A 72,089-nucleotide genomic window follows, 5' to 3' on the forward strand; every position below is an offset into this window, starting at 1 on the left:
CTGTTTGTTTGTTTTATATTGTTTTGTTATTTTTAAAAGTAGGTGTCAAATTATGTCACCTGTCTGGGCAATGTTATTTTTGGCCATAACCACAAATTGAAGAAAATTGACTGCTCTTTTTCCTTAGTCAACATGCTCTGCTTCCAGCCCCAAACATCTTTGAGAAGTTGTTTAGATTCATGAGCAATGCCTCTGTCCCCAACAGGCTAAGACATTAGGCAGGTCCCTGCACCTCTGGAGTCCTCAATTCCCCGCAAAATGAGGAAGCTAGACTAAGTAATCTTAGGCTCCCTTCCGGACCCACCAATCTGATGGTATTAGATGCAATTGCTCCTGAATTAGGGCATGAAATGAGTTCAGCTCTGGTGCACCAATGTGATGATTCTGCGTCATCAAAGCCTGAGCACGCGATAGGCCTAGCACCATTTCACACAACCCAAAGGGCAACCCTCTACTTCCAAAGGAATGGCACAACCTGTTTCTGAAGTGATTCACATCATCTTTACTTTTGAACAACCCAATGCTGAGGAAACAATCTAAGAATCTTCACTGACGTTAGGGATGTAAGATACGGTTTCTTGACAGTATTTGGGATTCTGGAGAAAAGCAATCGAGGAAAGGGCATCTCCACAACGCAATAGTGAATTTAGTGCCCAAGGTCCATCACAGGAATCCCTAACGATCCCTACAATCTCTCTCTCTCTCTCTCTCTCTTTTTTTTTTTTTCCTCTCTTTGCTCTGAAAATAAACTGAGAAGTTAGTTTGAAAATAAACTGAGAAGTTGGAATACCTATTCCCCTTGATCCAGATAAAAAGTCCTGGGCAAACACAGGTACAAATTGCCAAAATGGAAAAAGTTCTGCTCTATCTTCAGCTAGAGGGAGGCTGGATCCCAGCTCTTTAGAAGCAGCCCGTGGACGCCCAGAACACCCTCCGGGGACCAAGTCAGGGTCCCCGAGCTTGCCCCGCAGGGCGCCGCCCCGGACGCGGCCCCGCCCTTCACCTTGCCAGCGCCGCGCTCGGGCAGCGAAGGTGCGTGCGGCGCTCGGTGATTGGCGGCGGCCCGGGACTGCCCGGCTGCCATTGGCTGCCCGGCCCTCTTTGTTCCCGGGTCCCTGCCGCAGGCCGGCTGCGGAGGACTGGGAGGCGGAAGTTCGACGGCGCCGGTCGAGTGGCTGCTGGGCGGCGGCGTAGGAGTTCCGCAGGTTCCCCGTGTCCGCAGCGGAGCCGGAGGCCAGCTGAGCCCGGCCGTGGGATTCCGGACTGGAGGAGGAGGGGACCCATAGGACGCATAAACATGGACCTGGAAAACAAAGTGAAGAAGGTAGGGGGGTGCTCAGGGGGGCGCTTGTGGCGGGCGGCGGCTGCTTCACCTGCGCGGGTCGAGCGGTGCGCTGCGGCCGGAGGTGCCGAGGCGGGTAGAGCTTGCGGGCCGCCCGGCTCTGGGTCTGCGGTGTCCCGGGCCCAGAGACCCGGCCCCCTGGGTAGAGTAGGTGCCCGCTGGCCCCGCCAGCTCCCCAAACTCGAGAGCGACAGTATTGGAAGCGCGAGCGAGGGCGGGCGCGGGGCTCTTCTCTCCCGTCTCACGGAGTCCCAGCGGTTGGAGGTGTTGGAAACTTTACTTGTTTCAGCTCTGCCTGTGCCTCCTCGAAAGGACGAGCTTAGGGCGAGTGCGGCCGAGACCGTGACACTTCCTGGCTCAGGAAGTTCAACTTCATTAAGCCTTTGTGGTTTGGGGCTCTGCTGTGCTTTGACAGCTCTGACCTCCTCCCTTCCAGCTGGGCTGCCTGGGGCGCTCTAAAATGAGTGTTGATTTAATGCACTGCCTTCGCACCCGTGCTGGTGATAACTTCTAATGTGATTTTTTTTTTTTTTTTTGGTCATTCATTACTTGTCTACCGAAGCACTGCCTCCCTCTTAGGGAATTATCTGTCAAAGAGCGCATTCTCCCTGTTTGGCAGGGAGTCCCAAAGGGCGGTTGTCACCAGCGTCTCAGCGCAGGGAGACGTTTCCAGCCTGGCTGCTGCCTCGCAGGCATTGGAACCGATGGCCTTACCTGAGCCACTCCCGGGTTATGCGGAGCCTGGTGTCGCCTGGGAGAAAAGGGTGGGGACCAGACTGTGACTCAGAAGGAATGCTGATGTCACATTCGAGTGAATTGCCCTGTGCGAAAGTTCTCCTCGTTCCAGGGGATTTGCTCATATTTTACTTTGTGGTAAATTTAAGCTAGCTGTCCCTTATCAGATAGGGAAGTTTTGCAGAGGGAGGAAGGGAAAAATAAAAGTTTGTTTTTTTCTCTTACTCATGGTTCCTAATATTCTTATTTTATCTTCTAAACACAAATGTTCTGACTTGAGCATTAATTCTATTTTATGTCCCAGAATTGGATTTTTGAAAATGGATAGCAAGTATTGTGTTAGGACTGCAGAGTTTTTGGTTAGGAAGCTATTGACCAATAAAAACTTGAAATGAGAAAACAGTTTTTTTTCATTCCTTAGGACTAAAATTCGCAAGCACTCAAAAAGGTATCCAGGAACAGAAAAACATAAATGGTTGAGAGTAGCGTGATTGCATTCTATTCTCTTTCCATTTGGTTTCTTTCTTTTTTTCTTTTAAGTAACTGATATTTTTGGTTAATCTTGCTTGTCATGGGGGAAACGCGGGGAAAGCATTTTTCTAGCTTAGCTTTCTGTTGATGAATACTGCATTCATTTAGTTTTCAAGTGGGTAAGAGCTACTTAATTTAGTACTTGTCTAAAACTTGAGGGGTCTTGTCCTTGTTTTTAAGTATTTATTTGAAGACAACTTTGTCAAAGTAAACATATTTTGGGCTGGCCAGGAAGAACAGGTGAAGCACAGGATTTTTAGGGTAATGACCCTATTCTGTATGATATTATAAAATGGCGAATACATGTAATTATACATTAAAATCCATAGAATGTAGAACACCGAGAGTAAACACTAATGTAAACTATGTATGTTGGGGATAATGATGTGTCAATGTGTTTCATCACTTGTGACAAATGTGCAGCACTGATAACGGGATGTTGGTAGTCCGGGAGGCTGCTGGAGACAGGGAGGCATGGGGGAGGTACATAGGAACTTGGAATTTTCTGCTCAATTTTGCTGTGAAGCTAAAAATGCTTTAAAAAACAAAGTCCGTTTAATAGGGGAAGAAAAATCAAAGATATTTTTGAAGCTTTTTGAGACAAGGAGTAATTCTGAGGGAAAAAGTTCAAAGTTAAAAATTGTATGTGCTTGCAAAGGAAAAATCCAGACGTTGTTTATAAACAATTTCCTTAGAGTTTGAAAATGTGGATGATGATAAATAATGCCCTTGACATTGGTGTAGTTTTCCTCCTTTATCCCCCACTTTACTTTTACAAGTTATGTTTTCAACCAAGAATCTTAACTTCCTCTAATTCTCCTCCTCTCTGCCTCTACCACCCCAAAAAGAATTCCGTAAATGAAAGGTTTTAGAGAGAATCCCATGATACAACAAATCCCTGTTTCACTACGTTGTCTTCACTGATGATTCTTAGAACAGAATCCTCACCTGGTAAATTGGAAGCTATTAAAAAACTGCAAAGATGTCCTATTGGACTCCAGTTTGGGTGGGTCCCTTAATAGATTTGACCTTTTAACAAAAAGTTTCCCAGTACAAAAGTCTGGCAGTCTCAGGAATGTATTTCACCATCTTAGCCATACTCTCAAAAAGAAATTTACGTTCCTTTCAGCAGTTGTTTTCTAACACATCCAAAGAAGGAAATACTACAAGACTGTCTGATTTACCAGCAGAGTCTTCTCACCCTATTTTGGTACCTAGTTTTCAAGTCTCCTTTCTTTCTGACTCAGTTATACAAGAAAATTAATAGTTTGAATGTACCTTGAGAAAAGGCAGATTAAAAGTTGGAACAAAGACACAACCATTTAAATACAACTAATATGACTTCTGTTTTAAGATGTGTGTCATTTTTTTCCTTCTAAAACTTTTACATTGTTGATTTCATGAAGAATTTCTTCCAGACAGATGAAAAGCATTTTTTTTTCCACATTAACATTTCATATAAAAAGAACTCAAGAGGATTGTCTTTATTAAGCAGTGATTGAGATAGATGATACTGTTATAAAATTCTTGGTTTGTAAAAGGAAAGCTCATCCACATCAGTTGTACAGATTGGGATTAATTACCAGTTAAAACCCACCATCACAAAGACAAAGGGTTTTTATAATTAGATTTTGCTATATTTTGTTTTGTTTGAAGTAAGCGAGCTGTTGCTAGGATGTGAGAGCTGGTTTGGTTATACAAAGTTTTTGTTTTAATAATACTTTAGAACAGAATTTGATTCTGTGTCCTTGCCTTGTCTTCTGAGTTACACATCTAGACCTCTTTCTTATTTTTTAAGTCTTTTTTAAATTAGCTTTGTGTCAGTATGGTCCATGTCTGCTTGGGAAAAACAGTGGACTTTGAGAAGGAGAAACAGTCTGATTTTGCGGTAAATGGTAAATCATGGCCAACAGCCAGCTGTTTTCCTCTTTCCTTTCTGTGTTACTCTCCCATGAGAATTACTTTTTTCAATTAAGAACATACCAACAGAGAAAGAGAACTTCACTAATTTCCCTTTTACTGCTTGGAATTGCTGCAGGGCTTTAATTTTACCGTGTTCATTTTTTGTCTCCTCTCTAACCCCTTTATTTTGATTAATCCTAATATTTTGCATACTTTTCTTAAGACTCTTATTTCTTTAATTTTACTTTTTAAAAATGTGGTGCATTTTAAAGATTACATGTTACCAAAAATCTCCTTTCTCTGTATCCAAACTTGTTTTCAAAACCTTTGTCATTAGCCAAAAAAGCATAGTGAAACCAAGTGAATACTATTGGGAAAAGGACTGAATTACAGAGATTGTTTCCAATGGAAATTGGAAATTAGAATGAGTTATTTGCCTGAAGTGGCCCCTGGTTGAAGTGGAAAAGGCAATATATGGTGACCTGGATGCTCAAATCTACAATTGGATTCAAGGCTTGAAAGCCACTCTTGCTGCAAGAATCATTGGCAAGGCTAAGGGTAAAGGTAGGGCAGGACACATCCAGGGCTTTGCTTTAGAGGTGTTCTGCCTCTCAGAACAAGTGCAGAAGAAAATGAATGGTCCTTGGCTGGGCTTTTATAAAACTATTCTCACCCATGGTGTGGTTCATTACATTGGTAGCGTATGAAAAGTCCCTTTCTCTTAATTGTCCTGAATATTGGTTGGAGAAAAAACTATAGTAGGTTTTCCATTGATTCTGTTCCTTTATGCTGCCCTATGAAGTAGAAATAGGAATTTATATGTCTACTGGCTATTACCTGTGTTCTATCAACTCACGCCATGACTTTGCTTGTGCGTGCCCATACTCCATCTACAGTTCTAAATTTTTTTCCATCCTTCAAGGACCAACCCCTCATGCCGCACACTCCTCTAGGAAATCTTTCTCCATGCTGCCACCTAGATGAAACATATTTTCTTCTTTTCTCCTGAATTCCCAAAACATGTATTGGTAACACTTAGGACACTAATCACTCTCCACCTTTGGATTATACTTACCTGTTGTATGTTTCACCTTCTTACCTTGCTTACAAACTTCTTGAGAGATGAATCCATATCCTGTTATAGTTGCATGGTTATTTTGTTTGCTGTTCAAAGCAACCTTAGGAAGTAGGCCTTAGCCCCACTTTCAGGATGAAGAAACTAAAGTTTACATAGTGTAATCTGAAACCTTTCTATAGAGAACTTTACTATGAACTTCAACCATAATCTGAAGAAGCCATACTCCTTTCATCATGTCAACTAGCCCGAGTCTTATGTTCTTCATCTTGCTCACTAAATATATATGGAATGGTAACTGTTATAAAAAGAGAAATAAAATAAGATACATTTCAACACTTTCACTCATGTTTTAAAGGAATTATATTTGAGGAAGTGGTTTATATTCCAGTAAAATCACTATCCTACTAGTTTCTGTATTTTGTTTCTACTTTATCCATGTTGTATGTATTCCCTTTAGTGTAAGTTGCCATTGACATTCTTTGGGCACAGGCAAAGTATACAAAAGTAAAAGTTTGTGAAAAGGAATTTCTGGGAAACTTCTACAGTCAAAGAAACAGCATAAACTTCAATAATATTCTCTACTTTATCTTCTAAATTTCTTCCAACTTCCTGACTTTTGGTGTGAGCCAATGATAATGCTGTCTCCTTACTATGTAAAATGGCCCTGGGTAACAGTGACGCTGTATTTGGCTCTCTGTTTTGTTAAGTTTAACCAATGGCATCTGGAACTATAAAGGGATACTCATGGTCTTTTCTCCCTGTTGAGCTCTGCAGTTGATAGAAAGCCTTACACATAGCATGAGTAGGCTACACCTCTTTTCCCTAGTAGGAAAGTGTTCAGAGTACCTCTGGAGTGACAGTCCAGACAGCTAAGAATAGAGCAGCTAAAAAGAAACAACAAATAAACAAACAAACAAAACCTCATAATATTGGGAGGAGAACTATTTTTTTGTTTTAATTTCCCATTCTTCATGCAGAAACATTTCTTGTGAAGCTGAGAAGCTGTGCGGAACACCACAATGATCAGATATTTCATGAGGCTCTCATGGAGCTCCAGCATGACATCCAGCATTAGGAGCATGGGATCAACATCATAGCTCATCAGTGTGCAACACGAGTTACCAAGAGGGTCCTTCTTAGTGGAAAGAGAGTGATAAATTGGTAACATGGAAGCTACTTCCTGTGTTCTTTTTCTGAGAACTAGAAGAAGGAATACAAGTTGGCCCCATGCTAATGTGTATATACCTTTTTTACATACCAGTCACCAAAGTGTGTTTAGAAATTAGGAAAGGTCAGTAAGTCTCTAGTATATATAAACATCTATAGTGTATGGAAAGGTCTTCCATAATATATCAGTTTTCTCACTTCCATTTATCAGTATAATATATTTAAAATTGCCCTAAGCTGAGAGTTGGTAGATCCAAGTCCACTTTTTTGTGATACTGACCACTTTGGCTATCAATTTCTATTTATATAAAAATCAGTAGGGGAACCAGATGATTTCTGAGACTTCTGTAAGTCCTGTGACCCTTTGATCATAGGAAATAATATTAGTAGTCTACCACATGTAATGATCCACAGCGCTTTAAAATCACACAAATGAAGAACATATAAATATATGTGTAAATACATAAAGGAGATGGCATAGTTTAAATGTTAGTGAATTCCATGAAGAACCTATAGATTGAACCAAATAATTTTTTCCCACAAATCTTAGCTCGTTTCAACTTGTTTGTACTTAATTTTCATAATACTTGTGGAGGTATTTGAAGATATTAGGTTAAGTTTAATTAATTTAAATCTGTAGTATAAGGCTCTAAAGCCTGTAATAGTGTGGGTCCCATAAGTCTAGGAGTGATATATTACTTACCTTGGTATTTAATTATGGGAAAATGAAAAATAATGGAGCATTTATTTTCTTTAAAAGTCATCTCTCTCAAAATAAGGCTGTTAAAAATTTTTTAAAAATTTAAAAAAAGAAAAAAAAACTATGTCAGTGCTTTTTTACATACATGCACAATTACAAAAGAGTCATTCTTGGATTTCCTGTTTGCAGTCATAGCTAATTTTTGTTTGGTAACTACTGCCATGGTAACCAAAATTATGATTTTAAAAGAATTGTTTATTAAATCATTAATATACAGGAAATTATTTTACTTTTTACAAGGTGGTGGTATCCAGGGAAATTATATTATTAATTATGAAATCAACTCTTTCTAGGAGAGGAAGATAAGGAAACAAAAGACTAATCAAAAACATTTCAAAACCACAGATTTTCAGGATTTTAAAGAAAAATAATTTGGTAATTGATAACTTCACCACTATTCTTTGAGTAAATATCCATGTTTAAAAATTGCCTCAAACACTATTAGAGGATTAAATTTAGAAGTTATGCTTTTCAACTAGCCAACTACAATCTTTGACTCTCCTACAAAAGAGCTGCAGTTTAGCGTGGTTTTGTCAATTTTCTGTTCTAAGTGCCCTGTCTAACATTCTAGTTAGATAATGGGGTATTAGAGCAATAAGGGTATGCATGACTATAATTTTCTAAGTATCACTGCATTTATTTTGGTCAAATTCAAAAAAGTAAAAGAGCATAGTTTAGAATTGCCAATTTCTCGGTTCCTTAGTCTGTTAGAATGGTGGGGAGTCTGCTCAGATTTGTGCATGGCTTAAAGTGGGAGAGCTTTATTAGAAGCCAGCCAGTGGGGATTGCTGAGATCTCATCTGCAAAGTTACTACTGTGTAAATATACTTAATCTGAAATGCTGAATTATCCTCAAACTATGAGTGATTCAACTTGTGTTTATCATTGTGACATTCTGGCCACTGTGAAAAGCTGTAAACAGGAGTTTCAGGGTGTTCAATGCATAGCTTATCTGAGCAGCGAGCCCAGCAGAAAAGATGGGCTTTCAGCCCAGCAGAAATGCCTTGATATGGAGTCAATTAATGCATCTCTAGCCACAGTGAACTTTTCCCTTGCCTTGTTTGATGATAAAGTGATATCATGTTTCATTGAAAAATGACCATGTAGATGTTAGGTGGATTTTTGTTTTTATATGAGCGTAATGTGACAGTCTTAACAGAATGAGTCACAAAGTAAGGATGAAGGATCTGATATTTCCTTTATGAGATCCTGGCCTACAATAAAAATAACTTGGGGTTAAAAAAAGTTACCGTTTGTTTTTCATAGAGAATATTAAAAGTGCAGTTTAGATTTAAAACTACAGACTCTAAACTCCATATCTATCAGTATCACCTCTTGAGCAAAATATGGATGTCAGGTTTGATAGATTTAAAAAAAAAAAGGAAGGAAGGAAGAGTGAGCAAGACAGATGTGTAAGTTAACTACAGTGCTGGATAGAATGACGTAAGTGCTATAATACACTGTTTTTCTTATCTGGGATGAGAAACCTTTTTATAAACAAAAATTTATCATGGGCTGATATTTTTAAAAACATAGTAAAAATTATTAAAACAAAAGACAAATACAGGACCAATTAAAAAAATATTAAATGCAGGAGACACAAAATTATATGTATAGTAGTTCCTAATTGCCTACTGTCAGTTTCTCTGCCTATCTCATCACAGACAAGTGACTTACAGTTTGTGAACTGCCACTTTGAGTAGCACAGCAATAATAGAAATACAAACAACGGTTATGAAGTCTCAGAAGCAGAAGTAACTAACTTTAAATTGTGTGGGTTGGGATTATTTTATCAAGGAAACACCTCCCGTAGAATAAAGAAGCTTTCATTAGGCAAAGAAAGCATTCTATAAAGAGGAAATAGCATGAACCAAAGGTACCTAGCTGTGAAAAGTCAGTAAAACCACCATTAACGTTTTCAGTTTTGTCTCTCCTAAAATAAAGCTAAAGTAGATGAGCGGCAGTAATTTGTAATTTTTCCACAGTACAGGTTTGAATTAAAGAAGTGTATCACTGAGCTAGTGTAAGACCCTAGGCCACAGCTGAAGAGTTTCTGATCTCCCTTGACTTCGATGATTATTTAATACATTGTGTCATCTGTTGAGAGAGAGGAGGAAATTTCACAGTAGAGTCTAGCGCATGTAGGCTGATCTGGACTCTGAGCTGTGGACGGGGACCACATTGGTGCCACGTTTTCATCCTCCTTAGATCAGTGAAGCAAACAGTAAAGGTCATGCCCAACTGAAGGAGCACCTTTTAAGCCTCTTCTTATGCCAAAGCAGTCGTATGTCCAGTCCTGAAGTCAAGGAGAGGAGAAGTCTAGTCTACCAACTATGAGGCTGCGGCAGGGATATGATGTTGAATACTATTACGTGGGAATGAAGGATTGGGACCATTACCTCAGTCTACCACGTGTGCTACAGAGGGACAGTTGAATGTAGGGGCTTGAGGATACTTTTCTGAAGATCTTTCATGTATCAAGAGTATTCTGAGATGATATTCTGTACAGTATCGCAGACTACACATGTTTCAAAGCAGGGTAGTTTTTGGTCATTCCGAAAAACTGTAGAGGAGAGTTAACTTTGCAATATCCCTTACTTGATTTTTAGGGTGTCTATTTTTCCATCTAGTCACTCTTCTGTTAGCTTTGAAACATAGACCTCTCCAAATTCATTCCATCCAGGTCCTGTGACTTCCGTGTTACATGAAGAAATGTAAAACTCATTTATTTGGGAAATGGCAAGTTGCCTAACGTTTTGAAGGGGAATTACAAAATATTACCTTTTATATACTGCAACAAATGGAAAATATATTCTGTGAACATTCCGATAATATGGGTTAGACTCTATCTGTGGTAACGGAATAGAAGGTTATCCCAAGAGAAATGGCAGAATTTAAAGGTAAAAAGACGCAGGACAGATTTCAGTGGCCTAACTCCACAGCTCTTTTAAGATGTCACCGGTAAACCGGTAGTGATGTTATTCATTGTTACTTTCTCATGGACCAGATGAAATTAAGCCAGAGGATATACTCATCCTGTGGACCACCGTTGCCCACTTTTCTCTAACAGGGAATTTGAAGGGAGCAGCGCAGACTTTGACGTTTCCAGACATAGATTTGGATTTCACCTTTGATATTTACTCAGTAGTTTGGCAACAGTTGCTCCTTGGTTTCAGAGATCTAATCTGCAAAACATGGATAGTACTTCTTTATTGGACTATTGTGAAATTAAATAAAGTAGTACTTGTAAACGTGTAGAACAGTGCCTGACATATAGCAAGTACCTGATCAGTGTTGATTATTAGTGTTCTCTGATCAGTTTTAAAGGCCCTGGCCTTTATTAGCTGTGTGAATTTGGGAAAGCTACCTAGCCCTGTAAACCTTAGTATCCTCATCTGAAATGGGTTTCAACTATCTACCTCACAGGGTTGTAAGGATAATCAAGATGAATATCTTAAAGCACAAAGTATGGTGCCAAAACATAGACAATAAACAAATGTGTCATAATCCTCTTCAAGAAATCCAATCTAGAGGGAAGAAGATCCTGCATAGATCTTCATGCTATTTCACAGACCCCTGAATATATCATCAAGCATTTTATGATGGCATGCTCTCAGTAAATTATTGCCACTTGGTGCTTTGTTGGACACAAAGAAATATCCATTTAAAGTTTGATAATTGTGGGATACATTAACTTACTGGATTTAATATATCCTTTTGCTAATTTAAAATGTAATATATTTAATGTATCCTTTTGCTAATTTAAAAATTGTTTTGAGTTTTATTTTTACAATGAAATTAAAGTTTATAAATATTTCCAGAACTTGAGTACCTACCACGTGCCAATCGCTATGCAAAGGATTCAAGGCTGTGTATATTAGGTTCCCTGAGAAAGCGCTTGATTGAACACTGCAATGTATTGTGGTCCAGTATAGGAAACTGGTATGTTTCCCTGATTGGAATCTTCCTCAGAGTTTCTGGGGTAAATTACAGAAATGGTTACAATTCTTAGCAGCACCTCCCATTAAAAAGTGGAGTCTATTTTCCTTCCCTTTGAATCTGGACTGCTTTCTGACTTACTTGGACCAGTAGAATGTGGTAGAAGTGGTGTGTGAGTCCTAAGCTTGGACCTCAAGAGACCTTGCTTGTTTCTATTGCTCTGTTGCTGTTATTTAAGTCCTCACAGCCTCCTACAGTGAAAGCTGTGGAAAGAGTCTTACAGAAGACTGTCCCCACTTGAATTACCCTGATATTCCTCTGTACATCTGAAAGAATCAAGAATCAATGTACTGAAACTTCTCTGATTTCATTGGTGGCTTAAGACTGAACCCACTTTCTACTCTAGGCGAATCTAATTTTGATTTTTGTGCTTGTTGTTCCATTAAAGTGAAGGAAAATTAAATTAACATGCAACTGCAATTTTATCTTAGTTGTAAATAGGTGGTATATGCATATTTTGAAAATTGTCTAATTTCCTTGAATCACTAGACAAATTTTAAGTGATGTCTGTGTACCTTCTTTAGTGGTATAGTCTAAATATAGAGCAAAAAGTGTGGTAATCCAAACTACTTCTCTGATACATCAGAAGTTAAAACATGCGTCAAAAATTAGTTAAGGCTCTTTGATTAATGCAGCACAACGTATCAATAAACATAATTCTTTTTTTTCCCCCAGAATAAGGGATGGTATGAAAAGGGTATGCAATAAATAAATAAGCAAGCATGAGGACCTGGCAGTAGGATTCTTACATCTCTCCCTTTCTTTCCTGGTTTCCAAGACCCCTATCCTTGCTGTAAGACTTTGTTTTTGTTCTAAATGCCTGTGAATGCTAATTTGGGGCAAAAGAGAAAAATGAGAAGACTCTTTTTCCACCCCCTTTTCTGTTTTCTTTGCTGTCTCTGTTGGGCATTACTCTGTAGGTTTCCTTGGATCCTCCTCTGGACAGCCTCCTTCAGTGAAGCCTTCAGCCAATACCATGAGCCTTTTCTTTCATTCTCCAGTCTGTGAAAACACATCTGTACTGCCATCTTTATCTGCATGTGCTTCAGTTAGATAGTTAAAGAATTAGTGGCAATAAATCACGTAATTGTACAGTCACCCTACTTATACCCTCACCCATGTGTTATAATGGGTTACCTCTGAAGAAATAATACTACTGCCCTTAGGCATGGCAAGAATGATCACAGTATTCAAGTTTGGGGATAAAGAGCCTTAATTAAGACCTCTCAAAGCAGCTCTCTGTGGGATCTACCCTTTAGAAGCAGCTGTGGAGATAGTGACACAAAACCAAATTAGGAATGGTTGCCATGATCCAGATTCTTTTACGGAACTCCTACAGATGCCTTTTGGAATCAGGTTTTTAAAGTCCCTTTTATAGCAAATAAATAAGAGGTTTTGAGGGCTGTTTATGAGCGCATTCCATTGCAGTGTCCTTCAGTGGAGCCAGAGCTCAGCCAATCCTAATTAAGAAGCAATTTCAGCTGCAGTCATAGCTTATTTTAATAATTGTGACATTTTTATAGCCCTACATTGTCTTTCTCAAAGTAATGGATTCTGGAGGAGGCTTTTTCTGAGTAGAGTCCACAGAAGAGGTATTCTATTAGTAAGCATTTCAAATGACTTCCTTCATACAATAGTATAAAAAGAATTTGATAGCAGTCTGTTTGAAAAATGTTTATAAGGAACCAGCTTAAGCTGAGCAGATGCAATATATTTTCATCAGTTGCTTACTAAAATAAGTACAAACCATTTTTATTTTTAAAAAGTGGGGACTAAATTTTGCTCCCAATAATATTGTAAGGTTACATATTAGGATTCAAATAGAGAAGCAGAACTGTGAGGGAAGGAGCTGCTAACTGTAAATACTACCTAATTTGAATCAAGTAATTTTGGCTCCTTTTATCACATAGAGGTACTGAAATTTATTTTATTTTACTTAATTCCATCTCCAGGTGGATTTATATAATAGAATTTAAAAGTTTATATAAATCTCTTCCAATTTTTATTCTGTGTTCTTTAAGCACTACTGTGGCATATTATAAAAATTGTGAAAATTTTCTCCCAAATATATTTGGTATTTTAATAATCTGGTTTGCAGCTGTCTTCTGTAACACAAGTATGTGTGTATGTGTGTGAACACAAGTGTGTGTAACTATATATTGAGAAAGAAAATGAGACTTAGAGGCTAAAAATCATATTCTATCCTGTCTTCTGAAAGATCATTTCCTGGTTCTTACTGAGGGAACAACTAACAAATTGAGGGGAATGAGAGTATTTATGAGGAAGGAACAAAGTTCTGCTTTAGATACCCATTGGGTGAAGAGAATTTAAATATTTGAAATGGGCAATATAATGAAGCAAAATATTTTCATATTTTTCAAATCACTAAATTTCTAGATTCATAATGGAACACCTTTGTATTAGCTGCAAACTACCCCAAAACTTAGGGTTTGAAAATACCATTTATCATGTCATAGTTTCTGTGGGTCAGAAATTTGGAAGTGGCTTAACTAGATGGGCAGATAAAGAGAAGTGGTAGATAATCACCCCATATACCTCTGTTCCCCTTTATAATATGTCTGTCTCATCACAAATCACTTAGTCTTTGAATTTAAAATCAAAACAGAAAATAGGATATAGTAGGCAGCATCTGAGCTGGTTCCCAATTACTCCCACCTACTAGTAGTCACACCCTTACGTATTGCCCTCCCATTGACTGCAGGCTAACCTGCTCAGTTGCCAAAAAATGAAATATGGCAGAAGCGATGGCATCACTTCCAAGATTAGGGATTACAACTTCTATCTTGTGTGCTCTTGCTCTCTCTGGGATCATTTGCCCTGGGGAGAACCAGCTACCATGTCCTGAGCTACCCATGTGGATAGGCCCGTGTGAGAAATCTTAGAAGTGGGAATCTTCCTTGTCGATCCTTGCAGCTCAGCTGACCCCGATTACGAACTTGTAAGAGACCCTAAATCTGCCCATCTAGTTAAGCCACTTCCAAATTTCTGACCCACAGAAACTATGACATGATAAATCGTATTTTCAAACCCTAAGTTTTGGGGTAGTTTGCAGCTAATACAAAGGTGTTCCATTATGAATCTAGAAATTTAGTGATTTGAAAAATATGAAAAGAATATTTTGCTTCATTATATTGCCCCTGACTACTGTATAGTGAAAACATCTTACATATATAACAGATAATTTTTAGTACTAGTCATGTCTACATGTTTTGAGTAAACGCCTTTCAACTTTGAAATATAATTTGTTCTTTTGTATTTCTTGCTCATTCTTTTAATTTTTTTTTTCTTTCTCTTGCTGTAACATTGAAAGAGACCTGTTTTGCATCACGACCCTGGAGATTTTTCTTGACTCTCACCTCATCCTTCTGAGAATCCCCTTGCGTGTGAATTTATCACCTCGGGGACTTCCATGTTAGTATAGCTGGTGTGCAGACATTCAGGTTCCTCATAATAAGTCCCAGGTTTGCCTAGGACAGAGGAATTCCTGCCTAGCAAGCAATGAGCAGTCTTTCAGATCAAAATTGATTGTTCTGGAGAAGTTACAGATGAGGAATATTACTCTTTAAATTACTATTTACCTTTGAAGTTTCAGTTTGGAGGGAAAAAAGCAGTGACTTTATAGTTAAGCGCATAGGGTTTGAGTCAGAAATGACAAGATGCAAATCTCACTTCTGCCACTTGCTAGCTGGGTAGTCTTAGGCAAATTAATTTCTCCGAGTCTCAGTTTTCTTTTTGTGAAAAAGAGGTGATAATACTTTTCCAATAGGTTGTTGGGGATTAAATGTGATGGTATATGTATTTTGGCTGATGGGTAGTAACATTTTAACAAATGGTGGTTGAGGTGTTTTTACTAACACTTCTACCATCACAACCCTCAGTGCTCATTTTTTAAAGTATAGTTAAAAACACTTCAACGTATCCTGCCAAAACAAAAATTTATTACTGTTTCCTAGAAATATAGCAGGATCTATTTCTGCTCTTCTTCAAATATGTTACCAGTATTTATTGAGGTATAGTTGTTTTGGTTAATCAGCTACAACTTGATTACATCTCAAACTCAAGTAGAGAAATTGTCTTGATGACAGTACCTTTGTCATTAACTTAATACTGTTACTGCCTTAAGAAATATAGGGACAGATTAAGTAGGAATAGTCTAATTTGTTAAAGTTCCAGAAAACTTGACCTACTACTTCCAGAATATATTTTGCTATAAAATATTTAGGCAGAAAGAACACTTGTTTCCTTTTCATTCCTAACATAATAGTCTATGTGATTATTTACTGCTCTCTGTGAACAAAAAAGATTTCTGACCATTTGGCTTACAGTAGATTTCATAGTAGAGATGCATGCAGGGCTTCTGGCTTTATGCATCCTAAGCTGAAAAGGTAAGGGGATGTGGAAATGAATCATAGAATCTGCAGTAAATAGTTTTACTCCTGTTTCCTTATGGATGAGCCGTGTTGACAAGTGAAGACCCTTAATTGATTATTCTATTCTTGAGCTATAATATTTGGTCTTCAGTTAAAAATTCCATTACATTCTATTTTTTAAAACTGGATTTAGGAAATAGTGCTTCTTTATCAGGGCTTTCCATTTTATGACCTACCTTTAGGCACTGTTTATTGGTTAACAGCAGTCATAGCTCTGTCTCAAGTTCTTCATGTGGATGAAAATGTGGGTAGTAATAGTATCTCAGACTTTCGTAAGATTGTTAGGAGGATAAAATGAGATAATCCATGTAAAATACTTAGAACCATGCATGGCAGTGTAAGTGCTCAGTAAAAATCAGCTGCTGCTTTTATTATCACCATCCCTTTCAGTGTCTTTGTGTGTGTGTGTAAAAGGCAGTGGAAGTTCCTTGGGGTAAAGATATGTTATGATCAAGATCGTTTGATAGTTAAAACAATTAAATAAGTAAAACTTTCTAGCACTCCTGTAAATCTCAGACACTGTGGCAGTACTAGGAGTTCAAATATGAACAAGAAGTTCACAATCTAATGTGGGTAAATTGATGTACACACAATCATAGGATGGTAAGGAAGGACTTAATAACACCATTTGTGCCAAGGGGACAGTTAGAGAAAGGTATCACAGAGTTACTGACATTAAAATTGATTCTATGGGCCCAATAGAGAGAAGGACTTTGGCAGATGGAGAAGAGGAGGAATAGAGATTCAAGCAAAGCGAAAAGCTCCCCTTAAAACAGAGAGTGGCTGGAGGGGAGTGATGGGAGGAAGGCAGGTGGTGCCAGGCTTTAAAGGATCTTCTTTGCATGCTAAGAAAAGTGAAATTCATTGAACTTATTAAAATCATCTAGCAAGGGGAGTGTTATGATTATCTTTAGGTTTATCAAAATAATTTTGAGAATAGCAATACAACGTCATACAAAATGATCAGTTAAGAGAGCGTGGTCTCAGGATGATATGATGTGAGTTTGAACATGCACACTGGAGTGCAGATGAGGTGTGACTTTTAGAAAAGAGACACTAGAATTTGGAGCATTATAAACATGGCTAGTCAAGGGACAAGGAGGCCTCTGGGCCCCAGGTTGGGTGACCAAGTGGGTGATGATAACTTTGTCTTCAGTCTTCTTCTCATGTATTTCAGACTTGAGTAACTGAGAGATGGGAAGTTTTCATTTTTATTAGCAAAGAAAGAGAAATGTAGCAGCTTTACTAGGAATGACTAATTGTAGCTCTTAATCAGACTAGTTCTTTGTATTCTTACCTAAGAAAGTTGGCAAACTAATAAAGTGTGCAACTATTTTTATATTTAAGTTTGGTTTTCTGTGTAACCTACACTTTTCATTTTTTATATTATTTAATTATTTATTTATTTATTTATTTATTTATGGAGTCTCACTCTGTCACCCAGGCTGGAGTGCAGTGGCATGATCTCAGCTCACTGCAGCCTCCACCCACTGAGTTCAAGCATTCTCCTGCCTCAGCCTCCTCAGTAGCTGGGATTAGAGGCACCTACCACTGCACTTGGCTAATTTTTGAATTTTTTTTAAGTAGAGACGGAGTTTCATGATCTTGGCCAGGCTGGTCTTGAACTCTCGACCTCATGATCCACCCACCTCAGCCTCCCAAAGTGCTGGGATTACAGGCATGAGCCACCACGTCTGGCCAACCTACACTTTTTTGGTAATGCAAATCTTGTTAGAGATTTGCAAACAGGCAATGAACTAAAAATTTCAAATAATTTTAAATCTTGTATCAGATCTTAGTAAAAATATATTCCTTGGGTGGGGGACTTCACAGATCACACTAGATTTCTAAGGGAGCCATTTGCTAAGATGAATTATTTAGATATGTAGTTCCTTTGTCCAGAATATTTATCTGGATGAACAAAAATCTAAAATGCTTCTTTAGGAGTGTAATATGAATATGTATGTGTGTGTATGTACATGCATATGTGTGTGTATATGCGATAGGTAGATAAACATGCATGCACATACACACTGAGAAAGGGGGAGTGGGAGAGAGATATGTATATTTCATATGATCTACCTTCATTCCAATATTATTAAAGAAGTCTTAGTAACACTTGCTTGTTTAGTAACCACATAGGATTCTTTACTCCAGAGGGAATTTGGTTATGAAAACAGCATGAATCAGATGATCTCACCCTGAATACTGCATAATATCTTCCAGACCCAAATTGTCTCCAAATCAATTCAGACCATGTTTGAAATACCAGATGTTCCATACTTTTTCCTTTCTTTTTTTTTTTTTTTAAAGTATCTGACATGCAATACCTTTTTCTGGGTCAGAAGGGTGACCTGAAATGTTGCCAACCTATTTGACTGCTTAAAATTATGAATATGGATAAATTGATTCCATTCCCTTTTCTTATTCTAAAATAAGCAGGGGATAAAAGGGTGTTTGGAGGCACAGATCATGTGAATATAAATTCAGTTTGTGGAGCCTGCAGTTAAAGATACTTAAGTCCTATTTGCCTGTGATTCCTGTTTCACAGTAAATATTATATAGTCACTTTTATTTTTTTCTTAGGATCTTGATAGATATTCCCAAAGCCTGATTATACTTTCTTCCAATATAGTCAATCCAAAGGACCTGTTTTCTTGGATGCTGAAAAAAAAAAATTATTCTGTCATATCCTTTTATTGATGCTGACCAGAATGTGTTACTAAAATGATATGAAGTAGACAGCTTTGAGACTTTTGTGCTTATGAAAAACATGTGTTTTTAGGCACTAAGTGTTGAGTCTGCAGGGAATACCGTATCACATTTGCTGTTGAAATAATTACATGCAACAGGCCTGAGTTTTATCATTCACAACTTAAGTCTTTTGTTTCCTATGCATACTTTGTAAAACTACTCCACCAAACTGAGTTCCAAGTGATTCTGACTTCTCAGAGTCATTAATATATTAGCTTTTTCAAATAATTATTTTCTATTTAGTGATTTAACTTTGAGCAGTTGACCATGCTGAATAATAACCAAATTAAGAGTTAATCTGACACGATTTGCAATAAAATTAAAAGGTATCTTGGAACCAATCTAGTTTAATTTCTTCATTATCTAGATGAAGCCTGAAGAAGAAAGATCACTTTCAAAATCCCTGAACTCACTAGTGACCCTCTGGGACCAGATCGCAGTTTTCCTGACTCTCCTCCAGGGATCTTTCTACATTTTCAAAGTTCCCCGTTAGCTCACTAGTATCTATAACTATATATATATAATCATTTCCTTAACGTTTGGTAATTCTCACAACATAGATATGACATACAGGCACACGTATCTTGATTATATTAGTCCAAGGATCTAGATTTCACTTTCTAAACAGCCAGTTTGCCTTAGCTGAAGAGCTAACCCTCTCTGGGCTCCCCTTCCTCCCTACCACTCTCTCTCACATACCCCTGTGTGAACCCTGGGCATCATTAAATAACACTTTCCTTATTTATATCCCTCACCAAGAGTTTTCTCCAGCCCAGTCATCTGGGCAGAAACTAACCTACAAGATTTGGATGTTCAAGAATAATAATAGCCTTGGCTCTTCAGGAAAGCAGAAGGACCCTAAGGAGAAGGTGTGATCTATGCTGAGGGTAAAGAGAAGGGATGAGAAGAATTCTGGGTCCTGGACTTCAGGGAATCTTGAATACAAAGTGAATAATGGAGAGAAATTAGAGAAGCCCTTAGAGTAGATGGGGTTCCAGATCCTTGAACTGAAACCAAGAGGAGTTGAGGAACCTCAGTTCTTATGACATTTTGCCCAAAATAGGCCCTAAGAAACTGTGCTTGGGGCAGTTCTGGCTGTGAAACTCCTCTTACCACAGATTAGAGTCCGTATGCTTTCCTTCATCTGATGCACATTTGACTTATGAAGGGGAGAATAGCAGATGATTAGATGCCTCAGTTGGAGTGGGAACAGAGCAGAAGAAATTTGCCTCACACTGGTAGAGGTATGTCTGCTACCATGCAATTTTATAATATAAATTGGATTTAACAACTACATTCTAAATTATAATTCAGTCTGAAACTAGGCACATCCTAAACAAGGAAAACACTAGAGTGTGAATCGTGTATCTTCTTTCTTGGAGAGGCATTGTGCTTGTTTCCTAACAGAGGGTTGATAAAGAGAATAAAAATATGGAAAAAGTTCTCACCCAATAATGTGGCATAAGTCAGAGATCTTCCGTGCTGGTGTCAGTGAGATTTAAGTTTTGTAGCTGTATACTTGTAGCTATAAAATAAATTTCTTACTGAAATGTTCTCAGGAAAATAAGTTTATTGCCATTCTGAAACTCTAATTGTTCTAGCTGCTAAAAGTGATTTTGAAAACTTGGTGTCATTTTTGTTTGTGTTTTGTGTGTGTGTGTGTTTTTAATTAGGACTGCTTCCATTAAATTATAGTAGGAGAAAGTATATCATATTGCCGTGACCCAGTCCACTCTCTTTCACTTACTTGCTCTCTGTCTGTGATGTTTAAAAGTTCCCTCACACTTAAGTCTGAGCACATGGGGAAGATGAAAGTGTTTGTGTTTGGAAAGGTAGAGGGGCACTTTCTCCAGGCAGTCACAAGTCTAACTGGAAAGAGTCCATAAAGAGATTAAGCTGGCCTTCCAGGCAGGGCCCAAGGGCAAAAGAACCCTGGAACAATACTTTCTGGGTTTTCCAGGGCAGCCTACAGAGCCAGTTTCTCAAGTTACTGCTTTTCCCAAGGCCTGGTCTCCTGCTCTCTGTGAGGGCTGCCTGAGCTTCTGCTGGCAGAGCTTGAGAGGTGCTCTTGCTCCTCACTCTCCCCTGTTGCCCTGTGGCTTTCCTCTTTACCAGTCTCTCCTATCTCTGAGGATATCATCCTTTTTTTTTTTTTTTTTTTTTTTGAGACGGAGTCTCGCTCTGTCGCCCAGGCTGGAGTGCAGTGGCCGGATCTCAGCTCACTGCAAGCTCCGCCTCCCGGGTTTACGCCATTCTCCTGCCTCAGCCTCCCGAGTAGCTGGGACTACAGGCGCCCGCCACCTCGCCCGGCTAGTTTTTTGTATTTTTTAGTAGAGACGGGGGTTTCACCGTGTTAGCCAGGATGGTCTCGATCTCCTAACCTCATGATCCGCCCGTCTCTGCCTCCCAAAGTGCTGGGATTACAGGCTTGAGCCACTGCGCCCGGCCGTCATCCTCTGTTAAGCCAGTAGCCTAAGGCATGGCGTTGAATGCTTCAAGAAGTTAAGTTTCTTCCTTGGGAAAATGAAAAGAAAAGGAAAACAAAACAAAGTACTCCACCTGCTACAAGGCCAGCCCTGTTACCCTGCAAGTGCTTTACAGTTTTTTGGCGCTTCCCTTGCCCTCTTCTGCCACAGGCCTTGTGTATGGTGTTTCCTCTCCCCTGAATGCACTTCTCTGAGCCAAATTAAATACTGGTCAGCCTTTCCATTGTAATTCATGCACCTCTCCTTCAACAAAGCTTCCCCAGCCTTCCTTATTTAACTTACTTGTCTTCCTTTTTAAAGCTCTCGGAAAGTCATCTACACTTAGAGATGGTGCAAGAGTGTTTCTGGATTTGTAATTCTTTTCCTTTGGGCAGAAATTAGCTAGTGACTCTCTTTGAAAGACAAGAGCTCCCGTGTGACACTCTAGTCATCTGCCCCAAAAGAACAGTAGAGCAGGAGCCAGATGCTGAGTTTTAGATCTGGTTTGCTGTTGAGTAGCTGTGCAACCAGGAGCAAATTCCTCATCCTCTCTTGATTCTATTTTCTTGATCTCTTACATGAGGGAGATGCCTAGTCCTATTCAGAACAAGAATATGTGGGACACTTTAAAAGAGCAGCAATTCATGAAATACCACCAGCTCTAGTAATTCTAATAAATAAACCGATAGCTATTTTAAGAACATATTGATGTAAAGAATCAGACTCTGTAAAAGTATTTGAAGATCTTATTCTGAGCCAAATATGAATGACCAGTGGCCTATGACACAGCCCTGAGGAGACTCTGAGAACATGTGCCCAAGGTGGTCAGGCTGCAACTTGGTTTTATACATATTACAGAGATGTAAGACATCCGTCAATACATGAAAGATGTACATTGCTTCAGTCTGGAAAGACAGGACAACTGGAGGTAGGGAGCAGTCCTTCCAGGTCATGGGCAGCTTCACAGATTTTCTGGTTGGTGATTAGCTGAAAGCCTTATTATCTAAAGACCTGAAATCAATAGAAAGGAATGTCTGGGTTATGATAAGGGGGCTTGTAAGGACCAAGGTTTTATCATGCAGATGAAGTCTCCTGGTAGCAGGTGTCAGAGAGAATAGATTGTAAATGTTTCTTATCAGAGTCTGTTCTGTCAGTCTTAGGTCTCTGTGTTTATGCTAATGCTGGTCATCTGTGAGGCAGCATGCACCACACTGCCCCACCGACCCGCCCCAACTCCCCATTTCTTATCATGGCCTGAACTGGTTTTTCAGGTTCACTTTGGAATGACCTTGGCCAAGAGGTGGGGTCCATTTAGATGCTTCTTGGGTTTATAATTTTATTTTTGATTTACAAAGATAAAAAGTTGGTAGGAGAAAACAACTTGCCCCTTTGCAAGGTTGACTTTGTTACAGTGGTGAGCTACTCCAAAGCCTTAGTGTAAAAACTCTGCTGACTCATGGAGGTTCTAGTTACATGAGCTGAACTTTCAAGTTGCATTCAGAAATAGAGAATGAGATGGTATTGTTCCAGGATGTTTGCAGTCTTTTATAAGCCCAGCGTTGTTCAGACCAGGCAATTCTAATTTGAAGGCATGCAAGAATTTAAGTGGCCATTTAATTTAGAGGCAGAAGCATATTTCTAGATATTATCTGTCCGCAAATATCAGGATTTTATACACACATGTAAGTTTGTATGTGCATATGCAAGTTCTATGTCATAAGGTAAAATGTATTCCACGTTGTGAATTACATAAAAGAGAGTTTAAAAGCCTCTGATTTAAGCTAAGCTATGTGATTAAGGCTTAATAATGTAATCAAAATTTTCATTTGGGATTAGAGTTTATTTAGCAGGAGATGCATGAACATAGTATGAATCATATCCATATTCTAGGCACATTCAGAACAAACTCTTCTGTAATGGAAAATTAGAAAGGCCTTGAAAAAGAATATACTTTTTTGGATTTGCTTTTCATTTTACTATGGATATTGTTATGGAGAAAACATGTAATTATGCTTCTTACACAAGACCAGAAACCAGTCTCTCTCTCTCTTTTGTTTAACCTACATTATTTCCATACTGTGTGAACTGTGATCACCAGTGACAAGGAAACAATTTAATTGTTTTTAAAAAAAGCTTAGTGTTGACGTTAAATATACAATTTAAAGACTTTCATTTCTTTTGAAAATTGGTAATATAGACATGGCAAAGATGATAAAGGTTAACTAATGCTGGGCAGGTGTTTATTCTTTAGAGAGTATACTTTATATGGTCTAACTTAAAAGTAATGTGGGTTCCCTTAAGCAGCTGGGTGGACCAGCTGGGTTTGAATATGGCCTTAATTATGGAAAAAGGATGTGGTCATTTTCTTTAGAACAAAAGGAAAGGCTTCACTTCAACTTCAGGGCATGTCAGACTGATCTTTCAAGGAACAAGTTACAATGTGGTTTTGATTGCATAGTGACAAACAGAACTTGGTAAAGTTACAAAAGAGGGCCATTGGAAAATATCCATTATTTGTCCAGCTTGAACTGCTACTCTAGGCACTAACCAGTAACCAATTCCTCATGGTCATTGATGTGATATTTAAAACACGGAATAATCTGGTTACTGGTGGTTTGCCACTGTACTGATGTAAGACTGGCTACTCTTTTTTTTTTTTTTTTTTTCCTCTAATATCGGTAGTTGGGTAAAAGAGCTTAATTACCCTCTTGTATCCTCTGCCATCTGCACCCCACTCTTTCCACATATTAGGCCATGTCTCAGCAAGTTCTCAAAGACTACTGTTTAATATGGTAAAGAAGAAAAGATGGTTTACTATAGCAAGGATGGTAATACAGCTCTCCACTCCTCGCCTCCCTACAGCTTCAGGCAGAAGAGCGCAGGCCTTGGAGTCAGAAAGACCTGAACTCAAATCTCTACTCTACCATTTATTAACACTTTGATCTTAAGCAAGTTCCATAATCTCTGAGTTTCAGCAAAAACGTGTCAAAAATGGCAAATAATATTGCCTACTTGGTATTTTATATGGTTCTGTAAGATTTTTTTTTAATAAATTACATTCTATATAAAAATTTTTCTAAACAAGAAACAGTGAAAAAAGTAACATTTTTACAAGAAAACCCTCTAATAGACAACATCTAGATTCTCATATCTGCTATAGAATTCTATCTGTTCTGATATGCCGTTTTGGTTGACATACATGAAGAAAAGTTGGTTTAACTCAAATATGTAACTGCTAAAAGATAAAGTATATATATATATATATTTTAATTTTATTATACTTTAAGTTCTAGGGTACATGTGCACAATGTGCAGGTTTGTTACATATGTATACATGTGCCATGTTGGTGTGCTGCACCCATTAACTCGTCATTTACATTAGGTATGTCTCCTAATGCTATCCCTTCTCCCACCCCCTCCCCACAATAGGACCCGGTGTGTGATGATCCCCTTCCTGTGTCCAAGTGATCTCGTTGTTCAATTCCCACCTATGAGTGAGAACATGCAGTGTTTGGTTTTCTGTTCTTGCGATAGTTTGCTGAGAATGATGGTTTCCAGCTGCATCCATGTCCTGACAAAGGACACGAACTCATCCTTTTTTATGGCTGCATAGTATTCCATGGTGTATATGTGCCACATTTTCTTAATCCAGTCTGTCACTGATGGACATTTGGGTTGATTACAAGTCTTTGCTATTGTGAATAGTGCTGCAGTAAACATACATGTGCATGTGTCTTTATAGCCGCATGACTTATAATCCTTTGGGTATATCCCCAGTAATGGGATGGCTGGGTCAAATGGTATTTCTAGTTCTAGATCCTTGAGGAATCACCACACTGTTTTCCACAATGGTTGAACTGGTTTACAGTCCCTCCAACACTGTAAAAGTGTTCCTATTTCTCCACATCCTTTCCAGCACCTGTTGTTTCCTGATTTTTTAATGATTGCCATTCTAACTGGTGTGAGATGGTATCTCATTGTGGTTTTGATTTGCGTTTCTCTGATGGCGAGTGATGATGAGCATTTTTTCATGTGTCTGTTGGCTGTATGAATGTCTTCTTTTGAGAAGTATCTGTTCATATCCTGACCTCTTCAAGGAGAACTACAAACAACTGCTCAGTGAAATAAAAGAGGACACAAACAAATGGAAGAACATACCATGCTCATGGATAGGAAGAATCATTATTGTGAAAATGGCCATACTGCCCAAGGTAATTTATAGATTCATTGCCATCCCCATTAAGCTACCAATGACTTTCTTCACAGAATTGGAAAAACCTGCTTTAAAAAGTTCATGTGGAACCAAAAAAGACCCCACATTGCCAAGACAATCCTAAGCCAAAAGAACAAAGCTGGAGGCATCATGCTACCTAACTTCAAATGATACTACAAGGCTACAGTAACCAAAACAGGATGGTACGGGTACCAAAACAGAGATCTAGACCAATGGAACAGAACAGAGGCCTCAGAAATAATACCACACATCTACAGTCATCTGATCTTTGACAAACCTGACAAAAACAAGAAATGAGGAAAGGATTCCTTATTTAATAAATGGTGCTGGGAAAATTGGCTAGCCGTAAGTAGAAAGCTGAAACTGGATCGTTTTCTTACTCCTTATACGAAAATTAATTCAAGATGGATTAGAGACTTAAATGTTAGACCTAAAACTATAAAAACCCTAGAAGAAAACCTAGGTAATACCATTCAGGACATAGGCATGGGCAAGGACTTCATGTCTAAAACACCAAAAGCAACGGCAACAAAAGCCAAAATTGACAAATGGGATCTAATGAAACTAAAGAGCTTCTGCACAGCAAAAGAAACTGCCATCACAGTGAACGGGCAACCTGCAGAATGGGAGAAAATTTTTGCAATCTACTCATGTGACAAAGGGCTAATATCCAGAATCTACAAAGAACTCAAACAAATTTACAAGAAAAAAACAAACAACCCCATCAAAAAGTGGGCAAAGGTTCTATAAGATTTTAATGAGATATAAGTAAAGTACTTGCCTCTATTCCTCGTGTCTTAGTCTATTCCTGCTGCCATAACAAAATACCTTAGACTGGGTAATTTATAAATAATAGAAATTTATTTCTCAAGTTCTGGAGGCTGGGAAGTTCAAGATCAAGGCACTGGCAGATTCAGTGTCTGGTGTGGGCTTGCTTCCTTCTTCCAAGATGGCACCTTGTTGCTGCATCTTCACATGGAGGAAGGTTCAGAAGAGATGGAAGACAGGAAGCCCCATCAATGAAGGTGGAGCCATCATTGCCTAACTACCTAATAATTTCATGAAGGCCCAGCTTCATAATATTGGTACATTGGGGATTAAGTTGCCACATGAATTTTGGAGGAGCACAAACGTTAAAGCCATAGCACTGGCATTCAATAGTGTATATTGTAGCTATTAATATTTATCATAATAAAATAATATTACTTCAGTTGTAATTCCTAAAATCTTTAATTCCTTGTTTGATGCAAAATATGTTATTCAGGATGAGACTTGCTTTTTAAGCTATGGTTTTCTGAGTGTTGTACCTGTTGTACTACAGGGCCGTACTATGAGGCATGTAGTGGCCAAAGACATAAGTTCATGACTTTTTGCTATTTGCAATGTTTGTAGTTTTCTATACGGTTATATTCTGATGCTTTTCTTTCCTTGATAAAAAGCAATCAGAATATAAAATATGTTACGTATGTACTTGGAACTGCCATGTACATACCTGAGTATCATTACTGACTAAACATAAGATTTGTTTGAAAGTTATATCAACACAAGTGGTAAGTGGAATTAAAAGTGCAATTTATTGAATTTTTAATTTGTAAAGAATGTAATAATAGATTCGCGATGTTTTCTTTTTAACAGATGGGCTTAGGTCACGAGCAAGGATTTGGAGCCCCGTGTTTAAAATGCAAAGAAAAATGTGAAGGATTCGAACTGCACTTCTGGAGGTATTGTTTTGAAAACTGCAACCGCATTAGTAATTTATACTTTTTGCAATACTTCTTTAGACAGTGGAGATATCTTCAAGTTCTCCAGCATGCTTGCTAAGTTGCAGACCTGTTATTGTCTTTTCTGAGAAATGAACACAACATAAAGTGTTCTGTCTTACTGTCATTAAGTTTGACTTAGTAAATTGGACCGTAATAACTATATTTAGAGTTGTTGAATTTGCTTGCTGTCTTTAAGATTTCCTTTGAGCCTGAAATACTGAAAATATCTTTCTGGTGGTAAATAAGTTTGTAGTAATCCTCTAGGACTATCTAATAATTTATTTATTTATTTTATTATTTATTTTTTGAGACGAACTCTCATTCTGTCACCTAGACTGAAGTGCAGTGGTGTGACCTCAGCTCACTGCAACCTCCGCTTTCTGGTTCAAGCAATTCTCTTGCCTTAGCCTCCTGAATAGCTGAGATTGTAGGCTTGTGCCATCATGCCTGGCTAATTTTTCTTTTTTGTATTTTTAGTAGAGATGGGGTTTCACCATGTTGGCAAGGCTGGTCTCAAACTCCTGACCTCAAGTGATCAGCCCACCTCAACCTCCCAAAGTGCTAGGATTACAGGCATGAGCCACCATGCCTGGCCCTGTTTAATAATTTAATTATTTTCTTCTTAAAAATTGGTAACTTCACATCTCATCTCTACATTTTCAGTAAACAAATATGAATACTGAATTGAGCATTTATATGTTAGTTATCAGGGAATATTGAATTTAGGTCTCTTTAAAATTTTCAGCTATAAAGTTACCAGTGAAAAACATTGAAACACTTAAATTTTTTTTTTAAGAAAAAAAGTAATTGTAGTGTCTTGGTTTGAATGAAGTGCAAATATACACAAGACAAATGTTAGTGGGTCAAAAATGTGAATTTTATATAGATCTTATCTTTAGGTTGTTTTGAAAGTACTACTACATATCATGTAAATCTAAAATCAGTATTTGAAACCTGTGCTTATGAATGACTGTCAAGTCCATAATGGTAGTTCACAAGTCTGCTCAAAGTTAGAATTAGCAGGAAAAAAAATAAAGATAACTATACAATTTTAGGATGGCAGCTATCTTGTTAGGATGACTCATTTGAGAGCCACTTCTGTACTACAAATTTCCACAGGAAACCCTTTAGAATAAATACTTTCATCAGCTCTTGGAGATGTGTACAGTGTAATTAAAGGAGATTATAAACAAATAAAATTTTAGACATTAAGCTCTTTTAAAAACTAGTTTATTGAATCAGTTTTCAGAAACAAAAGTAAATGTGTAAAATAGCAAAGTCAGTAGAAACCTGCTAGAACTGATACAATTCTTCAGTTTTAGGGAGCTAAAGTTTTCCAGAAATTTTTTTTTACAAGACTTAAACAGCTCTCCCTTGTGCTGTCTCTTCAAGGGATGTAGAAGTGTGGCAATATGTCTCTCATGTTTTAAAAAGGTAAAGTGACTTAACACAAAATAGTTTTCATGGATTAGAACATCTCTGCTCTTAATGTTCACACTGTTTTCTATTGTCCCTATCAGTTAACTTTACAGAAGGCTGCACTGCCCTCTCCTGGGCGTAGTTTTTACCTTACAATCTTATAATACCTAAAATCCAAAATCCAGAATGCTCCAAAACCAAAACTTCTTGACTGTCAACATGATGCCACAAGTGGAAAATTTCACATACCTGACCGTGTGACAGGTCGCAGTCAAAATGCATTCAAACCTTTGTGTCTTGTACAAAATTATTTAAAATATGTATAAAATTACCATCAGGCTATGTACATAAGCTGTATATGGAACAGAAACGAATTTTATGTTTAAACTTGGGTCCTATCCCCAAGATATCTGTGTTTATACAAATATTCCAAAATTTAAAAAAATTTGAAATCTGATACACTTCTGTTTTATTTTACTTCTGAAGCATTTTGGGTGAGAGATACTTAACCTGTATTCTTTCTGGTTCTGCTATGCAATTGCCAAAAACTGCTCATGAGATTTTAAAGCTTATTCCTAAGAGATACCATCTTTTCTCTAAAGCAAATTATAGTCATTTTTTAATGTCTGTATTAATCATTTTAATTTGATACTTTCCAATGAAAGTATATCCGACAAGAGCAGATCTCCATGGCATGAAAATAACCCTTTTATTTTTTTTTTCAATTTTATCACACAGACTCATTTAATCAACTGGGTATAGTCTGAAAATCTAAGAGCCATAATAGTCTAGGGCTTTGCATATGGCCTGTCATTCAGCTGGGGTTGATAACAGTCTACCCCGTAGGTATTAGTAGTTCTGACATCTTCCTGGCATGAGTCCAGTCACATTTCTCTCAGAATTCTTGATAATTCCCTGACTTTTTCACCATAGCTAAAAGAGCTGAAGCAGGTGCCTTTGACCTCCATATGTAGGCTCTTTCAGTACAGTCTTTGAAGTAAAATATTCTAGACTAGCTATCCTGAGTGTAACAAAGATTCCAGGTCTAGTCTAGGGCCACAGAACTTCTGTGGGTGAGGTAGACATGGGATTCCATGACCCTGCCCACTTAGCCTCCTCCTCCAGCTTCATGGTGATCCGTGACTTAGTACCCTGAGGGCTCCATTGGGTACATTTCAAAAATCAGAGTTAAATTATTCTCTAAATCAGAATCTCTAACTCAAAAATCAGAGTTAAATTAGTCTGGCCTCTCAAACAACCACATAAATGGTCTTTTGAACATGGATACTATTTATATATTTCTGATGACTTAAGAACCCTCAGTAGTTTCCCACTGGACTTCTTTTAGGCAAATTTCTTGACCTTTGATGTTAAACCCCAACATCTGGCCTCTGCTTGCTTTTCCACCCTCTTCTACTGCCCTTCCAAGCACCCTATGCTCCAAGTACTTGATACATACTATTCCCTGAAATTTTGTGCCTTATTGCATGGTATTCTCTGCCTGGAAAACCCTGCCTCCTACCAATAGGAAACAAAAAGTCTCAGCTCAAGAAATACCTCTGAGAATTCTTCCTTGCCCATGTATGTCTTTTCAGGCTGCCATAACAAAATATCACAGACCTGGTAGTTTAAACAAAATGTACTTTCTCCCAGTTCTACAGGCTGGAAAGTTCAAGAACAGGTGCTTGATTAATCAACATGGTTGAGTTCTGGTGAGGTCTCCCTTCCAGGCTTACAGATGGCTGCCTTCTCACCATGTGCTCACATGGCCTTTCCTTGGTGTGTGTGTGCATGTGCGTGTGTGCGTGTGTGTGTGTGTGTGTGTGTGTGTGTCTGGAGAGGAAGAGATCTCTCTCCCTTTTCTTATAAGGTCACTTATTCCAAAGGATTGTGACCTTCACCTTGTGACCTCTTTTAACTTTACTTCCTAAAAGCCCCTGCTCCAAATACAGTCACATTAGGGGTTTGGGCTTCAGCATATGACTTTGAGGAAATACAGTTCAGTCCACAGCACCCCCTTCCTGCTTCCACATACCCCCAAAGTTGTTAGGAATCATTTTCCTTTGTATCACCTTGTATACTTACAGGAAGCCAGGATATAAATACCCAGACCTCATTCTTCTTCTTCATTCTGATTTCCTGCTGGCACCTCCCATTGTCCCATTGCCAGTGCCAAGGGAACCCACGGGTGTAGTCCTTAAGGGTCAGCCTTGTAGGAAGTAGCACAGAGTACTGAGGCATGGAGAGTGAATCTGGAGAGGTGAATGGAAGATGCCGGATCAAGGTTTATCACCATAGTTGCAGGAGACTAAAAATGAATTATTAGAAATTTAGAGTGGAACTTGTAACTTAACTAGTCGAACCTTATTTTACAGATCAAAGAACTAAAACCAAAGGAAGTTAAAATGACTTGTTTGAGCCCATGAGTTATTAATAATATAATTTGTGAATGATTTCTGTGTCACACACCAGTGAACACTTGTAATAATTTTCTACTACTGCATAACAAATTACTACAAACTTTGCAAGTTAAAGCAACAACTATTAACTCAACATCCATTATTATTATTATTACTTTTTTTTTTTGAGACAGGGTTTCACCCTTTTTGCCCAGGCTGGAGTGCAATGTTGCAATCTCGGCTCACTGAAGCCTCTGCCTCCTAGGTTCAAGTGATTCTCCTGCCTGCCTCCCGAGTAGCTGGGATTACAGGCGCCCACCACCACACCCACCTGATTTTTTGTATTCTTAGTAGAGACAGAGTTTCACCATGTTGGCCAGGCTGGTCTCAAACCACTGACATCAGCTGATCCACCCGCCTTAGCCTCCCAAAGTGCTAGGATTCCAGGCGTGAGCCACTGTGTCTGGCCAGCATCCATTATCTTTCAGATTAGAAGTCTGAGGTAGTGGGGCTGGCTTAGCTGGATTCTATGCTTAGCACCTCAAAAAGCTGAAATGAAGGTGTTGGCCAGGCGAAGTTCTCACCTTTAAGTTCTGGGGAAAAATCTGCTTTCAAGCTCATTCTTGTTGGTAGAATTCATTTTCTGTGGTTGGAGAACCAAGGTCCCTGTTTCCTCATTGCTCTCAGCTGGGGGCTGGCTACTCTCAGCTTCTAGAAGCCACTCGCATTCATTGAGGTACAGCCCCTTCCGTCTTCAAAGCCAGCAACACTCCTTAGAATCCTTCCTGAACCTCAACTTCCCCTTCTGCTACCAGCCAGAGAAAATTCATTGCTTTTTAAGGGCTCACATGATTAGATTAGGCACACCTGGAAAATTTCCCATTTGCCATATAAAAGTAACATAATCATGAAAGTAACACTGGGGACAGAATTCATAGGAGCCGTCTTAAAATTCTGCTTACGACAGCACTTTATATACCTGATTGTACCTAATACTCCTAATATTTATTATTTATGATAAATCAAAGACTTAGGAAAGTTAAATAAGTTACCAAAGTTAGGGCTTACAGATGGCAGAGCTGAATTTGAATTCAGAGTTTGCCAAAACCTTTCTCCATAGCAGAGTAGATACTAGAATGTGCATTTTTCACTCTCAGGGCCAGTGAACTTTGAACTGCACCAGGCTGTCGCCTCTGAAGTGTGATTGTTGTGATACAGACATCCTTGTGGACAAAGGTGTACTTTTACTGTGAGCTCTCTCCTTTTTCAGTGTGCCCGTGATTACAATAGTAGAGGAAAATAAAAGGTTCAGGAAGCCTGATAACAACCCAATAAGAAACACTATCTACCGGGCATGCTTTCAAATAATATTTAGAGATAATGAGTGTTTATTGAAATGTATGACACGGACCCAAAGTTTCCAGTTTATAGCCAGTTATTTCATATTGAAGTATAGTTAATATAGCTGCAACCATGTCATTTATCATATTAAGTAACATAATTAGTAGTTTTGCCTTATCTTTGTTAAAGTCTCCCAATAAAACAGTTGCAATTTATTGAAAATGTGTTACTTGATTATAACATACATCTGTTCAGAATTTCTGATTGATTTAGAGCTGAGTGAAAACTGAAAATTCCCTACCATAAATGGATTAATACTTGTGTTGAATTCTATCACAGAGGCCCACGCTTAAATCCATATATGTATATCCCTGTTATAAAAGGGCAGCTTCCAACCCTTTTAAATTATGGTTTGTAGCAGTGCCATGGCCATGCTTTTAAATCACTGTGAATGCTGGCAGCATGTCAAAGCACTCTAGTTTCTACTACTTGCCTTGGAAAAATTGTAAGTTTCACAAATAGTGATACAAAAAGAATTTCTTTTGGTAGAATAAAGGATAGTTTCTTGGTTGCTTTCAGCTTGAAACTGTAAATATGTTTATTTGTCTGAGGCAATACTTTTGGTAGTTTGGTTCTTGTACTTGCTCTCCCAGGCTGTCCCTTTCTCTCCCTCTCTCCCTCCTTTCCTCCCCTTCGCTCCTCCCTTTCCTTCACCAGTTAGATTTAACTCTAGAACTCTTTAAGTTGTAAAGTTTTGAGTGTACAATTTTGATTTGCCATACATATTAATGTTTGCATATATATGTGTTAATGGTGCTAAACTCTTTTTTTACAAACAACGTTTAATACAAATAACCCTCCTCCATCCCTACACCTTAGAGCTTTCCAATCTGCCAGTCCACCTTTGCATCTTTAAATTTTAAAGAATCATGAAAAAGACTTTTAAAATAACTTAATTCTGAATCCCCTTCCCTTTTTTTCCCCATAGAACTTTTCTTAACATCCTGTGGAGAGTCTGGAGAGAGAACTGCTCAATAGGACAGTTTAGAAAATTTAGAGGTTTGAAAACTGTGCTAAATATGGGAACTGATTTATATACTCTCTTAAAACTATCAACTCAGTATAGCACAAATAAATTTAATAAACAAGCTTTTTAAATCTATATATGTCATCAAAAGTTACTTATGGATCATCTGAAGAAAGATAATCCACACACCGCACAAACAGCCCCTGAAGAAAGATAATCCACACACCGCACAAACAGCCCCTTGCACGTGGATATTGTGCTCACCCATACCCCGTTTTTGTTTTTGTTTTAGGTTTGTATAAAACCACGTTTTTAAAGTTCTTCATTTCCTTAAGGGTAGAATCTGGGTTATTTTAGGCTGAAATTGAGTATGTGATAAACATCCCACTTATTCTCAGGCCACTCTCTGATAACAAGATCACAGTGGCATCCTTTTCTTCTCCAATTCCACAACAAGGTTTTTCTTTTAATAAATTTGTTGGATTGCTTCCAAATGACTTTAAAAGTTTTTATAGGCATTTCTAAAAGTAAAATGTTTTAGTTTAAATGTGGGAGATTCAAATATAAAACACTGTAGATTAGATAGAACTCTAAGAAAAAGATTTTAAAACCTAAAAGTAGGTAAGTGGTAATAGCACAGATTTCCACAATAGATAGCACCTGGCACCTAGTGCTGATTTTTATAGTATGCTTTCTTGCAGAGTGGTTTGTAGCTGGCTCTTTTCCTTGTAGAAATGGAGCTCCAGTGTAAGGCAACTGGAAGGGATGTGGTCATCCCAGCTGTTTCAGTGATGACAGCTCTAGTTGAAGAACCGTCCCACCCTTCTTGGGTCACATTCTTACCAAGGACTCTGTCACCACTATTCACCACATTGGAGTGAGGATGCAGATGAGGCTTTTAATATAGTCATGATTTTTTAAATTATAATGAATCAATCATAGGTTTTCTCTACTTAGGAAATTGTTAATTATATGGCATAGTATGACTTCTTAGGTATTTCTTCTTTCTCACCACTACTGCTATTGGTATGTTGTTTTAACCTGATTTTACTTAATAAAGGTATATTGGGTGGTTAAAGGCATTGGTAGAAAAGCAGTGGCTTCCTGAGATTGTGAATTCTTCTGATTGTCAAGACAAATAATAATTTTAAAAAATACAGAGCTGGTTCTTCTATAATTAGTGAATTTAACTCTATATTTAGCACTTTCATAGTAAATATAACTTTTTTAACCAAGCCACAGCTCACCATAGTTTGTTCATGCTTCAGAAACCTTCAGGCTTTATTTCACTTGTATCTTTTACTATTTATCTTTCAGATTCTAAAATCTGACCCTTCTTATTTTGTGGTATTCATGTTGTACTGGTGTAGAACTTAGATTGTAAAAATTTCCAAAGTCCAGTATTTATTATACAGCCTTGATCCTTTAAGACATCACTTTGCTAATTATTGGGATGCACGCTGTAGCTCACAGCCATAGAAGGATCTATTTAGCTATATTAAGAACTAAATTCCCACTTCACCTTTTTCCCCCCTCAGGAAGATATAATTTTAAACTTGATCCAAAAGCAGTGTGATAGTATAATTACATTGTTGTTAACCAAAGAATAAAAGTAAAGAACATACTGTAGTAGGATAACTTGCTGCTTTCCACTAGATGGGAGTATGAGATAACCAGATGTTAGAAAGATTCTTTTATAGCTGAACTAGAATATGCAAGTTCTTCAACAAATTCTTACCAAATAAAGATTTCTGACTAGTGTGCACAAGGAAAGCAATTTGCCTCTTCACCACCAGTCTCTCTCTCTCTGTCTCTCTCTCTCTCTCTCTCTCTCTGCATCTCTCGGAATATATAAGTCAAATCTAATATTTTCAGTTTGCATACTGAAAAGTATTTTAAGAACATTCAGAATATAACAACCTAAAATCCATAATTAATAATGTATTATTTGGCAATGAGATTCATTTGGGTTTTTAGTTGTTGTTTTTTCCGTTTCTGATGTAGAGAAATTCCATGACTTATATTAATTTTAAATTTAGAAAACTTATTAAACTCTTCTTAATGCTAATTAATACATTGCATTTCTCTGTGATCATTCATAGCGTCTATGAATAGCAACAGTTTAGTTTTTTTCTTTCTGATGAATTCTTGTAACTTTTTTTCACACTGTTCTGATTAGCACCTTCAGAACAACATGATTAGAATTAGTGACAGCAAGGTTGCTTTCTTGCTTCACATCTTAAAACTAATGGAGTAAGTATGATCTGTGCTGAGTGTCTGGGTGTGTTCCCCCCGTGCCCCACCCTGCAGAAACTCTTTCTAGAATTGTTGCTATTTCCCTTTACTAGTTTCTTCTATTCTCTTTATTTTCCTTCCTTTTACTTCAGACTTATTATGCCTTTCTCCTAACTTCCTGAATTGAACACTTAGTACTTTATTCTTTCCTATTTTCTAATTTGAGTGTTTTCAAGTATAAATTTTTTGTTTAGTTATCTAATTATTTCAACATGCATACTTAACCTATCTAAAGTTAATCCATGTTTATATAGACTGAACAATGTAAGTATCTTTAGAATGTGTTTTAAAACACTCAGATCGCCAATCTTAATTTTATGCTGTCGTTGCCTTATATATTAGTTCCAGCTTAAATCTTTAACACCACTCCCTACTACTCTGTTTTTCTCTGTCACCTTTTCCAGCTTCTTTTCTTCTGCCAGACTCTTTCTTGGGTCCTTACTTTTTCCCTCTACACTTTCACCAAGAGGCACAGATGATCTCTTTAACTCATATTCATTATATTGTTCTCTGACCACCAAATTTATATTTCCTACCAGGCTACAGTGTTTAACCTGAGAGTTATATATCCTACACTCTGTGATATCTTTACCTTATCTCACAGGCATATCATATTTACCAGTGGTTTCATTTTGGAGGCTTCCATCGGCCTTCCCCACTCCATACTGCAAAACTGTTCATCTTTTGAATAAACTGTCTTAATATATTATATTCCTTCTACTAATTTACTCATCTCAGAAACTTGGTTTTATTTTTCGAGGGACTGAGTGTATTAGTCTGCTCTCTCAATGCTAATAAAGACATACCCAGGACTGGGTAACTTATAAAGGAAAGAGGTTTAATTGACTCACAGTTCAGCATGGCTGGGAAGGCCTCAGGAATCTTACAATCGTGGCAGAAGGGGAAGCAAACACATCCTTCTTCACATGGTGGCAACATGAAGTGCCTAGGAAAATGGAGAAAAGCCCTGTATAAAACCATCAGATCTCATGAGAATTCACTCACCATCACAAGAAGAGCATAGAGGGTAATAGCTCCCATGATTCAGTTACCTCCCATCATGTCCCTCCCACAACACGTGGGATTGGGAAATACAATTCAAGATGAGATTTGGGTGGGGACACAGCCAAACCATATCATTCTGCCCCAGCCCCTCCCACTCTCATGTCCTCACTTTTCAAAACACAATCATGCCCTTCCAACAGTCTCCCAAAGTCTTAACTCATTCCAGCATTAACTCAAAAGTCCAAGTCCAAAGTCTTATCTGAGACAAGGCAAGTCCCTTCTGCCTGTGAGCCAGTAAAATCAAAAGCAAATTAGTTACTTCCTAGATACAATGAGGGTACAGGCATTGGGTAAATATGCCATTCCAAATGGGGGAAACTGGCCAAAACAAAGGGGCTATAGGCCCCATGAGTTGGAAATCCAATAGGGCAGTCATTAAACCTTAAAGTTCCAAAATGATCTCCTTTGACTTCATGTCTCACATCTAGGGCGTGCTAATGCAAAAAAGGTGGGCTCCCCATGACCTTAGGCAGCTCCATCCTTGTGGCTTTGCAGGGTACGGTCCCACTCCCAGCTGCTTTCACAGGCTGGTATTGAGTGCCTGCGGCTGTCCTTGGATCTACCATTCTGGGGTCTAGAGGATGGTGGCCCTCTTCTTATAGCTTCACGAGGCAGCGCCCTTGTGAGGATGCTGTGTGGGGGCTCTGACCCCACATATCCCTTCCACACTACCCTAGCAGAAGTTCTCCATGAGGACTCTGCCCCTGCAACAAACTTCTGCCTGGACATCCAGGCATTTTCATACATCCTCCAAAATCTAGGCAGAGGTTCCCAAACATGTCTTCTGCATACCTGCAGGACCAATACCTTATGGAAGCTGCCAAGGCTTGGGGCTTGCACCCTCTGAAGCAGTGGCCCAAGCTATACCTTGGCCCCTTTGAGCCACCACTGGAGCTGAAAAAGCTGGGATGCAGGGCAGCATGTCCCAAGGCTGCACAGAGCAAGGGGACCCTGGGCCTGGTCCACGAAAGCATTTTTCCCTCCTAGGCCTCCAGGCCTGTGATGGGAGGGGCTGCTGTGAAGCTCTCTGACAGGCCCTGGAGACATTTTCTCCATTGTCTTGGTGATTAACATCTGAGCACCTTGTTACTTATGGAAATTTCTGCAACCAGTTTGAATTCCTCCCCAGAAAATGGCTTTTTCTTTTGTATCACATTGTCAGGCTGCAGATTTTTCAAACTTTTATCCTCCATCACCTCTTGAATGCTTTGCTGCTTAGAACTTTCTCCTACCAGATACCCTAAATCACCTCTCTCAAGTTCAAAGTTTTGCCCCTGCCTACAGATTCTAGGGCAGGGGCAAAATACCACCAGTCTCTTTGAATAGCCAGAGTGGCCTTTATACCAGTTCCCAGCAAGTTCCTCATCTCCATCTGAGACCACCTCAGCCTGGACTTCATTGTCTTCATCAGTATTTTGGTAAAAGTCATTCAACAAGTCTCTAGGAAGTTCCAAACTTTCCCACATCTTCCTGTCTTCTGAACCCTCCAAGTTTCTAGGAATTTCCAAACTTTCTCACATCAACTTGTCTTATTAGCCCTCCAGACTTTTCTGACCTCTGCCTGTTACCCAGTTCCAAAATCGCTTCCACATTTTCAGGTATCCTTATAGCAGCACGCCACTCTTTGCAGTACCAATTTACTATATTAGTCCATTCTCATGCTGCTAATAAAGACATACCTGAGACTGGGCAATTTATAAAGGAAAGAGATTTAATTGACTCACAGTTCAGCATGGCTGGGAGGCCTCAGGAAGCTTACAAACATGACTGAACGGGAAGCAAACACATTCTTCACATGGTGGCAGGAAGGAGAAGTGCCGAGCAAAAGGAGGAAAAGTCCCTTATAAAACCATCAAATCTTGTGAGAACTCACTCACTATCATGAGAATAGCATGAGGGTAACAGCCCTCATGATTCAATTACCTCCTACCACATCCATCCCATGACACATGGGAATTATGGGAACTACGATTCAAGATGAGATGTGGGTGGGGTCACAGCCAAACCATATCACTGAGCGTTCCCTTTACCATCACTATATCCAAATCACAAAGTTTAGTCAGGTTTTTGTTCGACGAGACCTCAAATTTCCTCCTTTCTTTTCATCTCTACTGTTGAATAATCTAAGCCATAGAATATTTTATCTGGACCAAAACAATAACCCTCCAAGATATAAATTCCATTTGTGAAGTAGTGGCAGTATCCTGTTACTTAGAACCATGCCATTGCAAACTGGATGCATAATTAACATGTTAACTTTTCTCCCTATTTCCAGTTATGTTTCACTCCTAATCCATTTACCACATGGCAGATATTGTGATATTTAAAATTACAGATCCGATCATTTTATTCCATTACCAAAAAACCTTTGCTGCCTCCTGATTGCTCTTATGATGAAGCCCAGATTCCTTAATGTGTTCTATAAGCCCCTGCATGACTTCATGCCTACCCCTCCAGCCTTGCCACCCTCCCATTGACTCATCTTCCTACAGTCATACCATCCTCCCCTGGTTATGACACCTAAGGGGACAATTTCTTTCCTAATTCAGGATCACCGCAGGTATTCCTCTTTATACCCAGATACTAGAGACTTTTCTTTTCCTTCCTTTTCTTCTTCCCAGATACACACCCACATACACAGTTTACACCTATGTTTCATACATCATCCAGATCTCAACCTAAATGTCACCTTCTTATGGAGTCCCTTCACTAGTTTAAAGTCAAAATTACATCTTCTCAAGGGACCCTATACTTGACTTTCCTATCACAAATGAAATTGTGTGTGTGTGTGCGTGATTATTTAATGTCTGTCTTCCACCAGACAGTAAGTTCTACAAGTCAGAGACTAGGACCTTCTTTTTTTTGTTTTTTGGAGCACTATGTCCTAGTGTGAAGTACATTGCTTGGCACATGGGCACTCATGTATGTTGCATGAATGAATGAATGTCTGTGTACCAAACCAGAGTGAAAAAGAGAACATTGTCCTTGAACTATAAAAAACACCGTGATGGCAGAGAGCACATGGTAGGTGGCAATAAGCGTTTGAAGAAATAAAATAAGGGAAGAAAAGAGAAAGGAAAACAAAAGGGAAGGAAATGGAGGGCAAAAAAAATTGAGAAGAAAATGAGAAAGGTTGTAGTCTTTGATGGGAAAAGTTTCCCTATCTCTCACTAAAAAAAAAAACAAACACGAAACCTTGGATAATGGCTATAAAATGTTAACATGCAATAAAATACAAAGCCTGTTGCTTAAATAAAATAAGGAAACGCATATAATTTTTGTGGTTTCATTTAATTCATTTCTTTTTCTTTATTATTTATTCACTATTTGGTGACAGCATAAGGAATATCAGATGGGGTTACACTCAGACATGTACCTTTAAGTGTGTACTTTTTAATCACAGTCTTTTATTTTTTTAATGGTACAATTGAAGATGTCTGTTATTGGGGCCATCACTTCTTTCAGTGAATTAATTGAAAAAATCTTGCTTAGTTTCGATAAAGATCAAATGAATAATTGCTTCTCCTGATCATATCAGAAATGCAGATGCACGTTTGGTTGACAAAACATACTGAATTTATTAAAACACCTACTTTGAAAATTCAGTTGAAACGTTATGGTACCATCTAAATCACAAAACTTAATTCAGTAATTTCCAAAAATACAGTATTAGTGACTGATAATTCTGCTGCTTTCCTCTTTTTTTCAACTTCCATTTTAGATTCAGAATATACATGTGCAGTACAGGTATTTTACATGGGTAAATTGCATGTTACTAAGGTTTGGGGTACAAGTGATCCCATCACACAGGTGGTGACCATAGTACCTGAGAGTTAGCTTTTCAAACATTGCTCCCTCTCACCCTCCTCACTCTAATAGTCCCCAATGTCTATTAGTCCCATCTTTGTGTCCATGTGTACTCAATATTTAGCTCCCACTTATAAGTGAGAATATGTAGTATTTGGTTTTCTGTTCCTGTATTAATTCACTTAAGATAATGGCTTCCAGCTGCATTCATTTTGCTTCAAAGGACATGATTTCATTCTTTTTTATGGCTGCATAGTATTCCATGGTGACTATGTTCCACATTTTCTTTATCCAGTCTACCATTGATGGGCATCTAGGTTGATTCCACTATGTCTTTCCTATTGTGAATACTACTGTGATAAACATACGAGTGCATTGTCTTTTTGGAAAAACAATGCATTTTCCTTTGGGATTGCTGGGTTGAATGGTGGTTCTGAGTTCTTTGAGAAATCTCCAAACTGGTTTCCACAGTGGCTGAACTAATTTACATTCTCACCAACAGTGTATAAGCATTCCCTTTTTTCCGCAACATCTGTTATTTTTTTACTTTTTAGTAATAGCTATTCTGATTGATGGGAGATGGCATCTCATCATGGTTTTGATTTGCATTCCTTAATGATTAGTGATATTGAGCATGTTTTCATACATTTGTTGGCCATACGTGTATCTTCTTTTGAGAAGTGTCTGTTCATGTCCTTTTCCCATTTTTTAATGGGGTTGCCTTTTGCTTGTTGAATTGTTCCTTATAGATTCTGAATATTAGACCTTTATTCGATGTAGGGTTTGCAAATATTTTCTTCCATTCTGTAGGTTGTCTGTCTGTCCTGTTGCCAGTTTCTTTTGCTTTGTAGAAGCTCTTCAGTTTAATTGGGTCCCTCTTGTCAATTTTTACAACCTTGCTCTCAAAAGCCTTATCAAGCAAAGTTGTGTTTTGTTTCCTTCTTGCAACTTTATGGATACTTATTCTCCCTTGTAAAAAAAAAAAAGAACTTGCCTTTGCATACTATGATATAGAATATGCCTAAAAGTATTTTATGAACTGTAAATGTATCAACATAAATATCGATTAAGTACGATTAATCATTTTCTACTTATTTTCAAAATTATAGAAAAATATGTCGTAACTGCAAGTGTGGCCAAGAAGAACATGATGTCCTCTTGAGCAATGAAGAGGATCGAAAAGTCGGAAAACTTTTTGAAGACACCAAGTATACCACCCTGATTGCAAAACTAAAGTCAGATGGAATTCCCATGTATAAACGCAATGTTATGATATTGACCAATCCAGTTGCTGCCAAGAAGAATGTCTCCATCAATACGGTTACCTATGAGTGGGCACCTCCTGTCCAGAATCAGGCATTGGTAAGTAATATGGGAACAGAGATTTCCTTTATTGAAGTTCCTGGAGCATTTATTTGGGGCAGTTTCTTTGGTGACCTAATCAACTTCACACATCCCAGACCTATTATTCTTCCAGGGTTCTCATTACTTTGACTTCTGATTCCTTTTCTTGTCTTTTGAATGTAAGTCTAAATACTTCATAAAATTTTTCCAACTCCCTAGATCTTCCAAACTGAAATAATACGTAATTTCATGGAGAAGAAGTGTTACTTTTTACCCAACTAAATCTATTTCGTGTACCGTTTTTGAGTTTTAACTTCTTAATATACTGTGAGGGTGAGTTGCTACTGTTGGATAGAATCCACTTCTTTCTTAAGTAACTTGCTTCTGATGTGTGTTCTAAAACATCACACCGCCTAATGGCTAATCCCAGTTAACACTGGCCTCCTTCCTTGTCGTTCAGGCCAGGCAGTACATGCAGATGCTACCCAAGGAAAAGCAGCCAGTAGCAGGCTCAGAGGGGGCACAGTACCGGAAGAAGCAGCTGGCAAAGCAGCTCCCTGCACATGACCAGGACCCTTCAAAGTGCCATGAGTTGTCTCCCAGAGAGGTGAAGGAGATGGAGCAGTTTGTAAAGAAATATAAGAGCGAAGCTCTGGGAGTAGGAGATGTCAAACTTCCCTGTGAGATGGATGCCCAAGGCCCGAAACAAATGAACATTCCTGGAGGGGACAGAAGCACCCCAGCAGCAGTGGGGGCCATGGAGGACAAGTCTGCTGAGAACAAAAGAACTCAGTATGTAAGTAGAGTGGCCCAATTTGTATACTTTACAGAGTTTTTTCCCTTCCTTTGAACTTTTTTGGGGACTATTCCTCTGAGTTTCCAAAAGGGAATAGGTATGGGGAATAAACAGAATTAAGATTCACTTTAGACTTCCCACAGAGGGTCATCATGTTTAAAACTTCTATCTAAAGCCAAATTTTCTATGCATTTATTATCAAGGATAACTGTGAGTTTTATATACAGACAGTAGTTGGTATTGGCATGCTGATCAAGGACAGTGTATTATTCTATAGTCTGTTTCTAAACATACTCTTGGTATTAATTGCTTATCTCTGCCCATAAATAAGAGTATATGCTTAGGTTAATTCAGTTTTGCTTGTGAGAACATGCCTAAAATTCAAACTTAAATTTAATTTTTGTGGATATACAGTGAAGCTCTTTTCTAAGTCTCTTCTAAAGGGAGAAATTGAAGTATTTTGCTAATGACTTGAAGGTAGGAGGCAATTAGGACACAGATGAACAGACATAAGAACTAAACCTGCTGTAATATATTCCTCATAGCTCCAGTTAGCACACCAACCAATAAGGCTTAGTCCTGAAAAAAGAGCACTAATAAGCCGTATCTGCTTAAAATTGAGCTGAAAATTACTATTTTCCTTTTTCCATAAGTGACCTTAATTCAGGAAATAATGCCCTGTTACACACAGGGTGAATGAAGTAGATTTGAGTAGCCTGGAGAAAGCTGAGATTCCATTTCACAGAAATATTAATATGTTATTATCTACGTCGACAAATTTGTAATTTCAGTAGAAATTATGTCTCTTCAAAGTTGTTTCTCTGAATTTCTACTGAAGCCAGTGATAAGAAATGGCAGTCTTCTAATGACTAGGTTGTTCTGGATGGCTTCCCTTTCAGTCCTGCTATTGCTGCAAACTGAGTATGAAAGAAGGCGACCCCGCCATCTATGCCGAAAGGGCTGGCTATGATAAACTGTGGCACCCAGCTTGTTTTGTCTGCAGCACCTGCCATGAACTCCTGGTTGACATGATTTATTTTTGGAAGAATGAGAAGCTATATTGTGGCAGACATTACTGTGACAGCGAGAAACCCCGATGTGCTGGCTGTGACGAGGTACGTTCTATGGGACCTCCTGCATGCTGGTGCCCTCTTAGACCCTCATACAGTCCCTTTACCTAGAAGGCAACAAGACTTAACCAAACAGCAGTTGCTCTGTTTACATCCACAGAAGTTTTAAAAGATTAACTTTTGATATCATTCATTCTGTCTGTGTTAATTGGGTTAACAAATGAAAGACTAGAAATACAAAAGATTGATTTAGACTAAATTAAATGATAGCATAAGTTCAAGCTTTAGGTTATCATTTTCAAACTTTAGACCCTGAGAAAGTTTGTTGTTACACATGTAAATTATTATATTAAAAAAAATCTTTATTTTTATCTTCTTCCTAGCTGATATTCAGCAATGAGTATACCCAGGCAGAAAACCAGAATTGGCACCTGAAACACTTCTGCTGCTTTGACTGTGATAGCATTCTAGCTGGGGAAATATACGTGATGGTCAATGACAAGCCCGTGTGCAAGCCCTGCTATGTGAAGAATCATGCTGTGGTGAGAAGTGTTCTAAGGATATGGTTTTGCCTCAGCCTGCTTTAGGACTTGAGTTTTTGCTTTTCTTAAAGCCTCTTACAAATGGGAAACAGAAAGCACTCCTCCTAAGTAGAAAGCAAATTATTCCTACCACAGGGTGTTAAAATCAAGGCAATTCAAAAACAATACAGGCATTGACTATGAGCCACCTCAAGATTTCTACTTGTGAAGTTTATAGTATCAATTATAGGTACTGCTTAGTAATAAAATCCTCACTTAAAAAATTCTTAATGGGAATGAGATTGTTTTATTCTCATGGTTAGCAATCAGATTCCATTTCAATAACGGTGTCTAGGGGCTATTGATGTTCTTTAGCTCTATTTGAATATGATGCTTTCTGTTCGTGTTACTGGACCACCCACTGGAATTTTGTTTTTGCTACCTGGAGATTGTAAGATACCTATTTCTTAAACTCTTATTGAATGATTTGGCATAACAAAATTTGGCCTGCATATTTAGATTTTTATGTGGGCAAACATTCCAATGTGAAAGTATATTTTTTTCTTGCATTTATTCTGCTTACACAGAGCTGCTGTTGTATAATGGCCAAGTGATGGTAATGTAGATAAAGGGTAAAAAGTTGACCATAGATGGTAAAGTGTGTAAGCCAGGAGTATCCAAAAAGACATTTACTTCTTTATATGCAGCAAAACAAATACATTTTAATGGTCCCCTGAGCTATAAATAAAGTAAAAGAGACTCCTGGCTAAGGAATGAAATTACATATAGTTTATATAGTTACAAGAGTGTGGTACTTTGAAGATAACGTAACAAGATTTGATGTCACTGCCAATTTTCAGCGTTTATTCCCCAGTTATTCATTTTCTGTCAACTGTGTGTCACCAATGTATTTCACATTCTCATAATTACAACCGCTCTACTTCAGACCTTTTTTTTTGTCATTTTGACTATTGCAGTGGCCTCAAACTTTCATTCATCTTGCTCAAAAGCTACCCACCATAATGATGGAAAATGATCTTCCTAAAATTCAAATTATTAAACTTTTAATATATCTGGCTCCTTCTTGCCTCTCCTGTCCCTTGTACTAGTTATCCAACCCAAATCATACATTTCCACATGCTCACCAGCGTTTTCTAGTTTACACACTGTTCTTTGTCTTTTGCTTACTCTTTATAGTTTTTCTAACACACCCTACTTTTCCCTGTTTTACCTGACTGTACCTACACATTTATTCCTTTAGATTCAGTTTAGCTTTAACTTTTTTTCAGAACACCTTTCCTGATTCCCTGTGCCCAAACTCCATCATTGTCTCCAGGCTCTCCGTGTTCCCAATGGTGTGTATGGGGGGTTGTCGGGTGGGGGCGGCGTGTGTGTGTGAATGTCACTCATCTGTCTCCTTCACTAGACTGTAAGCAGCTGGAGGGTAGAGCTTACCTTACTATTTCTGTATCTTCAGTGTCGGCACTTAGAAAATGTTTAGTGACTGACTGGTGTTCTTAATATTTCTCGCTTTGGGGCTACCGTGGGCCTTCCTTTACCTGGGGAACAAGATGTTAAATCACCATGTAACCTGATACATTATTTAGCTAAAAACTGCTTCAGTGAATATTGTTGCAACAGTTTTTCTACAGACTAAAGGTATTATCATGTATACCTTTTTTTTGCTGCTGTCTGACCTTTAGTCTCAAGGACTAGAATGTAACTCCATCAGGGCAGGGATTTTTTTATCTGCCTTTTCTGTTCTGTTCCCAACACTAGGACAACATAGGTGCTCAATAAAAATATATTGAAATAGATAAAACTGCTATTTTTTCTTTTTTTAGCTGTTACAAGCTTCTCTGTATTACATTGTTTCTAATCAATGGCAGGGAATAACCACAGATATGATTTTTTTTAATAAAATAATTTTAAAATTATTTAGTTTTATAATATAGCATCATTTTGGCTAGGCGTGGTGGCTCACACCTGTAATCCCAGCACTTTGAGAGGCCAAGGCAGGCGAATCATGAGGTCAGGAGTTCGAGACCACCCTGGCCAACATGGTGAAACCCTGTCTCTACTAAAAATACCAAAAAAATTAGCTGGGCATGGTGGCGAGTGACTGTAATTCCAGCTACTTGGGAGGCAGAGGCAGGAGAACTGCTTGAACCTGGGAGGTGAAGGTTATAATGAGCTGAGATCCTGGCATGGCACCCCCAGCCCAGGTGACAGTGCGAGACTCCGTTTCAAAAACAAAACAAAACAAAACTATATATATATAGCATCATTTCTTTTATGTTTACTTTCTCAATGGGATATACCATTGGCCTTTACCTAATATTAAAATGAGCATACATATCCATTGCCAGAACAAATTCCAGCTAACAGCAAAGAGAGCTACCCACATAGCATGCTACATTATATAAAATTTGGAGAAGTTTACCTAGTTCAGGACATTGAGCTGCTTAGATCTTTTAATCTTAAAAAAGACAGAGGGAAAATACAAATTATTTTTAGACTTGAAATCAAGTGCTCAACTCCAAACAACATTTCTGAGAAAAAAAAAAAAAATTACCTGGAAGGAAAAAAAATGGGACGTGCACCTACTTTGTCTCTGTGTAGTCACTAGAACTCCATAGTTACCCCCGGAATTCACATCCACCAGATTCACAGGACACTCCTGCAGAGAGCTCATTCCAACAGATGTCATTAGCTGTTTTACATCCTATGTACAAATAAAAAGAGGGATGGAAGGAAATAAGAATTCTTTGAAATATTAAAGGTTTAGGAACATGGGAAAATCAAATGCAGGTGGAAAGTGGTGAAGCACATCATGTTCCTGAAGGGTTCTGCAGTCCCCAGGCCCTCGGCGCAGCCTGGGCCAATTTTAGATTTTCGAAGAATTAGGGATCAGTGGATTTGACCTGTGATTACATGTCAGATTTTGAATTTATGGTAATCAAATTATTAATAAAATTTTATGAAACCACAAACCTTAATTCTCTATACCATTTATGTGTACTAATTACCTTTTTACTTAATTTTCTTAATTTCATGTGTAATTGAACATTAGTTATCTCTTTTTTGTAAATTGCAACTGAAAATGTGTGTTTTGGGTAATTATAAAAAGATCCACAAATACTATTAACAGGTCTGAGAAAAAGAAGATAGATCATGGTCTAAAAGCAAGGCAATAAAACACACAGTGTATTTTACAAGAACACATTCAAAATACTTATACAAACAAGAAATATTGAAAGATTGAATGTTCTTATCACAAGGAAATCATATAATGTTTAAGGAGAGGGATATCCTAATTACCCTGATTTGATCACTACACTATGTATACATGTATTGAAACATCACATAGTACACCCAGAAATATGTACAATTATGTGTTGATCATAAATTTTAAAATGGAAAGATTAATATTAAATGTGGAAAACAATAAGACATCATTCTAAATGAATAATAAAGCTATAAAATACATACAAAAAGCAGTTGCTTGCGTGGTGCAGCTACACATTAGAAAGGTGCTTGCAATTGAAACACTCATTTTTGTTGTATTCAGGAATAGTATATTGATCACACAAAGTATTTTCCTTGTATCTCAGGGAAGACTGGGTTGACCTAACTTATAGATTACAGAGCTATAATCTCTGTAATCAGAAGCAATATAACTAAAAAATATGCAGGTCGGAAATGGACATATATAACAGGCCTCACTTCACTGCCTAAACCAATTATCCAGTGAGTAGCAGCCGCATTTTGAAGTCTTCAAGTAAGGAGGCTCAAGCTGAATGACGTCTACCCACCTGTTCCTGCCCCTTATCCCTCAGTAATTCCTGACAATCACATTACGAGGCCAAGGGTGCTTAAGATTAGTCCCTATGATACCAGACAGTCTTGGCTTCTTCACTTGTTGTGAAATATTTAAAACAAAAACTTTAAGACAGTCATATTCATTCAGAACATGTATAAACCAGAAGGGCATGGACTATAGAGGTCTGAACTGGTTTGCTGTTTTCTGCTATAACATAGGTCATATACATGTTTGAATAAGAAAATTTTGTGTAAATGTGTGTGTGTGTGTGTGTGTGTATATACATGTTTGTATGTCATGTATATATTCATCCATAACACATACTGAATGGTACAGGGATTGTAAGTATTCATGTTCTACAATATTAGATTACACATAAATTATGACTGATCTTATGACAGAATAGAAGCCAATTAACTACAAGTTATATTTTTAGTGCAAATTCATTATTCTCAAACACTGTCAGTATTTTTAATTGAGTCCTTAATTACTTTGAACATGATTTTAATTTACTACTGTCTAGAAATTAGTGGTGTTAATAATCTCATGTGTCATAGGTAAGACAGGTAAAATTACCACTTCAAAGCTTTAATGAACAAGGAAAAATCATCTCATAAACTTCTGTGTAATTACAAATGTGCAATCTAATAAAATACATCAGAACTAAGCACACTGCGTTGGAACTTCCCATCAAGACTTTCTGCCTCGAACGCCATGAAGTTATCTTACGTGCATCACATCACCTGTTTGGCCTTCACCCATTGTTTCTCAGATTGTTCAGTATATTAACCTGTGTTAACAGTTGGCCAAAAAGGTTAGCTAGAAGGCCACCCTCCATCGTGTATTTCTGAGGTTGTCATTATGAGTTTTAATTTGTCATCTAAAGAAACGTGTTCAGTTTGTCCTAAGATGAAAATGTTACCATTACAACTTGATCTCTCACCCTCTTCTCTTGTGTTATTTCTTAATAGGTGTGTCAGGGATGCCACAATGCCATCGACCCAGAAGTGCAGCGGGTGACCTATAACAACTTCAGCTGGCATGCATCCACAGAGTGCTTTCTGTGCTCCTGCTGCAGCAAATGCCTCATTGGGCAGAAGTTCATGCCAGTAGAAGGGATGGTTTTCTGTTCAGTGGAATGTAAGAAGATGATGTCTTAGGAGGAGGGCACCCAGAAGTATCGAGCCATAGCTATCCAAAGTGGTCTGCATTGCTACCGTAAAATGCAATTTGAAAAAAATAAAAGGCAAAAAAAGAAACTGTAAAGGAAACCAAGAGATTTTGTTTAATTTTTTTGGCCATTTTTTATCAATTTTTTTTTCTGTCTCAGCTTTTAAACTTGATTTAAGCATTTGATTTGTAAAACAGTAAATAATTTTATCTTTCCATAGCTTTTCCAATGTGAAATCATTTAGTTGGAAGCTTGGATCTCATTAAACTTCATGTCTCTGTTCCATTTGTGCCAAACACTTAAAAGTTAGTGTACTGAATGGAAAGGTGAGCATTTCTAGTTATACACTCCTTTTTTTCCCCTCATGTGTAAAATGAAAAGGAAACTAAATTTGCCCTAATATCAAGGCGCTACACTTACTGCCTCATCTTATTCACTGACCTTTGTAATAATACACAGTGAATTCTTTTTGACAGAGAAATGCAGTGTAGTATGCAAAGCTGCCGTTTTAATGCCTGTACATTTCCTCTTTCCTGATACAGGCAGAGGTGGCATTTTCTTTATTGCACTTCTCTATTTTTTTTTTATGTACCCTACCTCTCAGTATTCTCTTTGTAAGTGGGTGACTTCCATCTGTGGCCTTAAATATTTTATTATCACATGTGGCATAACAGTATCCACACTTTTTCAATTTTTTTTTTTTTTTTTGAGCAATCGTCCTGCCTCAGCCTCCCAAATAACTGGGATTACAGGTGCATGCCACCATGCCCAGCTAATTTTTGTATTTTTAGTAGAGACAGGTTTTCACCATGTTAGCCAGGCTGGTCTCAAACTCCTGACCTCAGATGATCCGCCTGTCTTGGCCTCCCAAAGTGCTGGGATTACAGGCCTGGGAGCCACCATGCCTGACCTACATACTTTTTACTTCTATACGTGATTTTTGGCTTGGACATAAAAAGCCAAGCCACCCATTTGCTTTTAATCCAAAGAACATGTATAGTTTTTGTACCTAGAAACTATGATTTATATTGATTGCACGTGCCTGCCATGATTTAGATAAGTTTTTTTTTTTTGCATGGTTTTTATGCTTTTCTAACGGATCCTGTTTTATAATACTTCCAAGCCTATCCATGGATATATCAAATGTCTTCACTTGTGTATTTTCATGGCTAGGTATTTCTAATGTTTATTTTTCCCTGTGTACTTCTACACATAGCTATGCACCATGGAAATTAAATGGAATTAATGATATGTATATTATTCAAAATAAAGTTTCTTTCACTTTAATAATCATTGTCTCTTTTTATTCATATCCTTTTTTGAGTGAAAAATGCTTCTGCAACTAAGCATGTGTTACAGCAGGGGGCGATGTCTCCAAGGATAAAAATTACCCAAAAGAAAATAAAAGGCTGCCTCTTGACAGGACAGAACAGAATCTAGATGTTTCATTGTGGAGGAAAGATAAGGTGTATGAAACTTTAAAATCAGGACTTCTAAGTTGTTTTTGGTCATGCAGGAGTTTTTTTCTTTTTCAAAGAAAGGGAAAGTGTAATTTTAAAATTTGGGAGAACTTTATTTTCTATTCAGTTGGATCTAACAAGCCTTTCATATTTGAGTTTCAACTCTGGTTTCTTTATATGTAAAAATTTTTAAAGAATTTTTTCATGGAAACTTATCATGAGACAGGAAGCAAATGGGGAATAGTGGTAGATTCATTCTTCCTAATGTTAGCAGGCCATAATACTTTTTTCCCTCAGTCTATAATTATTTCTGTCATAGTCGGAGTAGCAGTTTTCTCTGACACATACCCAGAATAACTTGACTTTTTTTTTTTTTTTCCAGCTCCTGTTTGGCCAATAGTACTTCTCTTTACATTCCACTTCTCCACTCCCCTCCACCACACACACATGCACATGTGCATACCAGGCATACAAATTTATTCCTTCTGCACTATGCCTTTTTCGACCATGCAGAAGTAACTTTTGGAGCTTGGATATGTGTCACCTTATCTAAAGTAATCTAATTCTGCATACAATTTTATAAGCTAATATCACAAGTATTACTGTCCATAAAGATCACTTTATGATTGCTCATATCTTTATCTTAAATGGCAACAAATATATTTTCCACAGCATATTGTCCACAAAATTGTACAACTTAACTTTTCCCAGACATGGCTAAGTGAGAATAAACTGAAACAGAACCCATCTGCTACTAACATGGCCAATTCCCTTAGGAAATGTGGGTTGCTCTTGAGACGTTCTAGCCTTCATATGTGTTGCTTATCTCCCTTTCTTCCTTTCTTTTTTTTTAAGCCGGGGGGTTGGGGAGGTGTGGCGACAAATGAGGGGCTAGGGATTGTTCTTTCTTTTCATCGACTTTAGCTGAAACTTCTATTACCGAAGTCTTCAAGCATAGATTTCCAAATTTAACTTTGAAGTATTTCAGCCCAGTTTCACCAAAGGCAAGGGATTCATCACTGATTCATTCTCAAGGAATTTCCAACACATAGTGTTTAAGCTTATACAACTTCACCATAGTTACCAAAGAGACACCAACACCCAAGAGCAGCATTCAGCCTTTGTCTTGAGATGCCTTGGCATATCTGAACTTGTCTTCTGGGTATTCACTTAATTCTTTGGAAAACTTGGGATTCTGTTAATGTCTCCATAAAAATGCGCTTTTCCACAATTTCTTACTCATCTGCCCCTTCTTGACCTCTGTTGATTTAAATGCTCACCAATGACTTTGATGACTATACTGAATGCCCACATGTATGCAAAGGACCCACTGTGCTGGGATATGTGTATGTGCTGTGACCACACAAAACACATTCTGGCTTGATTAATAGATTAATAGGATTTTTTTTTTCATATATTTAGTTGATGCTTAAGTAGCTTTGGCTAATTATTTTGTTCTTTCACAAAGAACATGTCATTGTAGCTTCTATTTGATCTGATAATATAACTTGAAGTACTCAAAATAAGATGTCATTAACTTTTTATGCTTGTTTTGAATGACATTTATGAAGGCTGCTATCAATTTTTTTTCAGTGATACTCCTCACCAGGGTGTCTTGCCCCTCAGCCAATAACAAAACCAGCTTGTACCCGGTTATCTTTACTAGAGTCAGCCATGAGTTAATACAGAGACTAATATTAGAGTTGATTTCTCCATAAATATTGATGGACTGTGAAGGCATCATGTTATAATTCCAGGGAGATCAGGATTTAATAATCTAGACAGACACTTTCTGGCCACATCCCATTGATTCTCCTCCTCTCCCATTACAATAGGATGGAGGACGACATTGTTGGATTTGAAGAGTAAGAAATACCAAGCCCAAGTGTTGAATGGACATCATGTATTGAAGTCATCAGAATAACCACAGGGAAAATGGGGGAGAGAAGAGTAAGCCAGAGCTAAAGTTATTAAAGTATGTAGAGAAGTATTGTGGCATCTGATAGAAGATGGAAACTCAGGGTGGAGATGGGTGGTAAAGTATAAGACCATGTGCTACACCTAAAAGAGCTGTGAGTGTTAGGAAACAAACAGCCTTTAATGGGAAAAACAGTAGACAGTGAGGAAGACATGCACCCCACAAGGATTGTGCCAGACTCTACTTGAAATACTACAGAAGAAGCAGACTTTGGGGATAACTAGGTGTCAGTTGGAGAAGATGATGAAGAGTTTGAGAGTACAAAGGAGTCTGCAGTTCACAGACGTTGGATGTCGGTGGGTACAGAGATAAGAGTATAGGAGGAGATAGGGCCAGATTCAAAGTACAAAGCAGAATGGGTATCAGGTTTCCAGTAAGGCTGAAAAATCTAGAGACCAGGGGTAATAAACAGGACCGAGAGGCAGGCTAAGGTTAGTTCTGGTAGTTTCCTAGGGAAAGGTGGGTTATCGGGAATGCTTTTGGCTGTTTAAGTTACTAAAAACCTAACTAAGAGTGGTTTTAAGACAAGATGGAGGCTAACCCAAATTTGGCTCCGACAAGTTTATTTAATCTCTCTATTCTTCCACCCTCTATGTGTTGTTGTCTTCCATCCTCATTTGTCCCTTCATTCAAGCACCACTCCCTCGTGTGACATCATCCAAAATAATAAAGAAGATAAGTGGCAAAAGCATATTTTACCTCTAGAAAAGGAAGATCTTTCCCAGGGGCCACCCGTTGATTCACCTGCCATTCCACTTAATTGGCCACAAATATGCCACCTGCTCATCCTCATCAAAGGCAAAGGGAAATGGAGTTTCTATGGTGGACTTACCCAAGCACAATTCATACCATGAAGTCTGGGCACATGCTGCCCAGAACAAAATTATTTTGTTAATGTATGATTGTTTAGATTCAGCATTGTTTAGATAACTAAAAGGTCTGTTTGTAAATAAGCATGAATCTAAAGTTTGGGGTTTCTGTTGGCTTGTGAGATGAGTCAGGAACATCATTTGGGGACACCTTTCTTAGGTAATATTTCACTTTTCATGGCCAGCAATGATGTGGAGTCAGGGCAGGAAACACTGACACCCTTGGGGTTCTGGTTACTGGACTATGCTTAGCTTGCTTCCCCCAGCATCTCATTCTGTCTGATCCATTCTCAAAGCCACGGGTCACTGTTATATGTCTACCAAGCACTGCCCCCACCTCTCTCTCAGAAGTGATGATGACTTATTCCTTGGTGCTCCTACCACTCTGACTTAATCTGGCCATCTGAAACACTTATTTGAATCTGTCTATGCCTGCTTCTCCATTACTATAACCAATACTTTGGCTAAAAAACTTGGCATTTCTCACCAGGTATATTGTAAATTCCTATCAGATCCCTTGTTCTAATGCAGTGGTTCTCAGACTTTAACATGCAGGGCTTGTTAAATACAGACTACTGGACTCCACTCCCCAGAGTGTCTGATTCAGTAGATCTTATACAGGGCCTGATAATTTGTATTCTGAACAAATTCCCAGGTGACGCTTACACTTTAAGAAACATTGTTCTAATCCTGAGAACATCGAGGAAAAAATTAAACTCATTTTCTCCTACTTCACTCTCACCAACACATTTCTTTTCCTCTTTTCTTTTTCTTTTTCTTTTTTTTTTTTTTTTAAACAGAGTTTCACTCTTGTTGCCCAGGCTGGAGTGCAGTGGCGTAATCTGGGCTCACTGCAACCTCTGCCTCCCAGGTTCAAGCCATTCTCCTGCCTCAGCCTCCCGAGTAACTGGGATTACAGGTGCCCGCCACCATGCTCAGCTAATTTTTTGAATTTTAGTAGAGACGGGGTTTCACCATGTTGGCCAGGCTGGTCTCGAACTCCTGACTTCAGGTGATCCACCGGCCTTGGTCTCCCAAAGTGCAGGGATTCAGGTGTGAGCCACCACACCCAGCCCAGCTTTCACCAACACATTTCTAACACCAGACGTAAGGGGGTGTTCCCCATCCACCAAGCAATCAGCAAATTCTGCAGCAGACACAAGCTGGGTGCCCTCCAGTTTACTTCTGATGCTATCTACCTGGAGGCTGTATTAGATCCCACAGGTTGAGAGCTCACTTTCACAAGATTGTTCCCCACTTCCAATACCAATCTCAAGCCTCAGGTTGCTTTACCTGTGCTTCTGGTCAACTGGCTATAAATCAGGCTTTCTATAACCCCTTATTCAGGTTCTATTAACTTGCTAGAGCTGCTCACAGCAGAACTCAGGGACACAATTTACTTATATTTCCCAGTTTATTATAAAGAATATTACAAAGGATACAGATGGAAAGACACATAAGGCAAGGCATGTGAGAAGGGTGCCATTCCCTCTCTGATGTACCACCCTCTAGGAACCAGAACGTGTTCAGCTATTTGGAAGCTCCAAGAATCTGGTCATTTGGGGTTTTTATGGAGGTTTCATTACATAAGCACAATTGATAAAATTATTTGTCATTGTTGATCAATTTAGCCTTCAGCCACTCTTCTCTCCCTGGAAGGTAGGTAGTGGGGAGCTGAAAGTCCCAACCCCACCTCTTATCCTGCCTTGGTCTTTCTGGTGAACAGCCCCTATCCTGAAGCTACCTAGGGGCTGCCAGCCATCAGTCAACTCATTCACATACAAAAACACATTATTACTGATAGATTACATCTATTACTTTGGAGAGTCCATGATTTTAGAAGTTAATGCCAGGAAATGGGAAGAAAGGTCAAATACGTATTTTACACTATCAGATTCATTCTCTTTTCTTCTGCCAGAGTGCAATACAGAGAAGATATTAGTATTCCTTACCGAAAAAATCTAACAGTGATTCAGCCTCTTTTCCCACCCTTTTTACATATACACATGGTCATCTAGCCATAACTGAATGCTTGCAGTTTTCTGAAGTTAGTAGCTTCCTTCATACCTCCAAGACATTGCAAAGATAGTTACCTCTAAGAAGCTGATCGATGACCCTTCCACACCCCCTCACGCTTGAAACCCATCTTTGCTTACATACATCTTGACCTATACTACTAGTTCACTGATATCATTGCTTCTTAAGTGCAGAAATATAATTTTTTCATGTTTATTTCCTTAAAACCAAATATAGCACTTAACACATGATACGTGCCCCCAAAATGGTGAATAACAAAAAGAATTAAGTGGCATCTGAATAAGCCATAATAAATCAGGTAAGAGTTTTACTAATTGAGATGGAACTCATTTGACCAAGTTTCTAAAGGACAGAGCAAAAGAAGAAACACAGCTCAGTAACCATAAGTATTTTTTTAATTAAAAACTCACTTGTGTTTTAAAAAATGACAGTACAAGGATCCAATTACATAATCCTCAGCAACACTTATTAAAATTCCCTCTTCTCTGCTACCTGCCTTTCTCATACCTCCAGCTGCTCTCTCCACAAGTCCCCCAAACCTCAGTCCTGCCCAATTTCTTTTCTCTCACACTCTGCCATCTCCACTTCTCTCCATTGCTTCATTCATTCATTCATTCATTCATTCATTCATTCATTCATTTGCTTAGTCAATCAATCAATATTTATTATCTGCTATGTGTCAGGAATGGTTGCAGGCACTGGGACCAAGTGATGTGAACAAGATAAACAAGATCCCTGTTCTCATGGTGTTTTACATTCAATAGAGAATAGGACTGAAGTAAATAATTCTAGCAGAAAATGAAATGCTGGCCAAATGGGGGCGGGGAGGGGATAGGTCCAGAACAGAGGATATATTAATAACAACAGAAGGCCAAGGCTATTAAAAATATTTTATAAGGGCCTGCATAATACCTAGAATGGAGATTCAAATTTTCTTCTCAGATTCTTAGCATTGCTCTTCACCTGGACATGTGAAAACTGGGTTTCTCTTTGAAAGTCTGGAAGGATTGAGGGAAGGCTATGATCTCTCACAGATGAATCATTTTTACCTGCCTAAGAAATTACTATTAGATCTTAATAGTAACAGAGCTTCACTCCCCAAAGAAAGGTGTATATTTCCTCCTTTCTGAAATTGAGAGTAATGTCAATAACTGTATCTTTTTTTCTCATTTTGACTTCCAGGAAGCTTTGAGGAAAATCTTACCCTTCACTAACATAGCAATTATGATTTAAATCTTTTTTTCCAGACAACATTGTTGTATGAACTCTCATTTCAGCCTGCTTCAAATTCTTTGTGGAATTTGGCCAGGGATCTTCTTGGTTAGGATTATTTATCTTTTCAAAGTATCAAAAAACATTGATCATTGTAAGGGTACAGGCAGGAGTATAGGAATTAGCCTATAGATGGAACAGAAGCCAGGGCTGGGCAGCCACCAGGTCCTTTCCCCTCCCTCCAAGTTCCTCCCTGAACATCTGCTTCACTTTTCTTTCCCTGTAGGCACTGTCTATCTGCTCCTTAGTCTGCATGATCAGTTAGTAGAGATGGGTACTCTAAAATTTCTGAGTTCATAGGTTACAAATATTGTCACACTGAGAGACTGACTGGCTGCCTCTTGATTCTGATTCCAAATTCCCCAGAAAAAAAAATCTGATTGTCTCCAATTGTTTTACACATAGACAAACCAATTTATGATCAGGGGACAGAGTCATGCAACCTAAGCAAAACAATTAAAAATCTCATCAAATGAAGTTTGAGAGGGGAGCACAGTGGAAATAAGTGAGAGTGAATCAAGGAGGTTAGGGGGGTCATTGTGATCAGAAAGACACTGCCAGTTTATTATTATAATTGTAAATGGAGAGTTAGAAGGATAGCATGGCAGACACTGGCTAGATAAGCTCCAAGCTTATTTCCAGTGTAACTATATTTCCCAGCATCCACTGTAGTTGTGTGGAGTTTTCTGATTGAGTTTTGGCCAAGAGACCATGGAAAGAAGCAATGTAGTCTCCTTCAGGCTTTGCCATGACAACTCAGGTCAAGATGGTGCAGCCAAGAGATAAATGAGGCTTTCTCCTTTGCAGTGTTGTGCACGGAAACATGATGTGGGCAAGAAATATGCATTTATTGGTTCAAGCCACTGATATTGGGCTTGTTGGTCGTAGGAGTTAACCTTCCCTAACTAGTACAGATAAATAAATAATGAAGATCGCGTGTTCATCCTGAAAATATCCCTTTAGTAAGTCATGAGTCATATTGGGATGCTGGGGAACTGAGGGTGAATAGAACAGAAACTTCTGCTGTCAGTTGTTCAGAAGCTCATGGAGGAGACAAGCAGGTAACAGCAAATGAAAGTAACGAAGACCTGTCACTGACAGGAGACAATGGAAGTGATGCTGAAGCAGCTGTTTGTGATGTCAAAATATCTTCTCTAGTATGAGAGGCTGCTTTCACTGTTACCCTACGTAAGTGGATGGATAAAAGGGAACATTGCGAAAATGGAATCTATGAGGCATTATCACAATGGGACTGAAGGACAGGGAGGAGTCAAAGACAACCCTGCCAATTGGAAGAATGGCGGTGACCTCAAAAGAAATGGGAAATCCACTTAGGGAAGAGCTACATTGAGAGAAAAAATGATAACTTCACTGGGGAGAATGTGGAGTTTGAGGCAAGTGGAGGAGTACAGCAGGCAGTTTGGGGCCTGAAAGTGGATGCTCAAGAGAAACCTCTGGCTAGAGATATAGATAAAGAAGTCAATAGACAAAAGTTACCATTCACATCTGATAATAGCTTACCAAAAAGGGCTCCAGTCTCCTTATCAAATGTGACATGTCAAAGACAGTTTTGAAATGATTTTCACGTTACTCTATTTTTCCCCAGGTGGCAATGACAAGTTTAGTGTATTTTCTCTTTTTTGGTGAAATTATATCAGCAGTTTTTGTGTTTCCACAATAGATATTGAAAGCTCTGAGACCTAAAAAATTTTGAGTACTCGTTGTATTGCAAAGGTTGTCAAGGATCTGCTTATCTGACAACAAACTACAGAAAAGGTTATAGTATTAAATGTTTCAGCAATGCCAATTCCTTATCTTCCCCTTTCCTGTAGCACCTCTGAAATCTCAGGTCCCAGTTTGCACATTGATTTTCTTGTACTATTATGAGCCACTAATTGCTGTATCCATTAACTTCATCTATGCCTAAACCATGCAATAGATGACAGCATATCACCCATTCCTCTCTTCTTCCTTATCTTTCTTTTTCATTTTATTTTGCCTTTCTGAATTTTTCTCCTCGACTTTTCTTTCTCTAAATTTTACTTTCTTTCCCGAACTTACTCCTGATTTATTCTCTTCTTTCCCTATTTGATATATTAATTATTTATAGTTTTATTCATTCATTAATAAAAATCCATCAAAGAGTAATTAAATGTTTACCATAATCCAGATATGGATAAAAAGAAAAATAAATATATTTCATGTATATTACATTGAATCAGTCTAAATACTGCAGCCCAATGACTCATTAGCTACAGTTTCATTCTGCATTCATTAGCTTCATTAGCTACAGTTACTTTCGTTACTTCTATTAGCTACAGTTTCATTAGCTTACAAGTTGAAGGAGATTCTTCATTAGCTACACTGCTTTCGCTTGGATCCTATAAATGATAGACACCTTTTATGCTCATTTTATTGACAGAGAAGAGTACCATTAACAAAAGCAGACCCATACAGAGAAAAATAATTCCTAGACAAATTAGCTTTGTTTATTTTTCAAAATCTACATCTATTATATCTTAAAAAATCATGAACTTCTCCAGGGTAGTAGTTACTCCTTTGAACACCAGCTTTTTCCTTTGTTAGAAGATAAAAGGAAATATATTGACTTGCTGCTTTTCCTGAAAAAAAAAAAAAATTATTCTATTCTATTGTCTATTTAAATTGTAGCTAATAAGGTCCATATATTAGATAATAGTATTATATAATATTTAATTTCCTGCTGTGATCATTCAAGAGAATGTCTTTGTTTTAAAGAAACACACACTGAAATAAGCATTTGGGGGTAAAGTAGTATCGTATCTGCAACCTACACATAAATGTTTTAGAAAAAATACTGTAGAGAGAGAATGAGAAAGCAAATGTGGTAAAATGTTAACAGCTAAGAAATCTGGGTGAAGGGTAAACAAATTCTTTGTAATATTGTTTGCAGTTTTTCTATAAGCCTGAAATTATTTTAAAATACAAAGTTTTAAAAGTTATCAGCTCATAGTTCAGGGGAAACTTGGAATTTTATTATAATTTTCTCTTATGAATGTTCTCAGTTTAAAATACCATGTTTCATAAGAAGTCCCATAATTATATTTTACCAACTGAAAGAAGAAAATACATCTCATCAAGTCATTCATCTCTTCATATAAGTGGAGTGTTTGTGTGAAGATTTGGCTCTCCATAGTTACAGCATAGTGACAAAATTATATTGCTAAATCAAAAGAACTGGATTGAAGTGTGAACTCCCAATTTACCAGCTGTGGGGATGTGAATAACCATTTAAGCTTTGCCTCAATTTCTCACCTACAAAACAGGGCTATCAATCCCTATAAGGCAGCTTATATTTTCACAAATGGTCACAGCAATATTTCTGGTCACATGTTCTTGCAGAACCTTGTCGACAGTCATCTGGAGTCTATCTTCTCTCTCCTTGAAACTGCTTGGACTAACAGACTGCAGCATGTCTGTCTGGCTAGGCAAGGTCATCAGAGGTGATAGGAGCTCTCCAGGATCACTCTCACCTCTCTCTTTCTCTCTCTGTCTCTCTCCCCCAACATCTACCCTGTCAATGCTTGTCTTTGAAACTCATTCATAATATTGTGGAGAAACCTAAAGTTTTCTACCCAGAGAGTCCATGTAGAAAGACACTCGTGGAGAGGAACTGAGGCTCCCAGCCCAATGCCAGCATTGACTGCCAGAAACCTGGGTGAACAAATCTTCAAACAGTTCCAATCCTGGGCCTCTAGTCTTCGAGCTGAAGCCCCTGACATCAGCAGAAAAACCTGAACCCACTGTGTTCCATTCAAATTCCTAAACCACAGAATCTGTAGGCATAATAAATGGTTGTTGTATACTGCTGAATTTGGGGTCATTTGTTATGTGGCCAAGATATCTAACACCTACTGAACAGAATTATTAGATGATAACTCTGTTACTATGTAATAGATACATAAAAGAGAATTTCTATAAAACACATACATTTGCTCTGGATGCTATGTTACTTATACAAATTCATACAATTTGTTACTTATACAAATGCATTTTTTATATTAACTTTCATCTTCTCATCTACCTTTCTTCTTCCTTTGCTTTGGGATTTATACAGTTGTGCAGTCTTAAGAAACTTAATTCTATAAACTCTATTTGAGAGTTTATAAACATCAGGAATATTTATAATATCCTAGACTCAGAAATTCTGGTGAGCACTATTTTCAGGACAGTACATTCCAGAGGTTAGGATCACAGTCATGGAGCAAACAGAAGGCCTATATTTTCACAGAGATTCTTCAGTTCTTGAATTTCTATGCTGAACAAATGGAATCCTCAACACTCCAGGTGCTGAAGTGAGAAACACCTTTAGTGCTGCTAAAGATTCAGTAGGAAAGAACTTAGAATACAGGACCTTGTTTGTTCTCCAGATTCTGTGAAATAAAGGACATTTATTTAAGGAAGACTGGGGGGGGAAGTCGGGATTTATTAGTCACCCATGAACTCCAGAGTACTATGGGTACAAACTTTTATACAACGTAGACCTTGACCTCGAGAAGTTTAGTGTCATATCTCATAAACGAGAGAGGTACTTAAACAAACTGGCAATCCATTGTGATAAATGCAATAGTAGAGAGAAAATCTAGTGCTTAGTCCTGAAGTTTGTGAATATGTACAGTTTTCCAAAGAAAGATGGTATGCGATAGTATTCGTAATTAGTGACTTACCTGATTTCTTGCTCTTTTTTGTCAAATTTTTAAATAAATTACTTCTTTTTAATTGAAACTGACAAAATTTAGGAAAGATACCTTCAAACAATTTAAGTGTTTGTAAGAGAGAATTGTAAGGAAGGAGGTGAGAGTGTTGGCAGCTCTGCTTGACAAAGTCACATAGTACATTCTTTTTTTTTCCCCCACACACATTTTCTCTCTTTTCCCTTGTTCCAAACAAAGTTCTGCTGATGGGTGTGAAACGGGAGCTAGGAAGAGAGGAGCTGGAGGACAGCATAGGTCCACAGCAACCTGAGGTGCTTTCATTTTGATTTGATTTTCCATGCCATGCTCCTTTTTTCGCCAAATAGCACAGCACTCGGCATTTGCCTCTACTGGGAAATATTGCATACTGTTTTGCAAAATCTGTAAGGTAATGAACTATAAAACACTACTATGAATTATCATCATCACTCAATCTTTATTAAGCATTCTCCTCTGCCCATTCCAATGGCTGGCATATGACACCAAAATGGCAGGGGAAGCCCCTGCTTTAAAGAGGTGGCACCTCAGAGGGAAGATTCAGTATCCTCATTGAAGGTTGAGATGGGTTTTTGATTCTTAACTTATAAAATGAAATGGAATTTCTATGACTTATTCCCATCCAGATGATATTTGCAGGATAATTATAGGACCTTTTCCAAAATACTTATAGAATTTTACAAATAGGAGAGGAAAAGAAACATTAGAATGACCTCTTTATCATCTCTTGCATGCATATGTGTGAGCGAGTGTGTGTGTGTGTGCAAGTGTGTGTGTGAGCATGTGTGTGAGCTCTGTGTGTGTGAGAGCAACCAAGTGTGTGTGTGTGTTGGGGCAAGTGTTATCATGTGAGAGTAAATTTACTGGAAACCTTTTAAAGATAAAGTTTATTCTTACTCTGTTCTATTTAAAATTTTCTTAGCATTATTTCAAGAAGTAGCTCTAGTCAATGTTATATCTACTTTATACATACAAACTCACTTAACCCTTCGAGGTAGGTACTTTATTATATCATTTTACAGATAGAATAACTGAGGACAGTGGAATTATTACGATTATGTAATTTGGAAAGCCATCAAGCTAAGAACGGAAAGATCCTGACAATCAAGGCCTAAAGTGTGAACTTGTGTTCACCATGCTGTACTAAATACTGAATGTACATCTTCTTCCCTTTCATGTGAACTATGTCAGGTCACAATGTCAGCACCATATAAAAATAGATTTCTTTTGCTCGCTTGCCCTTTCACAGAGATTTCTTCCATGTGCCTTTGCAGCTTCCAAAAGCTGTAGCCTGTTCTTTGAGAAACTCTTCTCTCCTTAAGGAGTTGCCCCACATCAGACTGATTCTGGGCCATGCATCATGTCAGCTTGCAAAAGACAAAACCCTTTCTGTTTCTAACGAAATCTCTCATATTTTGAAATGAAAGCAAGAACTGCTCTGCCGAGGTGCCAAGGGAAACATGCTTCCATTATGAAGTGTTTCTAACAAAATGTTTTGGAGATTTTAAAGGGGCAGCTTTCTAAATATCCAAGGCATCTGCAAACAACCAGACATGCAGGCCGGCTTCTCAGCCCAAACACTGTTCCTGGGTTGTATCATTTTTTTCCCTGAAAATCAGCACAGCTGTTGCAATGCCCCTTTATCAATTGTCCAATGATCCCAACAAATTTTTTTCCAAGAGTGAATAATCAAAATGGTATTACAGGTCTTTGATTTTGAAATATACACACTGTTAACATAATTTTGGCCTTCTTCAGCAGAATTTCAAAGGGGAATCAAAGGTTTATATTTATAAAGTTTATAATCATTCCACAAAGTTCAAGACATTTGGCAGTGCTTGGGAAACTTAAAAACAGTAATAAAAGGTTACTGCGAGGCATTCAAAGCTGCCTTGTATGGTAATGGTGATTCAAGCCACCACATACTGCAGCATGACAAGTTTAGCTGTGATTTGGGGATTAGATCAGAACTGTGTAGCTGTAGAGATATTTAAATGGCTTACCCATTAACAACAAACAAAGGACTTTGGAAAATTTACAAATATTTCCGCTTTGAAAACACATTAGGAGTATGTGGGGTGAGAAAATCATGCATTCTTAGCCTGATTTTCTAAGCCTCTATCAGCCTCCTTGACTGTTCTCAAGCACCAATCTTGTGTTGCAATTGTAAACTGTGCACTTTTGCCAACCTGGAATGCACACTCTGTCCCTGCCCAGCTCCAGCTCATTCTGCATCTGTGCTTGCTCAAACTCTGGTAACCCAAGCTCTTCATTTGTTGGCAGCTGGTAAAAGGGGTTTCCTTATGAGTCACAGTGTGGAGGGAGGCTGAGTAATATACCCTATCCTGTGCTACAATCTGTATGGAATGTATTTGAAATAAAACTCAACCAGAGTTTAGTTCGACATCTGATTTCAAATACATTCTTGAAAAATTGGAGTGCAATAGGGAAAAAAATCACAGTGTCTCTCCTGCTATGGAAAAGTTTATTCCCTACAATTGTCTCCAAAGGGACAGGAACTAAGTTGCACTTGTTCAGGCTCTGAGGTCTCTGATGAGGAAAGAGTTCACAGCTTGGCTTTTTTAGATGATCCTGCTTTCCTGTTATGGCAATAAAGTAGCTGGTCCCATGGTGAATGAAAGTGGGGAAATATGAAGTTGAGAACGCACAGGTGTCACAGGCTAAGGCTTTTGTCAATGCTGCTTAACAAATGTAAGCATCTGACATCATATCTTTAACTGCAAGAAGGTAAATATTACAAGATAAGTTGTGTTTATAAAAGTCATAGATGATGCAAGAACACTGTTTATCACCATATATTCACCTGTTTACAGTAAGTTGAAGAAAATGGGTTTTCTTATTATTAAATGCAGTAACATGCATTTGTCTAGAAAAATGAATTAAGACTAGCTATGAAGGTCTAAATTTAATTTCAAAGAAACTACAGACACTGTACTAACAAAATGTTATATTTTTTCTTTTTAAATATCATTAGATACCCAAATACCTGAAATGAAAAAAAGATTAGTGATGACATGCAGAATGAATAGAAAAACTGGAAAATTTGTGGCTAGAAACTTAGAATTATCCTATAAGCTACATGTATCAAACTCACATATTCTTCTAAATTAGAGAATTAGTTATGCTTCAGAAATATAAAATACATATATACCGGAAAGTTTGCTCTGGTTACTAAGAATAAAATAATCATATCTTCTTAATTTATGAATCTTATAAAGTACATGAAATGGAAATATGTATGTTATCTGCTGCTTTTGACTAATATTCAAATAAAAGAATCAAGAATCATACAATTTGTAACACACATTTCTAAATACAGGTGAGTTGCATGAGAAAACAAGAATGAAAAATAAAAAATTTCTGGGCCGGGCACCATGGCTCAGGCCTGTAATCCCAGCACTTTGGGAGGCCAAGGCGGGTGGATCACAAGGTCAGGAGATTGAGACTATCATGGCCAACACGGTGAAACCCCATCTCTACTAAAAATACAAAAAAATTAGCCGGGTGTGGTGGCGGGCGCCTGTAGTCCCAGATACTCAGGAGGCTGAAGCAGGAGAATGGTGTGAACCCGGGAGACGGAGCTTGTAGTGAGCCGAGATCTCGCCACTGCGCTCCAGGCTGGGCGACAGAGTGAGACTCCATCTCAAAAAGAAAACAAAAAACAAACAACAAAAAAATTCTATTTGGTTACTTATAATTTGGGTTTGATACAAAAATTCCTTCAGTACCAACAATCTGATAGGGTCACCAGGTATAGCCGATGTTAACAAATCCACCAGATTAAATCAGTATGTAGAAAATGTCAAGTCTATGTTAACTCAGTTATTCAACAGTCAACACTCAGAGCTTACCCAAATACCATGATATTTATAAGGCATATAAGAAGCTCATCCAGTGAGGACAGAAGCAGACATTCAAACAAGTAATTGTCATGGATGTGGTCTGAATGTTTGTGTCCCCTCAAAATTCATATGCCAAAATCCTCACCCCTAAGGTGATGGTTATTAAAAGGTGGGCCTTTGGGAAGTGATTAGGTCATGGTGGAGGATGGGGGAACCCTCATGGATAGCATTAGCGCCCTCATGAAGGAAATCTGAGAGAGATCCCTTGCCCCTTCCACCCTGTGAGGCTAGAGATAGAAGATGACTATCTATGAGGAAGTGAGCCCTCACCAGGTAGTGAATCTGCCAGAGCCTTGACCTTGGACTTTCCAGATTCTAGAACTAGGAGAAATAAATTTCTGTTGTCTATAAGTCACTCAGTTTATGGTATTTTGTTATAGCAGCTCTAACAGACTAGGATCATCATATGCAATGTGATAAGTCCTCAACAGAGGGACACAAAAAGGGAGGAGAGAAGACAGCAGACAAGACTTGGGGAAGGAGGGCAACCTTTGAACTGGGTCTTAATAAGAGAGTAAGTGACCCAGGAGGAGAAGGGTTGGAGGTGGGATAGCAAAGGGCATTCCAAACATAGTTTCACAACAGTCTTGTAGACAGAAGGCATTATGTAGTAAGAAGACTTGAGCATCAGGGAGAAGTAACAGTTCTGACCGATGATAAGAGGGATATTGGCAGGAAGAGTAATGGACTTTGAGTTGGTGAAGAAGGGAGGTGGGGTATGAATATCACTGTAAGGTTAGCCGAAGAGTATGACTATACAATGACATTTTCCCAAAGGTGTTTTATAAAATATTAACTCCATATACCACTTATTTATTGGATTATTTATGGGGACTAGCAAACAAAAGTTTTCTTTTTCAAAGAAAGTATGAGAAACCTTGAATTTTTTTTTCCGTAAAACTTTTCACAGTCTTCAATGTGCTAATGTATATGGTTCCGTGAGATATATGTTAATAAAGATAAAATTCCCCAAACTTATTTCACCAAATATCCCTTTAGCTGCACGGATATTTTGAAAAGTTAGTGTTCCATATAAGACAGTTTGGGAATGCTACTATAAGGAATCAAGTAGAATGGAAAGTCTTAATTAATAAAGATGTGAAAAATTCACGGCCAAATTTGTATTTTAAAAACGCAACTTTGGCAAGGATGTGGAAGAAGGGTTTCTAAGTGAGACATAGTTGGGAAACTAGTGTCCGGGCAAAGCCCATGGGAATAAAGGAGAATATCTGAATTTAGTAGAATTTCAAAATTAAACATCCAGGTGTTCATGGTGAGTGAAGATGTGAATGAGGGGAAAATGTCAATATATTACCTAACCAAGTGATCAAAGGTAACATAATTCATAATGAGACAGATATCATGAGCCTTCTGTTGTGATGTACTGAGAACACTACATTACTTATGTTACATTACTGACAACAATGCATAAGCTGAAACTAGTCTTGAAAATCATTCTATAAAATCAATGGACTATACTGTAAAAAAAAAAAAAAAAAAAAAAAAAATGAATGTTATAAAAGCCAAAGAAAAGCCAAAGAACCACCCCAGATCAAGGAAGACTAAAGATATTTGAAATCCAAGTGCAACTGTGTTTCTTCATGGCATTGTGGACCTGTAAAATACATGCTATAAAAGACATCAAAGGGACTATTAGAATAAATTGAATAGATCTTATGAATTAGATAATAGTACAATATCAATATTAACTTTTATGATTTTGAAAATTTTATGGTGATTTCATAGGAGAATTTTTTTTCTTGGAAAATAACACAATATTTCAGGGAAAAGAAGCATGAGCTTTGTAACTTACTCTCAAATGAAACAGAACAAAATATATAAATGTTATATATAAAATATATATATTTATATAATTGGTCAGTCTTGGTTGCTATCTATGTGTGTGTGTGTGTGTGTATACATATATACACTATACATATTTATACATATATATGTGTATAGAGAGAGAATGCTAAAGCAAAGCAAATATGAGAAAAAGTTAAAATTTGGTAACCAATTTGGGTGAAGAGCATATGCAAAAACATTAGTATATTTTTGCAAATTTTCTGTAAGTTTGAATTTATTTGAAAATAAAAAGTTAAAAAAAATAATTCAGTAACTGCATTTGGAATTTATCTTAAGAAGCAAAGCCAACAGGTACAAAATATGAGTCAATGACAATTCTGCAGTTTCCAGCTTCAATAATGGATGAGCATATGGAGAGCACAGGCTAGGGAGGAACAGGATTTGAAAGAGGAAGACGGTGAGTTCTGTTTGAGGAATGTACTTTCAAAATGTTAATAACATCTCCAGGGGGACATTACTAGTAAGACATGGCTGGAGTTCTTAAAAGAAGAAGCACTGGAGTTTGAGATTTTGAAGACATCTTCACAAGAGATATTTTCTGTTCAGGGATTCACTTTCCTCCTGGTTCAATCTTGGGAGGTTGTATATTTCCAGGAATGTTTCATTTCTTCTAGGTTTTCTAGCTTGAGTGCATAGAGGTGTTCATAGCAGTTTCTGGGAGTTTTTGTATTTCCTTGGAGTTAGTGGTAATGTTCCCTTTGTCATTTCTGATTGTGTTTATTTGGAACTTCTCTCTTTTTTTATTAGTCTAACTAGTGGTCTATCAATAATTCTTTCAAAGACTCAGCTCCTGGATTCATTGGTCTTTTGTATGGTTTTTCGCATCTCAACTTTCTTCAGTTCAGCTCTGATTTTGGTTATTTCTTGTCTTCTGCTAGCTTTAGGGTTGATTTGTGATGTTAAGTTCTTAATTTGAGATCTTTCTTTTTGTTGTAGGCATTTAGTGCTATAAACTTCCTTCTTAACACTGCTTTAGCTATGTCCCAGAGATTCTGGTATATTGTAGCTTTCTTTGCTTTGGTTTCAAAGAGTTTCTTGATTTCTGCCTTAATTTCATTATTTACCCAAAAGTCATTCAAGAGCAGGTTGTTTAATTTCCATGTAATTGTGTGGTTTTGAGTGATATTCTTAGTCTTGATTTCTACCTTTATTGCCTTGTGGTCCAAGGGTGTGGGTGGTATAATTTCAGTTTTTTGTTTTTTTTTAATTTGCTGAGGACTATTTTAAGCCTATTGCATGGTTGATTTTAGAGTACGTGCCATGTGCAGATGAGAAGAACATATATTCAATTGTTTTTGGGTGGAGAGTTCTGTTGATATATGTTAGATCCATTCGGTCAAGCATCAAGTTCAGGTCCTGAATATTTTTGTTAGTTTTCTGCCTCAATAATCTAATATTGTCAGTGGGGTGTTGAAATTCTCCTACTATTATTGTGTGATTATCTAAGTCATTTCATAGGTCTCTAAGAACTTGCTTTATAATCTGGGTGCTCTTGTGTTGGGTACATATATATTTAGGATTGTTAGGTCTGCTTGTCGAATTGAGCGTTTTGCCATTATGTAATGCCCTTCTGTGTCTTTTTTTATCTTTGTTGACTTAAAGTCTGTTTTGTCTGAAATTAGATTAGCAACTCCTCCTTTTTTCTGTTTTCTGTTTGTTGGTAGATTTTTCTCAATCCTTTTACTTTGAGCCTATGGACATCATTGCATATAAGATGTGTCTTTTGAAGACAGCATATTGTTGAGTCTTGCTTCTTTATCCAGCTTCCCACTCCATAAGTGTTAATTGAGCATTTAGCCCATTTACATTCAAGGCTAGTATTTACATGTGCATATTTGATCCTGTCATCGTGTTGTTATCTAGTTATTACGCCGACTTGTTTGTGTGGTTGCTTTATAGTGTCACTGGTGCATGTACCGAAAGTGCGTGTTTGTAGTGGCTGGTAACAGTCTTTCCTTTCTATATTTAGCACTCCCTTTGGGACCTCTTGTAAGGCAGTTTATATTTAGCACTCCTTCTGAGACCTCTTGTAAAGCAGGTCTGGTGGCAAATATTTTATGACAAAGATGCCAAAAGCAACTGCAACAAAAACAAAAGTGGGTAAATGGGATCTAATTAAACTAAAGACCTTTTGCAAAACAAAAATTATCAGCAGAGTAAACAGAATGGGAGAAAATATTTGCAAACTATGCATCCAACAAAGGTCTAATGTCCAAAATCTATAAGGATGATAAATAAATCAACAAGCGAAAAACAAACAAAAAAATCAATAATTTTGTAATGTCCTTCTGTGTCTTTTTTGATCTTCATTGGCTTAAAGTCTATTTTGTCTGAAATTAGATTAGCAGCTCCTCCTTTTTTCTGTTTTCTGTTTGCTTGGTAGGATTTTCTCCATCCTTTTACTTTGAGCCTATGGACATCACTGCATTTAAGATGAGTCTTCTGAAGACAGCATACTGCTGTGTCCTGTTTCTTTATCCAACATGAACATATACTTTTCAAAGAAAATATACAACAGACCAACAATCATATGAAAAAATGCTTGACACCATTAATCATTACAGAAATGCAAATCAAAACCACGATGAGATACCATCTCACACCAGTCAGAATGGCTATTATTAAAAAGTCAAAAAATAATAGATGCTGGCAAGATTGCAGAGAAAAGGCAATGCCTATACACTGCTGGTGGGAATATAAATTAGTTGAGCCATTATGGAAAGCAGTTTGATGATTTCTCAAATAACTCAAAGCAGAATTACCATTCAACCCAGTAATCCCATTATTGGGTATATACTCAAAGGAATACAGATCCTTCTACCATAAAGACACATGCACGCACTATTCACAATTACAAAGACATAGAATCAGCCTAGATGCCCCTCAATGGTAGACTAAATTTTTTTTTTTTTTTTTTTTTTTTTTTTTTTTTTTTTTTTTTTTTTTTGAGACGGAGTCTTGCTCTGCCACCCAGGCTGGAGTGCAGTGGCCAGATCTCAGCTCACTGCAAGCTCCGCCTCCCGGGTTCACGCCATTCTCCTGCCTCAGCCTCCGGAGTAGCTGGGACTACAGGCGCCCGCCACCTCGCCCGGCTAGTTTTTTGTATTTTTTTTAGTAGAGACGGCGTTTCACCGTATTAGCCAGGATGGTCTCGATCTCCTGACCTCGTGATCCGCCCGCCTCCGCCTCCCAAAGTGCTGGGATTACAGGATTGAGCCACCGCGCCCGGCCAGTAGACTAAATTTTTAAAATGTGGTACATACACACCATGGAATACTATGCACGCATAAAGAGAATGAGATTATATCCTTTGCAGCAACATGGATGGAGCTGGAGACCATTATCCTAAGTAAACTAACACAGGAACAGAAAATCAAATTGTGCATATTCTCACTTATAAGTGAAAGCTAAACAGTGAGCACCTACGGACACAAAGAATGGAATAAGAGATATCAGGTTCTATTTGAGGGTGGAGGGAGGGAGAAGGGTAAGGATTAAAAACCACCTATCAGATAGTATGCTTATTACCTGGGTGGTGAGAAAATCTGTACACCAAATCCCCGTGACACACAATTTACCTATATAACCTGAACATGTACCCCTGGATATAAAATAAAGGTTTTTAAAAAAGATATTCTCCACTTGCTGGTGTTTTTAATTAACTGACAATTTCTTCATTTAAACAACTTTTCCAGAGCAAACTTGCAACTTTGTCTTGGGCTTAATATAATACATGAAATTTTCCTTTTTTATGAGCTAGACTCTCCTAGAAAAAATAGTGACATAAACCATTTATAATTAAGTTTAGAAGAAAAATTCAAGTACATTATATTAAATAAGTATCAATTGATAGTAGCGATCTAGCAATAGCCACAACCTGGCATTGCAGACATCAATGGCAATGAAGAAAATTTTGTATATGTTCCAAAAATTGATTGAAAATGATATTAGTTGAGGTTTTAAAATTCCTCAAGAAAATCAACCACATATTTTAAATCTTCCTAAACTTCACAATCTCCAGAGCTTATGTTCTAGGGGTCAACTTGGATACTAGTTTGGTTAAGCTAAACAACCTATCTGCAAAAATATTTGCCTTAATAAAGACTTCCCATTCAAATAAAACTCAAATTTAATTAGAAAATGAAGAATGCTGATGCTAAAATAGATTACACTAATTTAAGACTAAGAAAATGTAAGGTTTTCCAAACCTCAAGGTATAAAAGTGACAGACTCAAAATGTTTTGCTAAAATAAATATCATCTCAATCTTGTGTACCCAGGCAATTTCAACTTTTCCAAGGCAGAATGCTAGATATTCTTGCCTGACCCTGGTCTGTTGTAAAATGCTAGAGATACCCTCCCATCATCCTGTGACAGTAGCTCATCCTGACGCGTAAATATCTCATACATAATTTATTCCATTTCTTGGAGCAATGATTTGAATAAAAGCAAAGCAGTTTTTCTGCTGTCTTTACTGTAAATGCTAATCTAATAATACCAAACAGAGTGTCTAGCCAGACTGCCTGGGGTTGAGTCTGAGTCTGCCACTTATTAACTGTGATCTTGTACAAGGTATTGAATCTCTTTGTGCCTTGTTTTCCCATCTACAAGATGGAGCAATGACATTACTTAGAGCTTTGGTCACATTATGTGCCACATCAATTTGCCAAAGGAAAATAAATCCTACCTGCCTAGA

General features: G+C 37.9%; 1 protein-coding gene across 2 annotated transcripts; it reads left to right on the forward strand.

Annotated features, from left to right (window-relative positions):
- Positions 1–835: 835 nt before the first annotated feature.
- On the forward strand, positions 836–50,546 carry TES (testin LIM domain protein). Of its 2 annotated transcripts, none has more exons than XM_010361425.2 (7): positions 836–1,324; positions 27,054–27,139; positions 41,644–41,896; positions 42,339–42,674; positions 43,574–43,789; positions 44,128–44,286; positions 49,060–50,546. In XM_010361425.2, exons 1-7 carry the CDS (start codon positions 1,298–1,300, stop codon positions 49,246–49,248), a joined length of 1,266 nt encoding a protein of 421 aa, XP_010359727.1. In that variant the 5' UTR covers positions 836–1,297; the 3' UTR covers positions 49,249–50,546. The 2 variants fall into 2 exon arrangements, with proteins under 2 accessions (XP_010359727.1, XP_030788930.1); XM_030933070.1 differs by lacking the exon at positions 49,060–50,546 and adding an exon at positions 45,555–46,067.
- Positions 50,547–72,089: the final 21,543 nt, after the last annotated feature.

Source organism: Rhinopithecus roxellana, chromosome 6, assembly GCF_007565055.1.
Source record: "Rhinopithecus roxellana isolate Shanxi Qingling chromosome 6, ASM756505v1, whole genome shotgun sequence".
Classification (NCBI taxonomy): domain Eukaryota; kingdom Metazoa; phylum Chordata; class Mammalia; order Primates; family Cercopithecidae; genus Rhinopithecus; species Rhinopithecus roxellana.

Bases quoted from the DNA above. Each gene is read 5' to 3' on its own strand.
- TES (XM_010361425.2), top strand. From the start codon at position 1,298: ATGGACCTGGAAAACAAAGTGAAGAAG. The intron at 41,897-42,338 runs GTAAGTAATATG...CTTGTCGTTCAG, and splicing joins CTGTCCAGAATCAGGCATTG to GCCAGGCAGTACATGCAGAT. The intron at 43,790-44,127 runs GTACGTTCTATG...TCTTCTTCCTAG, and splicing joins GATGTGCTGGCTGTGACGAG to CTGATATTCAGCAATGAGTA.